Genomic DNA, 62,769 nt, shown 5'->3' with positions numbered 1-62,769 from the left:
GGTTCTGGCGGGAAAAGCTGGTTCTGTCCGGTTTGAGCCAGGGGACTCCAGCATCTTAACTGTAAACAAGTCAGCTTATAAAGGTGGAGTCCAACGGTCACAGTTCAAATACTCCATGTTGGATTTCATTAAAGCCAGTGATTCACATAACATTACCTCATAAATACATTATTCAAACAGCTAATTGAACACATTAAACAGTACCAACATTCCTTACTTATTTATACCTAACAAGGACTAAAGCATTCCTGTGCCAAAAGCTTTTGCACAAGGAGATGGTTAATACACTGCATAAGCCAGACACCACGGTGGAAAATTCCTACTTTATTGTCTAATCTGGTGATTCTTAACCTTTTCCATACCGGGTTCCAACAGCAAAGAGGGTGGGGACACTGCTCCCTGCCTTCTAGGTGTAGAGAGAGGGAGGGGGGGTCACCAGTGGAGCTGGCCAGGACAGAGAAGCTCCATCCTGTGAAAAAGTTCCAGGTGGCGATAAATCTTTTGGTCCCAAATCCGGATGAAAAGTTAAAAAGTCATGGGGGTTTAAATGCTACAATGTTGGGCTGTTCTGATGTTACTTACAGCCAGTTTTTTTATGGTGCCTCCAGAAGGCACCGTTGGAATGTCCACATCAAGCTACCACCACTGACTGCAATTGTAACAACCGTCATTCAGATCTATTCAACCTTTTCTTAAAGACAGAAAAAATGGGAGAGGAGGGGGGAGACAGTTAAAGCATTTGAGATATAAAATGTTACATGTAAAGGCTTTCATTGTACTAGAGATAAGTGTAAATATTTAACAGGGAAGGGAATTAACCATTGGGACAACGTACCAAGGGTCGTAGTGGATTCTCCATCACTGGCCATTTTTAAACCAAGGTTCAATGTTTTTCTAAAAGATAATCCTCAGAAATTTTTTCCAGGGAGTTCTCTGTCGTGTGTTATAGAGGGGGATTCATACTGTCCCTTTTTGGCCTTGGACTCTATGAAACTCAGCGTTGCCAACTCTCATGAGTCTCATGATAATTATTGTTTTCCTTAAAGTCCCAGCTCCTGGAGTCAGGTGGATATGTGATGATTTCAGCCTACATCCTTAAAGAAAAAGTAAGTTTCTAGCCCTAGTGGCTGTGGAGAAAGCTTCAAAACATGACCCCAGTGCACCCTAAAGGCTCCAAAAGTGGAAGGCAAATAAAAAGAACCCCAAATCTGTTATATTTACATAATCCCATGATTTTAAAGCCAGTCTCATGATTTTTGGTGAGCCTCACTTATGATTTTTGAGCATTTGGGGTTGGCACTCCTGGGAACAACCAATATCCCTTATTCCCTTTTCCTTTAGCAATATGGAGCCTTTTATACAGAGAGAGGCCTCTGCTTGGAAGTCGTTTTGGGGAGGTGGCAGCTGTTCTTCTTGGGGAAAAGAGTAACAGTAAGTGTAGATGGTCTAGAGCTACTGATGCTATCAGAGTCTGATTTAGGTTTGGGGGGGCGGGGTTGCATTGCTTTCAGCTTGTCTTAATGGCCACAGGCTTGCAGCAGTGTTGCAAAAGGTGGCATAGATTTGGCCACCTCAGCCAGCAGGCAGAAAGCATGGAATAAAAAACAGAAGAGAGAAGGAGCGTCAGGAAAATAACCCTGGAGGGGGAAGGTGACAGCAGGAGCTTGAGTCTCACATCCCTGGTGTTGTTCAGGAATTAGCTGAAGCTGATGGAGATGGTGATGGCTCTCTGGCTCAGCCTGATCAGGAGGCTTGGTGGGTCCCGGAGGATCACGAGATGGTGGAGGTGGCCTCCTTGAAGGTGACGTCCACCCATCCCACTCCTCTCATGTAGTGACTTCCCCCTCCCCCGAACTTGTAACTCAAAAGGATCCAATTGTACCAGTCTTTACTGCCTTTCTAAACAATTTTACATAACCAGGTGAGCTGGACTTGTGTTACCTTGAACAATTTAGAGAACAGGCCTCTGCTCAACCACTATCATCATCTGTATGGGGAAACTGAGGCATGGAGAGGTTAAATGACTTGCCCAAGGTCACACAAGGACTCTGGGGCAGAGCCAGGAACTAAACCCAGATTTTCTGAGTCCCACGCCAATGATTTAACCACAAAATTATCCTTACTCCTCCCATCTGAGCCTCTGCCTGGAAGACCCTCTGCCTTATACCATTGTTTCTGAGTATTCAGGAAAGCCGGGGTGAGTTAGAATTTACATGCAGCTATCTTCATTAAGCTGGAGTTAAGGTTGAAAGTGCATCTCAGTAACTTAAGGGTTAAAAACTATTGCTACAATTTTGTAGTTATTAAAAAAAAAACAAATATTAGAAACTCAGGAAATTAATATATATTAAATGTAACAGAAACCAAGGCAAGCCATTCAGCCACTTTGAAGCTGGACAGTCTTGTTTCTGAAAGGTTTGTCCCTCTCTATTACTGATATAAAACCCCATGTCCTTTTTGTCCAATATAATCATGAAGCACTGGAATGGGTTACCTAGGGAGGCGGTGGAATCTCCTTCCTTAGAGATTTTTAAGTTCAGACTTGACAAAGCCCTGGCTGGGATGATTTAGTTGGGGATTGGTCCTGCTTTGAGCAGGGGGTTGGACTAGATGAACTCCTGAGGTGCCTTCCAACCCTGATATTCTATGATTCTATGATGCACAGAAGAGGCTCTTCACAGAGTGTGCTGTTCTGTCCCCACCAGCATGACCTCAGAGACACCGCGTTTGTGAGGTCACACCAGTATCACTCTGTAAAATGTCATCTTCCATGTGACATGACCTTGCATGCACTGTGTGTGTGAAGTCACGCCAATGGAGGAGGGGTGGCACACCCTGCAAAATGGCATCCTCTATGCAGCATGACCTTGCATTCCCTGAGCATGTGAGGTCACAGTAGCAGGGACAGGGTCGCACTGGCGGGAGTGGGCCCATGCAACCAAGGGGATGTCCTGTATTCTGGGGGTGCCTCAGTGGCCAACTTCCAGAAACCCCAAAGTCTGAAATGACAGCAGTGCACAAACTGTCTGACATCAATTTCCATTTATCCCTTCTTTGTTCCTTTCCTAGCCAGGGCCCGATCCTGAAGACCCTGACTCATTCCAGGAAGGCTCAGGCCCGCTACATTGCAAGGGGAATTGGATCAAAGGGTGTCATGGGGTTAGCTGCTCTTTATGGGGAACCAAGGCCCAGTCTTCCCCTGACTGCCTGATAAAAGCCCCACCGGGGGATGATTGGCTGCCCCGGGTGGCTGATTAATAAAGGTTACCCATGCACAGTTAGAGGGCAGCTCCAAAGTAAGATGGGAGGCTCCTGTGGAGTAGAGGGCAGCTCGCAGGAGAAACCTGAGCCAGAGGACTGAGCAGGGCTCTCTGGAAAGTGAGCCTCTAAGAGGTGCTCTTGAAGACGGGCACCTTCTAGGTAGAGGATGGCAGTCTGCAGGCACCCTAAAGGACCTGGTCTCAGCTGGTGGTCACGCAGACACAGGCTGGAAGCCCGGCCTCACATGGATCATCTGCTTTCCCTGGGGAAGAGTCACAGCAGACGGACTTCCCTGACCCACTGGCTCCAGAAAAGGATGTTACTCCAGCAGGGGCAACAGGCAGAACCCCAGGACAGACTGGAACCCTGGGGGAAAATCCTGGGTAGAGGAGAACATGGGACTTAGGTGAGGGACATGGACTAAGATGACCTAGTCACCTGCCGGGACGTTGGGGAGAAAGTTTTGTTGATGTTCTGCCTGGGCTTTTCTGTTAATAAATGACACCCTCCACTAGGGGGTGCTCTTTAGCATTTAACAGGCTGTTTGGACTTGCCACTACCCTGGGTGAGGGGAAAACAAAATAAGGGCTCGCCTGCAACACTACACCTGCCCGCATGGGGGCGCTCTGGGATGAGAAAAAGGGGTTAAAGGAGCTTGCTCATTATGGCTGTTTTTAAATATAGCCGCAGGGTTTTCTGTCACCACTCACTGACGATGGAAGGCAGGAATCGGAGAGATGCTAATATCTAACGTACAGACTGACCCCGCAGTGGTTTTGCTACCATAGTGTTTGCTCCAGTCCCATATGACACGTCTATCGTAGACCAGACTCACGCTTCATCCTGTCCAGCCTCAGTCATAGGGACTGAATCCGAAAGGGCTTTTAGGGAGTAAAACAATACAAGGCAGAATCTGGTCTGTGGGACAAGTTACAGCTACCACAGCTGGGAGAACAGGTGAATAATCAGCTCAAGTGTTCATTCCTCAGGGCCCATAGTGGAGGAGGGATGGGGGCAGGCATGGGAGGTAAAGGTCTGTGTTAGGATGAAAAGTGACAGGAGAGACGGCGCTGCTGAGAACCACAGAGCAGCTGTCCCAAAGAGCAGTTATGCTGCACCCATGAGTTGATCTTTTGGCTCAGGGCACCTCACACACCCTGTTTTTCCAGCAAGCAAAGAGACACACAATACATCTGGGCTCAGGCAAGAACAGGAACGTATTTATTCAGCTGTGATGCTCACAGTGCGAGCACTGCATTCATTTTACATAAGAAAAGTGAGACAAGGAACAGAATAAAGAAAACAATGTAAAAAAACAGAATCCAACCGGGGGTGAATGTATCTGAGGTTTGGTTTTGGATCATGCCTTCCCAGCAGTCAGTCTGGCACTGAACCCTAGCGTGACGTATATGGGAAATGTCTCTGCGGTAGCAAGAGGCAGGGATGTTTATGTATTCCACTTTGAAGGTGGTTTGGGATAAACATTTTCTGGTAGCCCTGACCTTTTTTTAATCAGCCCCATCAACTGGGACTACGGGTATAAAAACAGAAACCCTGCCAACATTATCCACCATTTCCTGATGGGTCAAGAGTGCAAGCGGGCATCTCCCCAGTGGGGCTGCACTCTTCAGTTGAGCTTCCCAGGCCTCCTGCACCCAAACCATGGGAGCAGCAATCCAGATCTGCTGAAAGGCACAGAGGGGCACCCAGTGACAGCAGCAGGATTTCCTTGTGAACAGCAAGAGGGCAGGTATTCTCTAATGGGATCTGAGAGAGAGTTTGGAAGAAAGGGCACCATTGGTAACCCCAGTATAGCTTTGCACAGAGGGGGGTTTGGTGTCTCGTTGGAGAAGCTTGAGCAGGTTCTTCAGGGCATCAAGGTTCTTTTTCCTGGCCCGATCACAGTCCAGCCCTGATATAGACAAAGCTGGCCATGATCGCCATGGCTAGCACCGAGTAGCTGACTTTCACGTGGCTGGCCCCACTGGTGTTGCATAAGAAAGAACTGCAGCAGGAAACAGAGGCGGCTGCTATCCCTATGTTTATCCCACCGCTGGGGCAAACTGAAGCACACCCCTTGGTGATGCTCTGCCCGGAATGTCCACCTGAACCAGAAAAACAAACAAGAGAAAGAGACTCAAGATTAAAATGTTTCCCAGAGTTCGGACAGGAGCTCCTTAGCTCTGCAAAGGAGATAATTGTACCGATGTAGCTAAGCAATCCGGAGATGAGGAGGCCATTTCTCAGCCGTTAATAGCCTCACAGCCTTAGCTCTGCCAGTGAATGCCCAGCCTTTAGAAGTCACTACTGCTATTATGTACCATGAAAACAGTGTCTTCCTAGCAGTTACAGACCAGTATGTAACCATCTGGGAACATCCTCTTCAGATTCCTGGCCAGGAAGTGGGAACAGCCAAAGAGAACCCTAAGAATCTATTCCAGATTGTCACACTCTGCCCACTGCATGCTGGGACAGGGCTTTGGGAGTTCAGGGAGGGCTGCGGGATGCAGCACAGAGGGAACTGGGTCCTGTCTCCTGCTATTGAGCCTGAGAGCTTTAAAGAGCTGGTCGCAGTCAGGTCACAGCAGAGCTCATTAAGCAGCAGACACCAATATACCCCAAAAGGCTTCAACCCGGCCTCCTTTTGTGCATACACAACCAGCCAGGCACTGGGATTGGAGCGAGCAAATTCTCTCACTTGCACATGCCAATAGTGGAACGTTGCACCAGCACATCAGATGTTTGATGCTTAAACCATTGCATGGCTGGAGAGCAGCTGCAGGACTGGGCTATAAAGAAACTCATTTCAGGACTTCAGACAACACTGGAGGGGTAGATATAGAGCCCCCCATTGGTGTACAAGAAGCCTGACATTGCCTGCACCGCCCTCCTATCAGTCATTCACTCCTGTGCAAACCTCACTAATGAGCAAGGGTGCTCCCGCTACCTTGGCGTGTCCCAGCAAAAGTCTCCTGCCATTCGGTTTCAAGGATTGATTCCCCAATTCCACATCAGCCATGTCTGATCCTTCCAGCAGACGGAGGAAGGAAAACCCAGTGATCTGGAACGGGAGCAGCACATCATCTGGGAAAGTGCTATGGAAAGATAATAGGCAGAACATGCCCAAACTTACCAATTCCTGCACCAACATACGTGGTCACACAGTAGTTTTCATCACTTTGACATATAGTTGATCCCAGACACTCCCAGTTGGAGGATGCATCCTTACAGGTGAAGCACACCAGTGAGTGAGCTGCAAAAGGAAAACATACCCCCTGTTAGAGGCTTGCAGGAATATGTTATTTGTTCCTGGTTTACAATGTGCCTTTGTTGCCAAGAAGGCCAATGTCATATTGGGCTGCATGAATAGAAGCACTGCCAGCAGATCGAGGGAAGTGATTATACCACACTATTCGGCACTGTTGAGGCCACACCTGGAGTATTGCGTCCAGTTTTGATCCCTCCACTACAGAAGGGATGTGGACAAATTGGAGAGAGTCCAGCGGAGGGCAACGAAAATGATTAGGGGGCTGGGGCACATGACGTACGAGGAGCGGTTGAAGGAACTGGGGTTATTTAGTCTGCAGAAGAAAAGAGTGAGGGGGGATTTTATAGCAGCCTTCAATTACCTGAAGGGGAGTTCCAAAGAGGATGGAGCTAGGCTATTCTCAGTGGTGGCAGATGACAGAACAAGGAGCAATGGTCTCAAGTTGCAGTGGATCTATGTTGGATATTAGGAAACATTATTTCACTAGGAGGGTGGTGAAGCACTGGAATGGGTTACCTAGGGAGGTGGTGAAATCTCCATCCTTAGAGGTTTTTAAGGCCTGGCTTGACAAAGCCCTGGCTGGGATGATTTAGTTGGTGTTGGTCCTGCTTTGAGCAGCTGGTTGGACTAGATGACCTCCTGAGGTCTCTTCCAACCGTAATCTTCTATGATTCTAATCTCCATCTCTGTCACCTGCTGCAAATGAATATCAAAATGGACCATATTATGATGTTCTCAGCTGGTATTTCAGGCCAAACTCTCGTTAAAGCCAGACTTCACGATTGGATCCAAAACACAGAGGAGCATATTTTCGAAGGCAGAAATGGCAGCTGGGCATACAACTGCTATTTATGCCTCTGAAAAGTTCCCCCAACACCCTCTGTGACATCAATTTGTAAATAATTTCTCAGCATGTTCCTTTCCACAGCCATAATGTTACAGACAGAGTAATAGGGTTATAAAAAAAACCAAAAAAAACCATGGACTTCTCAAGAAAACATCATGCCAAACCAACCTACTTTCCTTCTTTGATAACTACCCTAGTGGATAGGGGGAAAGCAGTAGGTGTGATATAGTTTGATTTTGACACAGTCCCATATGACATTCTCATAAGCAAAGTAAAGACAGGTGTTCTAAATTAAATTACTATAAGGCGGTTGCACAACTGATTGCAAGACTGTTATCAATGGTTCAGTGTCAAACTGGGAAGGCGAATCCTGTGGGGTCCCACAGGAGCCAATACTGGGTCCGATTTTGTCCAATATCTTCATTAATAATTTGAGTAATGGAGTGGAGAGTATGCTTATTACATTTGCAGATGATGCCAAGCTGGGAGGGGTTGCAAGCACTTTGGAGGGCAGGATTAGAATTCAAAATGACTTTGACAAATTACACAATTGGTCTGAAATCCACAAAGTGAAATTCAAGGAAGTTAAGTGCAAAGTACTACAGTTCAGAAGGAAAAATCAAATGCACAGCTACAAAATAGGGAACAATAGGTGCTAGTACTGCTGAAAAGGAGCTGAGGTTATAGTGGATCACACATTGAATATGAGTCAACAATGTGATACAGTTTCAAAAAAGCCTAATATCATTCTCGAGTGTAGTAACAGGAGTGGTGTATGTAAGACAGAGGAGGAAATTGTCCTGTTCTATTTGGCACTGGTGAGGCCTCAGCTGGAGTACTGTGTCCAGTTCTGGGCACCAAAAGAGGTGGACAAATTGGAGAGAGTCCAGAGGAGAGCAACAAAAAGTTTAGAAAACCTGAACTGTGAGGCTTCCAAGGGAAGTTGTGGAATCCCAGTCATTGGAGGTTTTTAAGAACAAGTTGGACAAACACCTGTCAGGGATGGTCTACGTTTACTTGGTCCTGCTTCAGCATAGGGCACTGGACTTGATGACCTCTTGAGCTCTCATCAACATGACATTTCCATGATTCTATGACACTAGCTAAGAGAGCGAGCATGCCTCCCTCTACGGGTTGGTCCAAACAATTTCAACAACCTCCATCTTACAGCTACAAGCATTGTCCTTTAGTTTGAGTGATACAGGCCTACAGTTTGGAGTTCAAGACCCTATGTTCAGTCCCCTCTGATTACCATGTCTGTATTACATAGTCACTGTTACATACAGAAGACGTGCCATCCCAGATCAGACCATATGTTCCAGTTGTTCAGCATCCTCCCTTCTGCAGTGATCATTGCCTGATGCTTCATAGGAAGGCACAAAAATCCACAGTGCACCGGGGCTAATATGCATGGGGGAAACAACTCCTTCCTGGCTCGAGTTGGTCCAATATTTTATAAGGACTAATTTGCAAAGAGACAGGTGCCAATGGATGGTGGGTGGCACTTGAGATATGAGCTCACGCTGGCTCTGACAAATGAAATGCGAATGACATGATGTGTTATTTATAGATGGGTATCACATGGAAGACCAGAGAATTCATTCTGACTTGCCAAAGAAGCTTTGTTATTATTATTACAGTGTCAGAAGCATGCTAGATGCTTCATAGAAACAAATAGAGAGGCAAGGTGCATTTCCTAGAGCAATGGTGGGCAACATGCGGCCCACGGGCAGCACGCAGCCCGTCACGGTAATCCGCTAGTGGGCCACCAGACAGTTTGTTTACATTTGCACGGCTGCCTGCAGCTCCCAGTGGCTGTGGTTCACCGTTCCCAGCCAGTAGGAGCTGCGGGAAGCGGCGCAGGCTGCAGGGATGTGCTGGCCACCGCTTCTTGCAGCTCCCATTGGCTGGGAACAGCGAACTGCAGCCACTGGGACCTGCAGGCAGCCATGCAAATGTAAACAAATTGTCTGGTGGCCCGCATGTGGATTACCCTGACGGGCCGTGGGTTGCCCACCACTGTCCTAGGGAGTTTATAGTGCAAATTGGACAGGAAGAGATGCGTGAGGGTGACAAAGAGAAGGAGGGGATGAGTTAAGGAAAAACAAGATCTAAAGCATTAAGTTCATCTCAGGGCTTGATTTCGCCACTTTTATGCAACAATCCCTCCACCTCCATGGGTCACCAGCAGAGATTGAACCCAGGCCTTTCAGCAACACAACACAGACCTTGACCACTGGTAGGGAAGGAATAACTCCAATTAGAAGCAGTAGTGGGCTGTTATCCTCTGCGGCCCAGACACTAGAAGAGGATGCAACTCATTTTACAAGCACTTACTCCACTTACACTGGGGCCAGGTGGGGAGTCAAGTGCTCTTTCAACTGCTCATCATTTTTTAAAGTTAGCAGCTAACCTAGCAAAGGTGGGGAGCAGAGAACCTCTTCTCCAGTTCTCCCAGCACAACCTAGCAGTGGGCAGGGCACACTCCGATCTTGGCTTTGGCTACAACATCCACTAACACCCCACAGTTCCAGTGAGAGCGGGGGCACGATTAGGCCACTGGCCCCACAGCATACATGCCATAGGCGGTGAACACCAGGCTCTCCCCCATCAGTCACCTTGATCTAGCCTGCTCTCTGTGACGCTGCACCCCATATTCTTCATAGAGATATGATATGATTATGGCATAATTATGATATCTTCTGTGCAAGATAAGTCATGTGAGATATCATTGGAAAGGTTATAATTTACTGAATATGATTATCCTATTTGTATGCATTTATCATTTTTGTATCTTAAGTTAGGAATATTGATTATGTCTCTGTATTACAAATGTGTTTACGCCTGGGGAACGCCCACTAGAACAGCTGGGTGGGGAAGGGCCTTTAGAGAAAACAATAGGTCTTAGAAGAGGCTCATCTCCCACCTGGAGGCCTTCCTGAGGACGCTGCAGACAGCCTCCCACTCATGGCTGCTATGACACCACAGGGACATGTGACCAGGTCACCTGATGCTGGACTCCATCTTGGGATATGTTAAGGAAAATTAGCTTAAGCAACTGCTTCTTATGGTTTAAGGCTATTATCAGTTAAAAGTAGATACAGCATGTACCAGGAGCCAGGGAGGGGAAAGAAGGGAGACATCTGGAAACAAAGAGATAAGGAATGCCAAGAATTGCCTTCTGTTGTAAGTTGCAGACCTAAGGCCCTCCTGAGGGAAGAAATTCCTAGCTCATTGCTACACTGGTCAGCACGGGGAGAGTGTCCAGCGGGAATAGGTGGTAAATAAAAAATATGTTTGTACATTGGCTAAAACTTATGGTGCACAAGGCTTGCATGCCTTTCGTTTTGTATATAGCTTGGCTGTAAACAATGTATGGGGTCCCTCCTGACTAGTAGGACGGTGCCACGCCCGGGCGTAATAAACTTTGGCTTGGCTGTGTAATACTCTGCAGTGGTAAGTTTGTGTTACGTGCCTTGGCCTAGAACGAACTGTATGTGTCTTAAAGGTATAATTCGTAACAGATATCAGTGTTTTTCCACAGACTGCCGTGGGAACCAAGCTTTCAGACAAAGGGTTCCCGCCATATGCAAAAGTTATTTAAGGCAGGGGAGTGACATCACTGAGGTTCTTCACTGACTCCACACCCAAAGAGACTCCTGGAAATACCTGAGGAACAAAGACTGAACTGGGGGAAGTGCTGGACCCAGGCTAAAGGGATCTTTAGCCTATGTATGGAACACCTGGGGATTCTAAGCTGTAAGCAAGTGCAGCTTGCCCCTTAAGAATCTTCAGCCTGCTTTTATCATCACTTAGGGTGAGGATCTGCTGTTCATATTTAGTATATTAAGCTTAGATTGCATTTTTGTTTATTTGCTAGGTAATCTGCTTTGATCCATTTGCTATACCTTATAATCACTTAAAATCTATCCTTTGTAGTTAATAAACTTGTTTTTGCTTTGTCTAAAAACAGTGTGAGGGAGTCATAACTTGGGGCAGAAAGTTGTTGTATACTCCTCTCCGCATTGAGGGAGGGGGTTAATTTCATGAGATAATGCTGTACAGTTCCCTGTGCAGCGCAAGACGGAATAATTTTCAGTTTACACTCCAGAGGGGGTTGCCTGCCTCAGTATCTGGGCAGTTCCTTAGCTGGAGCCTTCCCATGCAGAGTTGATCACAGCGTCTGCATGTAACTGCAGCTAGGTGTGTCCCCACCTGTGTGTGTGCTGGAGAATGTGCAGACTGGAGCCTAGGAGAGGGCTTGGCAGGCTGGACACAGCAGTACAGTGTAAAGGGAGCCCAGGCTGGCGGGTCAGTGGTCAATGGTGTGATGGGCTGGATCACAGAAACCCCCTTGGGAGCTGCCACCCGATGTGCCAAGATTACTTCTATCCCTGTTTTCCCTGCCAGCTCAGGACTCCAGCACCCTGTCTTGCTGAGCCAGACACTCCCGTCTGCTCCAACACAGACCCAGGGTCTGAATTACTTGCCCCAAAGCTGCAGGATTACCTGAAAACAGCTCACAGAAGTGTGCTTGTCTTTAGCACTCAGATGCCCAACTCCCAATGGGGTCTAAACCCAAATAAATCCATTTTACCCTGTATAAAGCTTATGCAGGGTAAACTCATAAATTGTTCGCCCTCTATAACACTGATAGAGAGATATGCACAGTTGTTTGCTCCCCCAGGTATTAATACATACTCTGGGTTAATTAATAAGTCAAAAGTGATTTTATTAAATACAGAAAGTAGGATTTAAGTGGTTCCAAGTATTAACAGACAGAACAAAGTAAGTCACCAAGCAAAATAAAATAAAATGCACAAATCTATGTCTAATCAAACTAAATACAGATAAGATCCTCACCAGTTCCAGCATGCTCCCTTTTAAAGACTAATCTCCTTTTAGCCTGGGTCCAGCAATCATTCACACCCCCTCTAGTTACTGTCCTTTGTTCCAGTTTCCTTCAAGTATCCTGGGGGGTGGAGAGGCTCCTTCTTTAGCCAGCTGAAGACAAAATGGAGGGGTCTCCCAAGGGTTTAAATAGACTTTCTCTTGTGGGTGGAGACCCCCTCCTCACCCTGTCTAGAATCCAGTCACAAAATGGAGATTCGGAATCACATGGGCAAGTCACATGCTCATGCATGACTCAGGACTTGCAGGTAGCAGCCATTACCCACATACTACTTTGAACGTCCTCAGGTAGACTTCTTATGTGGATTGGAGTCTTCCAAGCTCTTTTGTCTGTTAAGTGATTCCTGATTGAGCACTTAATTTGCATATTCCTTTCCCAAGAAGTGACCAAATGTTCTAACTAAGGCTACTTAGAAATCAAGCAATTATACAGCCAATGTTCATAACTTTGAACACACAAATGGTGCCTGCATACAACTAGGATGAACATAACCAGTAGATCATAACCTTTACATAGATATGTTACATGGCATATGTAGCAAAACCCTATTCCAGTTATATCATACATACATTTATGAGCACCCCCCCATACAGCCTTATGGGGTACACTGTCACAAATGGTACCCCAGTCCCAGGTGGCACCCCAGGGGAAACCTGTCACCCCCTCCAGCAGCACGACGGCTCCCGGACCCTCCATGAAGCCAGCACCTTCTATTCTGCTTCTTGTCTGTCTGATGAAAAGAAGGGCAAGATTTTGAAATGCTCCTCAGTAAAGTGAGTGAAGGCAGGAGAGCTGGGTTCTGATCAGCGGCTGAACACAGGAATGGGTGCTTCTTGATGGTTCCGTCATTTTTTTAATACAGACATTGTGATGATTGGCTTATTGGCCCAGGTGCACTCGAACGGCTACGTGCACTTTGGGGGTCACTGTTTATTATTACTGAGCACCCAGAGTGTAAGCTCTTTGTGCTGTGTTTATACAGCACCTGGCGTAATGCAGTCCTGGTTCATGACTAAGGCTACTAGGAGTCCAGGGTCAAAGCAGAAAAATCAACAGATGCTTTATTAAGAGAGACTAACTGAACGGCATGAGTGGGAGGTCTGGAGAATGCAGCTATAACAAGCCGAGACCGGTTTTCAAACAGCTCCACCCCCATCACTTCCTCGCAAGAATATATAGTTAAATGCATTGCATCATCAGGTCAAAATGTCACTGCCTGATCCTGAAGGAAGGGGCTGGTTTCCTAGCAAGTCTGCAGAGCAGTTTATACTGCAGCTACCTGGCAGGATTACAGAGCCACAGGTCTGATTCAAATCCCATGGAAGCCAGAGAAAAGCCTCCCATTGACACAGCCTCAGACAGCACGGTCCTCCGAGGAGCCCATGAATCAGTGAATTAATTTGATGGTTCAATTCTGAGTCAGTACAAATGGCATCACAGAGATTCCACATTGATTGTCCCTCGGTGACTCTAAGGCGGATGGTCTTTGTTCAGTTTGCATTGTTAACCATCAGTGCCACAAATTTAACCTGGATGGTTCCTGTTTACTCATCACCACTAACCTAGCTCTTAACAGGGGTTCTTATACAGCCCCCCACACACACACCATAGCATCTGAGCACCTCATAATCTTTAATGTATTTACCCTCACAACACCCCCATATTTACATATAGGGAAACTGAGACACAGCGAGGCTAAGTAACTTGCCCAAGGACATGCAGGAAGTTTGTAGCAGAACAAGAATTTAAACCTAGGTCTCCCAAGTCCTACTCTAGGGCCCGATCAACCGGATCATCTTTCCTCTCACTAATAACCATTTTATGATCACATTTAAACAATTCTGAGGATGTGTGAGCCAGGATAAAATCCAGCTCCACTCCCTCTCCCAGAGCTACGCTGGCAAACACGGTTAAAGAGGAGTGAAAATGAATTCTTTATCATAATTCCAAATACTCATGTTGAGTAGCTAGGTGCAATTTACAACATTGTTGTATTCCTGCCCATAGCAATTACTGATCTCAATGTTTCTGATATATTTATAGGTGCATTTTTAAAATGTCCTTGATTTGAAACTGTCCAATTGCTCTGGGCTAATCTGCGTTCCTAACACAGCAACCCTAACCCAGCCCCCATCTAATCGTGTGTTCAACCCACTTATTACACTGTGTCTTACTTTAGACTGTAAACTCTCCAGGGCAGAGACTGCTTTTTAATGTGCTTGTAAGCCGGCAAAATGGGCCCTGAATCATAACTGTGGCTTCTGCCTCCTCCGGTAACACGTACAATAAACAATGTCTGTACCAGAGTCACAGATTCATAAGATCATTGTCAACATCTCGGCTGACCTCCTATAAAACACAGGCCAGAGAACTGCCCCCAGAACAATTCCTAGAGCAGAGCTTTTAGAAAAACAGCCAATTTTGATTTAAAATTGGCCAGTGATGGAGACTCCACCATGACCCTTGGTAAATTGTTCCAATGGTTAATTACTCTCGCTGTTACAAATTTATGTCTTATTTCCAGTCTGAATTTGTCCAGCTTCAACTTCCAGTCATTGGATATTGATATCGCTTTCTCTGCTAGATTGAAGAGCCCATTATTAAGTATTTGCAGTGGCGGCTCCAGGCACCAGCGCTCCAAGTGCGTGCCTGGGGCAGCAAGTCGCGGGTGGCGCCCTGCTGGTCCCTGCGAGGGCGGCAGTCAGGCAGCCTTCGGCGGCATGCCTGCGGGAGGTCCGCCGGTCCCGCGGATTCGGCAGCAATTTGGCGGCAGGTATGCCGAAGCCGCAGGATCGGCAGACCTCCCGCCAGCATGCCGCCGAATCCGCGGGACCGGGGACCTCCCGCAGGCGCGCCGCCGAATCCATGGGACGGGGGACCTCCCGCAGGCAAGCCGCCGAATCCGCAGGACTGGGGACATCCCGCAGGCATGCCGCTGAAGGCTGCCTGCCTACCGTGCTTGGGGCGGCAAAAAAGCTAGAGCCGCCCCTGAGTATTTGTTCTCTGTGCAGGCACTTACAGACTGTGATCAAATCACCCCTTAACCTTCTCTTTGTTACACTAAACAGATTGAGCTCCTTGAGTCTACTGCTATAAGGCAGGTTTTCTAATCCTAAACATTCTCATGGATCTTCTTTGAACCCTCTGCAATTTACCAACATTCTTCTTGAATTGTGGACATCAGAACTGGACACAGAATTATAGCAGCGGTGGCACCAGTGCCAAATATAGAGGTAAAATAACCTCTGTACTCCTACTCAAAATTCCTGTTATACATCCAAGAATCACATTAGCCCTTTTGGCTACAGGGTCACACTGGGAGCTCATGTTCAGCAGATTATCCACCACGGCCCCCAAAGTTTTTTCAGAGTCACTGCTTCCCAGAGTAGAGTCCCCCCCTCCGGTAAATATGGCCGACAAATATCTTTGTCCCTAGATTACATTTAGCCGTATGAAAACGCGTCTTGTTTGCTTGCACCCAGCTTACCAAGCGATCCAGATTGCTCTCTATCAGTGACCTGTCCTCTTCATTATTTACCACTCCCCTAGTTTTTCTGTCACCTCTAAATGTATCAGTGATGATGTTGTTTTCTTCCAGGTCATTGATAAAAATGTTCATTAGCGTAGGACCAAGAACTGATTCCTGCAGGACCCCACTGGAGACACACCCACTCATTGACCATTCCCCACTGATAATTACATTGTGATACCTATCAGTTAGCCAGCTTTTAGGCCAGGTCTACACTACCACTTATGTCAGCAAAATTTATGCTGCTCACGGGTGTGAAAAAACACCCCCCCCCCGACAGACATAAGTTACACTGACCTAACTGCTAGTGTGGACAGCGCTATGTTGCTCACCCGCCAACACAGCTACAACCACTCATTGTGGGTGGTTTAATTCTGTCAAGGGGAGAGCTCTATCCGGTCGGCAGACAGCAGCTACATGAGAGATCTTACGGGGTGCAGCTGCATCGGTAGAGCTGTGCCGCTGTAAGCACACTAGGGTAGACGTGGCTGTAGTCAATGTGTGCCAGGCTCATGTTCTATCATTCTAGTTTTACATCAAAATGTCACACGGTACCAAGTCAAATGCCAGTACTAATAAGTACATTACAGAGGAAAACAGAAACAACAGGCTCATGAAAAATGTCTAAAAATAGAAAACGTAATGAAGAGGGAGGAATTATTTAAGCGGCTGTGACTAAGCAATGCAAGAGGAAAAACCACTTGCCACCAATCAGATAATGGAAGAATTTGCCAGGGGAAGAAGCTTAGAACATAAACATAAGAACATAAGAACGTCCGCACCGGATCAGACCAAAGGTCCATCTAGCCCAATATCCAGTGGCCAATGCCAGGTTCCCCAGAGCGAGTGAACCTAACAGGCAATGATGAAGTGATCTCTCTCCTGCCATCCATCTCCACCCTCTGACAAACAGAGGCTAGGGACACCATTCCTTACCCATCCGGGCTAATAGCCATTAATGGACTTAACCTCCATGAATTTATCTAGTTCTCTTTTAAACCCTGTTATAGTCCTAGCCTTCACAACCTCGTCAGGCAAGGAGTTCCACAGGTTGACTGTGCGTTACGTGAAGAAGAACTTCCTTTTATTTGTTTTAAACCTGCTGCCTATTAATTTCATTTGGTGACCCCTAGTTCTTGTATTATGGGAATAAGTAAATAACTTTTCCTTATCCACTTTCTCCACATCACTCATGATTTTATATACCTCTATCATATCCCCCCTTAGTCTCCTCTTTTCCAAGCTGAAGAGTCCTAGCCTCTTTAATCTCTCCTCATATGGGACCCGTTCCAAACCCCTAATCATTTTGTTGCCCTTTTCTGAACCTTTTCTGGTGCCAGTATTTTAAGCTTTCAGTGCTCAGCTACTAGAGATGCTGAAGAACTCATGAGATACAACACAACCTATAGGTAATGCCTCAGATAAGACCTGTGCAATCTGACCTTGCAAAGAGCAGAGCTCGGCCAAGGCTTTCAAACCCGACCCAAAGCCCAGTGCGGTCAATGGAAAGACTCCCGCTGACATCACTGGGCTTTGAATCAAGCCATTACTGCCCACACCAACTGTCTGCGTTATCCGCGCAGCCACTGCTCTCCTTCAACAGCATTTGCCTGGCGAAGGGTGTCTACTGTGCAGGCACAGGGGCCAGCAGATTTCTCTCATGCTCTGGGCTTAATTTGATCTGGGAAAATAACACACTCTCTGTACCCACTTTGTTGACGTCACGATGGGCTTAGCTACTGCGGTGTGGGATCTGGAGTGAGTATCTAGAGGGGGCAGCTAAGATCATCTTAAGAGCATCGAGAAACCAACTAGTTGTTTCTCACTATGGACCCCACAGAACCAGAAACCCAGGTGGCTGGAGCCAGTCAGTTTCCTTGGGCTGTGGCTGTAGTTTATCCTGGCATCTTAGGTCGACTTATTTATGTACGTTAATGTGAGTAAACAGTAAGAGAGGGGGTTAATACGTTTGTACAGACGATCAAAAAACAACAGCACCTGGGAGAATATAAATGGGGAAATCTTCGAACAAGTGAACATTCGTTGGTTAATAACCGAGCCTGTTCTTCCTAGGTTTTGTGGCAAAAAAACAAACAAACAAAAAAACAAATAAAAGCCTGTTCCACAAACACCTTTTATCCCTGGGGGTCTCCCATCCAAGTATCAAACCGCCCCAGACCTCCTTATTTTTAAAACCAGATGAATCAGGAAGAGTTGGAGGAGTAAAATTATCCTCCATTAAGAATCAACCAGTGGCTCCTCCCACCAGAACCTACTGCTGTGACCCCCCCTCCAATATTACTGGGATTCCACTGCAGCATTGTAAGAACGCAGGGCCTGATGTGCCGATGCTCCACTGCGCCAGCTTAACTGAATTCAGTGCAGTTACTCCTGATTTACTCCGCTGTATCTGGGATCATGATCAGACCCTTTATGTTTTTAGCTGATTACAGTAGAAGAACGTGCAAATTCATGGTTGCAAGAAAGCAATGCTGAGGAGCCCTGATCGCCCTGAGTAAAAGAGCCTGGCTCAGAGGATAACCGTATAAAAGATTTCTTTAAGAGATGACTAGACAGGTCTCTAGGGCTAGTCAGCCCCCGCCCCTCCCCTCACCCATCTCCCTCTAAGCCTCTCAAGACATGCTGCTGTTGGAAGGAGCTCAGATCCACAGAAGCGTGCTCCCTCTTGCATCCAGACCACTGCATCCCCCTAAGCATCAAGAAATGGAGATAACTTGCTATGCCTGCACTGAGCTATTTTTATTACATGCAGACAAGCTAGTGCTCAAAAGACAGCCAACGCACCACCCGTTGCTTCGCACTACCAAGCGGCTGGCTGCAAAGGGAGGTTTGCAGAAGTGCCAGCTCCCACTTCAAGGTAGAATCTTTGCCAATGGTGCTGCAAAAATCCCCCTCTGCGCCCCCCATTTCTAGCTGCTTCCCTGGCTCTCTCTCAGGCACAGAGGAATCATTAGCAGCGTCTCACCTTGCTCCACACACAGAACCACCACCAGCAGGGTGAGAAGAAAAGCCTTCATCTTCGGCCTGCCGTCCCAGCCTGGGCAGAAAGGCAGCTGCTTCTTGGGGGGCTGGTTATAAATGAGGATCTTGGTGGTTGCCTGTGAAGGCAGCTCATGCAAAGACTGCGTGTTAGTGGGGAGGAGACAGGAGATTGATGGCTGGGCTGGGTGTGGAATGGGCAGGGGCGTTTGCTCACATGGGTTTTTTTTCTTTGTTCCAGAGCAGCCAGAAGCAACAAGGCTCAGAGTCTTAACGGAATCCAGTGCTCCAGCAAATTTCATTGTGTTTGGTTTGGTTTCCCCACTGCTGTCTGGAGGGAGGAGGAAAAGCAGGACTAAAGCATTCCTGTGCCAAAAGCTTTTGCACAAGGAGATGGTTAATACACTGCATAAGCCAGACACTACCGTGGAAAATCCCTACTTTAGTGTCTAATCTGGTGATTCTTAACCTTTTCCATACCGGGTTCCAACAGCAAAGAGGGTGGGGACCCTGCTTCCTGCCTTCTAGGGGCAGAGAGAGGGAGGGGGGTCACCAGTGGAGCTGGCCAGGACAGAGAAGCTCCAGCCTGTGAAAAAGTTCCAGTTGGCGATAAATCTTTCTGTCCCAAATCTGAATGAAAAGTTAAAACCTCATAGGGGTTTAAATGCTACAGTGTTGGGCTGCTCTGGTGTTTTCCCCGCCACAGGGATCTTAAATTTAATTATATTATGATCACTGTTACCAAGCGGCCAGATCCTGTGCCAGATCCTGTGCTCCAGACTTTGCACCTTATGAAGTCGTTTGCTAAAGTGCACAGTGAGTGTAAAATGCTACCATTGTTATTTGGTACCGTTTGACACCCACTTTGCACAGGGAGGAATAATTGCACACTGTGCAGGGCAATGGTGAATAAAGCCCATTGTGACGGCCTCTCTCAGGGATTCTTGTAACTACATAAAGATTTATAATTTTCCACCTTGTTTTCTATCTCTGGCCATGCCACCCTGAACATGCCTGCTTTCAGAAGCTAAGTAGGGGTGGGGCTGCATAGGGCTTGGATAGGAGACCTTGTGTGCTTGCTCACGTCTGGTGAGAGTTTATAGCTAGGGCCCTACCAAATTCATGGTCCATTTTGGTCAATTTCAGGGTCATAGGATTTTAAAAGTAATAAATGTGATGATTTCAGCTATTTAAATCGGAAATTTCACGTTGTTGTAATTCTAGGGGTCCTGACCCCCAAAGGACTTGTGGGGTGGGGGCAGGTCGCAAGGTTGTTGTAGGGGGAGTTGTGGTGCTGCAACCCTTAATTCTGCACTGCTGCTGACGGCAGCGCTGCCTTCAGAGCTGGGCAGCTGGAGAGTGGTATCTGCTGGCTGGGAGCCCAGCTCTAGAGCCACCACCAGCAACAGCGGAGAAGTCAGGGTGGCATGGTATGGTATTTCCACCCTTACTTCTGTACTGCTGCTGGCGGGGTGCTGCCATCAGAACTGGGTCCCTGGCCAACAGCTGCCACTCTCCAGCCACCCAGCTACGAAGGCAGCACAGAAGCAAGGGTGAGAACACCACAAACCCCCTAAAATAATCTTGTGACCCCTCCCCCCCTGCAACTTCCTTTTGGGTCAGGACCCCCTTTTTGAGAAATGCTGGTCTCCCCTGTGAAATCTGTATAGCACAGGGTAAAAGCACACAAAAGATCAGATTTCATGCGGGTGAGACCAGATTTCATGGTCTGTGACGTGATTTTCATGTCCGTGAATTTGGTAGGGCCCTATTTATAGTTAAGCTCACAGCTGATCATCTGTGCTGAAGCCCATAGCTGTCCTCCAGCCACTGATTTGGAGGGACGGGGGGCTAGAAATGCCAGGCTAACTTCAGGTTTCATTTAACATGTTTCTAGCCCCTTTCGTTGCAAAGAAAGCCTTGAAAATGGAAAACATTTCCAGGCTCTCCATAACTTTGGTAAATCAAAATGGAGCAAAAGCATTCGTCCTTTCTAGAGGGCATCCATGGCAACTATCAAGCCACAATTGTTCTGGCTGCCGTCCTGTTCTATAAAGGTAGTATTAGAGGGGTTTTTACACACAGAAAAGTGTTTTTTTCCCCAAAAATAATTCAACAACTGCTGAGGGGATTTTGTCCAAACTTTGCAAAAAAATGACCTTCCAACAGGCCACCACCATGGCAGCAACCAGTTCAAAGTACGCCCCAAAGAGGGGAAATTCTGGCTAAAGAGATCCTTCCTCTCTTATAAAAAGTGTGATAAAGTCTCGAATGTTCATACAGAGCAGACCTGACCTCCTTTTTAAGGTCTCATCCAAACTACTGCCACTCAGTAAAGTGCCTGGGACACCATTTATCTGTCTGCGAAAGGTGAAGGTCTGAGTTGTCCCTGCTGGAATTTGGACCTATAATTCCACAGAGTCTAAATGGTCTATATGGCCAACCCCACGCATCCAAAAACCATGTATCGAGCCCCTCAAAATCATGAGTCTGGCTTAAAAATCATGAGCTTGTCTCTGCAACAAGGAGGGATTAAAAATATTTTTAAAAATAAATAAATGAAATCTGAAGTTCTCACATGATCTCATGACTCCAGGAGCTGGAGCTTTAAGAAAAAACAACAACCCATATGGGCGCACACACACTATTAATAGACAAGCAGTCATTTACTAGAGCAGTTAGAACGGAAAGTTGCAACTAGCCTCCCTGTCCTGTATATAAGAAAGGTGATAAGCAATGTGACTACAAGCCAAAGTCCTCTGGAGGGCAAGAGAGTAGATAACTGATCTTCATGTCTAGTCCTAGGGCTATCCCTTTGGATTATGCATTATTTGTAGATGCTGCCTCCTCAGTCCTTCCTCTTGGGCTAGGCAAATAAAGTCTTTGATGGGAGCCAATGGCTAGAATGCTGGTCTGGAACTTGGGAGACCATTGTTTGATTGTCTTCTCCACCACAGATTTCCTGGGTGACTCTTGGCAAGTTACTTACAGCCATTTTTTAAGGTGCCTCCACAAGGCACCGTTGGAATGTCCACATCAAGCTACCACTGCTGACTGCGATTGTAACAACCATCATTCACAGCTATTGAATCTTTTATTAAACTCAGAAAAAACGGAGGTGGGGGGGAGGGACAGTTAAAGCATTTGAGATATAAAGTGTTACATTTAAAGGCTTTCATTGTCCTGGAGATAAGGTGTAAATATTTAACAGTGAAGGGAATTAACCATTGGGACAACGTACCAAGGGTCGTAGTGGATTCTCCATCACTGGCCATTTTTAAATCAAGGTTCGATGTTTTTCTAAAAGATAATCCTTAGGAATATTTTCCAGGGAGTTCCCTGGCCTGTGTTATAGAGGGGGGTCAGACTGTCTCTTTTGGGCCATGGATTCGATGAATCATAGAATATCAGGGTTGGAAGGGACCTCAGGAGGTCATCTAGTCCAACCCCCTGCTCAAAGCAGGACTAATTCCCAACTAAATCATCCCAGCCAGGGCTTTGTCAAGCCTGACCTTAAAAACCCATTCCAGTGCTTCACCACCCTCCTGGTGAAATAGTGTGTCCTAATATCCAACCTAAACCTCCCCCACTGCAACTTGAGACCATTACTCCTTCTTCTATCATCTGGTACCACTGAGAACAGTCTAGATCCATCCTCTTTGGAACCCACTTTCAGGTAGTTGAAAGCAGCTATCAAATCAGACTAAACAATCCTAGTTCCCTCAGCCTCTCCTCATAAGTCATGTGCTCAAGCCCCCTAATGATTTTTGTTGCCCTCCGCTGGACTCTTTCCAATTTTTCCACATCCTTATTGTAGTGTGGTGCCCAAAACTGGACACAGTACTCCAGATGAGGCCTCACCAATGTCGAATAGAGGGGAATGATCACGTCCCTCGATCTGCTGGCAATGCCCCTACTTATACAGCCCAAAATACTGTTAGCCTTCTTGGCGAAAAAGGCACACTGTCGACTCATATCCAGCTTCTCGTCCACTGTAACCCCTAGGTCCTTTTCTGCAGAACTGCTTCCTAGCCACACGGTCCCTAGTCTGTAACTGTGCATGGGATTCTTCCGTCCTAAGTGCAGGACTCCGCACTTGTCCTTGTTGAACCTCATCAGGTTTCTTTTGGCCCAATCCTCTATTTTGTCTAGGTCCCTCTGTATCCTATCCCTACCCTCCAGCGTATCTACCACTCCTCCCAGTTTTGTGTCATCTGCAAACTTGCTGAGGGTGCAGTCCACGCCATCCTCCAGATCATTAATGAAGCTATTGAACAAAACTGGCCCCAGGACCGACCCTTGCGACTCTCCAATGAAGCGGCGGCGATAGAGCCTGTGATTTTGGGGGGTCTAACTCATAATTTTTGACTGCTTGGGCTGGTAATGTTGCTTCCAAGACAGTCTTTGGTTCCAGTCCAGTTCCAATCCAGAGAGGGACTCACAGGTGAAGAGAGGAGGGAGGTGCTGGATATCAGGAGTGGCCACTAGGGATCAGCATGTGTCCTGAGAATGCTGGGAGTTCAGGTTTGCAGGGCAGGATCAGGGGTGGCAAGTTTGTAGAAATTTTGGTGGTGCCCAGAACACGCCCCCGCCCAAACTCCATCCCCGCACCCGCCCAAGGCTCTGGGAGGGAGTTTGGGTGAGGGAGGAGGTCTGAGGTGCAGGTCCTAGGCTGGGGCAAGGGATTGGGGTGCAGGCTCTGGGAGGGAGTTTGGGAATGGGAGGGGGTGTGGAGGGAGGGGGTGCAGGTTCTGGGAGGGAGTTTGGGGATAGGAGGGGTGCAGAGGGAAGGGGTGCAGGGGTGAGGGCTGTGTGTTGTGGCTACAGAGGAGGGGTTTGGAGTGTGGGAGGGGCTCAGGGCGAGAGTAGGAGTGTGGGGGGTGAGGGCTCTGGCTGGGGCTGGGAATGGTAGGTTTGGGGTGTGGGAGGGGCTCAGGGCTGGGGCAGAGGGTTGAGGGTGCGGTAGGGGATGAAAGCTCTGACTGGGGTGTGGGCTCTGGGGTGGGGCAGGGCTGGGGATGAGCCTGGGGTGCAGGCAGGCTGCTCCGGGACAGGGGCCAGAGAGGAGGACTCCCCCCAGCCCTTTCCCTGCCGGCAGCAGCAAACTCTGGGGGAGGAGCCCCCCTTTCCCACCCCCCCCCCCCAGCAGCACACTCACCCCCACCACTGTCACTGCATGTGCTCCTAGGGCCCCTCTCACGTCCAGGAATCTCCCTCGCCTCCCCCGTGGTGGGTGCCGGCGGGGTGCTGCGTGCACCTCCTCCCCTGCTCTTGCCCCTGACTGTAGCCTCACTGGGGGTGAGGGATGGGGCTGCCTCCTTGCCCCGCATGGGGCAGGAGCGGTGACTGGGGGAGGCCTGTGCTGCTGGAGGGTCCCTTTGGAAAATGAAAGGGTCTGAGGGGGAAGGGCAGGCTCAGAGTCAGTCTGCCCTGGCAGTTGAGAAGGGGGGTGCTAGGACCCTGCGGCAGCAGTTGCTGCAGGGGAGAGACAGGGACTCTCTGCTCCTTTTTTTTTTTTTCTCCACTGCTTTCTGCGCCCCCTCCCTCTCCCGGCTTTGTGTGCCCTTGGCACTGGAGTACATTAGCTTTTTCCACAGCCTCTGTCACTAGATTGCCTCCCTCATTCAGTAAGGGGCCCACACTTTCCTTGATTTTCTTCTTGTTGCTAACATACCTGAAGAAACCCTTCTTGTTACTCTTAACATCTCTTGCTAGCTGCAACTCCGAGTGAGATTTGGCCTTCCTGATTTCACTCCTGCATGCCTGAGTAATATTTTTATACTCCTCCCTGGTCATTTGTCCAGTCTTCCACTTCTTGTAAACTTCTTTTTTGCGTTTAAGATCAGCAAGGATTTCACTGTTAAGCCAAGCTGGTCGCCTGCCATATTTACTGTGCTTTCTACACATTGGGATGTTTTTTTCCTGCAACCTCAATAAGGATTCTTTAAAATACAGCCAGCTCTCCTGGACTCCTTTCCCCCTCATGTTATTCTCCCAGGGGATGCTGCCCATCAGTTCCCTGAGGAACTCAGCATTGCCAACTCTCATGAGTCTCATGATAATTATTGTTTTCCTTAAAGCCCCAGCTCCTGGAGTCAGGTGGATATGTGATGATTTCAGCCTACATCCTTAAAGAAAAAGTAAGTTTCTAGCCCTAGTGGAGGTAATCGGCTGCCCTGGGTGGCTGATTAATAAAGGTTACCCATGCTCAGTTAGATGGTAGCACCAAAGGGAGATGGGAGGCTCCTGTGGAGCGGAGGGCAGCTCGCAGGAGAAACCTGAGCCAGAGGGCTGAGCAGGGCTCTCTGGGGAACCCATCGGGACAGCGAGCCTCTCAGACATTGGGTCTCGCCAACCCCCTCCTAAAAATGAATATTTCCAGGGATTTTCTCCTTTACCTGAGTATAAATTATAAAAGCAGTGATCTTGGAGATATAAAATGTGTTTTTATGACATGCTTATTACACACTATTTATTATTCATTATTATTTATCATTACAGTATTTTTATTACATTATGAAAATGGCAACACTCTTCCAAGATCTCGCTTTCGTAGCTTGTATCACTTTGAATAAGCCAGTTATAAGACAAGGCTCCTATGTTTCATCAAGGAGTATCAGATGGGAAACAGTATGAAGGTATTTAAGAAGCCAACTCAAAGAGTTCCTCCTACCCAAGCATTCTGGTCTTGAGCAGTCCAGGCAAACAACGCAAGTTACAACAAAGCTTAAACTTGTTCTTCATAATAATTTTAAAAACAATACTAGCTGCCTATTTAATTTTAAAAACAGCAAAAAATATCCACTTCCCTTTACATTTCTTCTAAGGAGTCTTGAAGTTTAAATCTCCTCAGTGTGATAGATATGCTTGCTTTGATCTGCTTAGCTCTTGGAAATCCAGGGGCTCCAGGCTACCCTGCTACCCGGGGTCCCTAGGGACAGCTCTGTCCACCATTAGTGAATTTTTTCCCAAGAACCCCCTATAACACTTTGCGAACCCCCAGGGGTTCACGAACCCCAGTTTGGGAACCACTGCTCTAAGAGGAGCTCATGGAGATGGGCAACTCCTAGATAGAGGATGGCAGTCTGCAGGCACCCAAAAGGACCTGGTCTCAGCCAGTGGTCGCCCAGACACAGGCTGGAAGCCCGGCCTCACATGGATTACCTGCTTTCCCTGGAGAAGGGTCACAGTGGAGGGCTTCCCCGACCCCCCAGGCTCCAGAGAAGGATGTTACTCCAGCAGGGGCAAGAGGCACAACCTCAGGGCAGAGACTGGCACCAAGGGAACCCCAGGGGAAGAGCCTGGGTAGAGGGGAACATGGGACTCAGTTGGGGGACATGGACTAAGATGAACTCGTCACCCGCCAGGATGTTGGGGTGAATGTTTTTTTGATGGGCTTTTCTGTTAATAAATGACCCTCCACTAGGGGGTGCTCTTTAGCATTTAACAGGCTGTTTGGACTTGCCACTACCCTGGGTGAGGGGAAAACAAAGTAAGGGCTCGCCTGCAACACCACACCTGCCCACATGCAGGCACTCTGGAATGACGACAAGGGGTTAAAGGAGATTGCTCATTATGGCTGTTTTTAAATATAGCTGCAGGGTTTTCCGTCACCATTCACTGATGATGGAAGGCAGGAATCGGAGAGACGCTAATATCTAACGTACAGACTGACCCCGCAGTGGTTTTGCTCCCAGTGTTTGCTCCAGTCCCATATGACACGTCTATGGTAGACCAGACTCACGCTTCATCCTGTCCAGCCTCAGTCATAGGGACTGAATCCGAAAGGGCTTTTAGGGAGTAAAACAATACAAGGCAGAATCCGGTCTGTGGGACATATTACAGGTACCACAGCTGGGAAGAAGATGTGAATAATCAACTCAAGTGTTCGTTCCTCAGGGCCCATACTGGAGGGGGGATGGGGGCAGGCATGGGAGGTAAAGGTCTGTGTTAGGATGAAAAGTGACAGGAGAGACGGCGCTGCTGAGAACCACAGAGCTGCTGTCCCAAGGAGCAGTTGTGCTGCACCCATGAGTTGATCTTTCGGCTCAGGGCACCTCACACACCCTGTTTTTCTAGCAAGCAAAGAGACACACAATACATCTGGGCTCAGGCAAGAACAGGAACGTATTTATTCAGCTGTGATGCTCACGTGTGAGCACTGCATTCATTTTACATAAGAAAAGTCAGCCAAGGAGAAGAATAAAGAAAACAATGTAAAAAAACAGAATCCAACCAGGGGTGAATGTATTTGAGGTTTGGTTTTGGATCATGCCTTTCCAGCAGTCAGTCTGGCACTGATCCCTAGCGTGACGTGGATGGGAAATGTCTCTGTGGTAGCAAGAGGCAGGGGTGTTTAAGTATTCCGCTTTGGAGGTGGTTTGGGATAAACATTTTCTGGTGAGCCCTGACCTTTTTTTAATCAGCCCCATCAACTGGGACTATGGGTATAAAAGCAGAAACCCTGCAAACATTATCCACCATTTCCTGATGGGTTAAGAGTGCAAGCGGGCATCTCCCCAGTGGGGCTGCACTCTTCAGTTGAGCTTCCCAGGTTTGCTACGCCCAAAACCATGGGAGCAGCAATCCAGATCTGCTGAGAGGCACAGAGGGGCACCCAGTGACAGCAGCGGGATTTCCTTGTGAACGGGAAGAGGGCAGGTATTGTCTAATGGGATCTGAGAGAGAGTTTGGAAGAAAGGGCACCATTGGTAACCTCAGTATAGCTTTGCATAGAGGGGGGTTTGGTGTCTCGTTGGAGAAGCCTGAGCAGGTTCTTCAGGTCATCAAGGTTTTTTTCCTGGCCCGATCACAGTCCAGCCCTGATATAGACAAAGCTGGCCATGATCGCCGTGGCCAGCACCGAGTAGCTGACTTTCACGTGGCTGGCCCCACTGGTGTTGCACAAGAAAGAACTGCAGCAGGAAACAGAGGCGGCTGCTATCCCTATGTTCATCCCACCGCTGGGGCAAACTGAAGCACACCCCTTGGTGATGCTCTGCCCGGAATGTCCACCTGAACCGGAAAAACAAACAAGAGAAAGAGACTCAAGATTAAAATGTTTCCCAGAATTCGGTCAGGAGCTCCTTAGCTCTGCAAAGTAGATAATTGTATGGCTGTAGCTAAGCAATCCTGAGAGGAGGAGGCCATTTCTCAGCAGTTAAGAGCCTCACAGCCTTAGCTCTGCCAGTGAATGCCCAGCGATTAGAAGTCACTACTGCTGTTATATACCATGAAAAAAGCACTAGTCTCTTCCTAGCAGTTACAGACCCGTATGTAACCATCTGGGAACATCCTCTTCAGATTCCTGGCCAGGACGTGGGAACAGCCAAAGAACCCTGAGAATCCATTCCAGATTGTCACACTCTGCCCACTGCATGCTGGGACAGGGCTTTGGGAGTTCAGGGAGGGCTGCAGGATGCAGCACAGAGGTGACTGAGTCCTGTCTCCTGCTATTAAGCCTCAGAGCTTTAACAAGCTTTTAGTAATTAGGTCACAGCACAGCTCATTAAGCAGCAGACACCAATATACCCCAAAAGGCTTCAACCCGGCCTCCTATTGTGCAGGCACAACCAGCCAGGCACTGGGATTGGAGCGGGCAAATTCTCTCACTTGCACATGCCAATAGTGGAACCTTGCACCAGCACGTGAGATGTTTGGTACTTAAACCATCGCATGGTTGGGGAGCGGCTGCAGGACTGGGCTATAAAGAGCCTCATTTCAGGACTTCAGCTAACACTGGAGGGGTAGATATAGAGCCCTCGCATTGGTGTACAAGAAGCCTGACATTGCCTGCACCGCCCTCCTATCAGTCATTCACTCATGTGCAAACCTCACTAATGAGCACAGGGGCTCCCGCCCCCTTAACGCGTCCCAGAAAAGTTCTCCTGCCATTCAGTTTCAAGGAGTGATTCCCCAATTCCACATCAGCAATGTCCCACCCTTCCAGTAGAAGGAGGAAGGAAAACCCAGTGATCTGGAGCTGGGGCAGGATGTCATCTGGGAAAGTGCTATGGAAAGACAATAGGCAGAACATGCCCAAACTTACCAATTCCTGCACCAACATACGTGGTCACACAGTAGTTTTCATCACTTTGACATGTAGTTGATCCCAGACACTCCAAGTTGGAGGATGCATCCTTACAGGTGAAGCACACCAGTGAGTGAGCTGCAAAAGGAAAACACACCCCATGTTTGAGGCTTGCAGGAATATGTTATTTGTTCCTGGTTTACAGTGTGCCTTTGTTACCAAGAAGGCTAACGTCATAATGAGCTGTATAGGAAGGAGCATTGCCAGCAGATCAAGGGAAGTGATTATTCCCCTCTATTCGGCATTGGTGAGACCACACCTGAAGTATTTTGTCCAGTTTTTGTCCCTCCACTACAGAAGGTATATGGACAAATCGGAGAGAGTCCAGTGGAGAGCAACAAAAACGATTAGGGGGCTGGGGCACATGACTTACGAGGAGCGGTTGAGGGAACTGGGCTTATTTAGTCTGCAGAAGAGAAGCGTGAAGGGGGATTTGATTGCAGCCTTTAACTACCTGAAGGGGGGTTCCAAAGAGGATGGAGCTCGGCTGTTCTCAGTGGTGGCAGATGACAGAACAAGAAGCAATGGTCTCAAGTTGCAGAGGGGTAGGTCCAGCTTGGATATTAGGAAACACTATTTCACTAGGAGGGTGGTGAAGCACTGGAATGGGTTCCCTAGGGAGGTGGTGGAATCTCCTTCCTTAGAGGTTTTTAAGGCCTGGCTTGACAAAGCCCTGGCTGGGATGATTTAGCTGGGGATTGGTCCTGCTTTGAGCAGGGGGTTGGACTAGATGACGTCCTGAGATCTCTTCCAACCCTAATCTTCTATGATTCTATTATTCTAATCCCCACCCTGTCACCTGCTGCTAATGAGCATCAAAGTGCACCATATCCTGATGTTCTCTGCCGCTATTTCAGGCTAAATTCTCATTGAAGCCAGTGATAGGTTTCCCTGTGCATTGACTGAATAAGGACTTCAGGATTGGACCCAAAACACAGAGGAGGAATTTTTCAAAGGCAGAAATGGCAGCTGGGCATCCAACCGCTATTTATGCCTCTGAAAAGTTCCCCCAACGGCTTCTGTGACACCAATTTGTAAATAATTTCTCAGCATGTTCCTTTCCACAGCCATAATGTTACAGACAGGGTAATAGGGTTATAAGAAAAAATAAGCATGGACTTCTCAAGAAAACATCATGCCAAACCAACCTAATTTTCTTCTTTGACAACTAGCCTAGTTGATAGGGGGAAAGGAGTAGGTGTGATATAGTTTGGTTTTGACACAGTCCTATATGACATTCCCATAAGCAAAGTAAAGACAGGTGTTCTAAATTAAATTCCTATAAGCGGGTGCACAAATGATTGCAAGACTGTTATCAATGGTTCAGTATCAAACTGGGAAGGTGATTCCTGTGGGGTCCTGCAGAGGCCAGTACTGGGTCCGGTACTGTCCAATATTTTAATTAATAATTTGGGTAATGGAGTGGAGAGTATGCTTATTACATTTGCAGATGATGCCAAGCTGGGAGTTGTTGCAAGCACTTTGGAGGGCAGGATTAGAATTCAAAATGACCTTGACAAATTAGAGAATTGGTCTGAAATCCACAAAGTGAAATTCAAGGACGTTAAGTGCAAAGTACTACAGTTCAGAAGGAAAAATCAAATGCACAGCTACAAAATAGGGAACAACTAGCGAGGTGGAAGCACTGCTGAAAAGGAGCTGAGGGTTATAGTTGATCACACATTGAATATGAGTCAACAATGTGATGCAGTTTAAAAAACGGCTAATATCATTCTCGAGTGTAGTAACAGGAGTCTTGAATGTAAGACAGAGGAGGAAATTGTCCTGTTCTATTTGGCACTGGTGAGCAGGGGTGGCAGGTTTGTATAAGTTTTGGTGGTTTCCAGAACAGGTCCAAGTCCCACCTCCCCACACCTGCCTTGTAAGCCGAAATATATTTTTAAAAAGAATTTAAAAATGTGAGGGCTCTGGGGTGGGGCTGGGGGGTTTTGGGTGTGGGAGGGGCTCAGGCAGAGGGTTGGGGTGAGGGGTGAGGGCTGTGGGGTGGGGCTGCGGAAGAGGGGTTTGGAGTGTGGGAGGGACTCAGGCAGAGGTTTGGGGTGAGGGGTGAGGGCTGTGGGGTGGGGCTGCGGAAGAGGGGTTTGGAGTGTGGGAGGGACTCAGGCAGAGGGTTGGGGTGAGGGCTCTGGCTGGGGGTGCGGGCTCTGGGGTGGGGCAGAGCCGGGAACGAGGGGTCTGGGGTGTGGGAGGGGCTCAGGCAGAGAGTTGGGGTGAGGGCTGGGGGGTGGGGCTGGGGATGAGGTGTTTGCGGTGTGGGAGGGGCTCAGGCAGAGAGTTGGGGTGAGGGGTGAGGGCTCTGGCTGGGGGTGTGGGCTCTGGGGTGGGGCAGGGCCAGGGATGAGGAGTTTGGGGTGTTGGCAGGCTGCCCCGGTGCTGGGGCCAGAGAGGAGGACTCCCCCCTGCCCTCTCCCTGCCATCAACAGAGAGCTCCGAGGGAGGGGTCCCCCTTCCCCCCACCTGGCAGCACACTCCCCTGCTGCTTCCCCTCACTGTAGCCTCACTGTGGGTGGTGGATGTGGCTGCCCCTTGCCCAGCATGGGGCAGGAGCGGTGACTGCGGGCGGGGGGGGGGTCCCCTTGTGCTGGCAGAGGGTCCCGCTGGAAAAGGGAAGGGTCCGAGGAGGAAGGGCAGGGGCAGGGACAGCCTGCCCTGGCACTAGTGGGGATGGGGGGCACTAGGACCCTGCACTGGCAGTTGATGCCGAGCTGCAGGGGAGAGGCGGGGAGGCTCCAGGACTCAGGGGAGGCGCACGGGGGCAGCAAGTGGGGGCTGGAGGACACTCGGGCGCGGCGCACGGGGCTGGAGGAGAGACCCGGCCCCAAACACTGGTGGAGCCGGGCCCCTGGGCCCTGATTATTGCTGGAGCCCGGGCACCACAGGCCCATATAACTCACCGCCCCTGCTCGTGAGGCCTCAGCTGGAGTACTGTGTCCAGTTCTGGGCACCAAAGGAGGTGGACAAATTGGAGAGCAACAAAAATGATAAAAGGTTTGGAAAACCTGAACTGTGAGGCTTCTAAGGGAGGTTGTGGAATCCCAGTCATTGGAGGTTTTTAAGAACAAGTTGGACAACCCCTTGTCAGGGATGGTCTAGGTTTACTTGGTCCTGCCTCAGTAGGGGGTGGACTTGATAACCTCTTGAGCTCTCATCCAGCCCAACATTTCTATGATTCTATGTCACTGGCTAAGGGAATGAGCATGCCTGAGTGACATAAGTTACACTGACCTAACTGCTAGTGTGGACAGCGCTATGTCACTTACCCGCCCACACAGCTACAACCACTCATTGTGGGTGGTTTAATTCTGTCAAGGGGAGAGCTCTATCCGGTCGGCAGACAGCAGCTAAACGAGAGATCTTAGAGGTGCAGCTGCATTGGTAGAGCTGTGCCGCTGTAAGCACGCTAGGGTAGACGTGGCCGTAGTCAATGTGTGCCAGGCTCATGTTCTATCATTCTAGTTTTACATCAAAATGTCACACGGTACCAAGTCAAATGCCAGTACTAATAAGTACATTACAGAGGAAAACAGAAACAATGGGCTCATGAAAAATGTCTAAAAATAGAAAACGTAATGAAGAGGGAGGAATTATTTAAGGAGTCAGTGACTGAAACTACAGAACAAAGAACCTAAGCAATGCAAGAGGAAAAACCAATTGCCACCAATCTGATAATGGAACAATTTGCCAGGAGAAGAAGCTTTCTGTGCTCAGCTACTGGAGATGCTGAAGAACTCGTGAGATACAACAAATGCCTCTGGACCTGTGGAATCTGACCTTGCAAAGAGCAGAGCTCGGCCAAGGCTTTCAAACCCTGACCCAATGCAGTCAGTGGAAAGACTCCCGCTGACATCGCTGGGCTTTGAATCAAGCCATTACTGCCCACTCCAGCTCTGTCTGTGTTCTCTGTGCAGCCACTGCTCTCCTTCAACAGCCCAGTACCTGGCACTTAAACACCACATTGTGTCTTCAAGGCAGGTTAGTGAGTAGCCAGCTAAAGCAAAGGGATTTCCTCAGGACAGGCTCCTTGCATGGCAAAAGGAATATTCCTGTTGCTCTGGGGACAAAGCTACCTGCAATAACCCCATTTGCCTGGTGAAGGGTGTCTACTGTCCAGCCACAAACTCCAGCAGATTTCTCACGCTCTGGGCTGGATTTGATCACACACAGACTGGGACTGGGAAAATAACACACTCTCTGTGTCCACTTGGTTGACATCACGATGTGCTTAGACACTGTGGCGTGGGATCCGGAGAGAGTATCTAGAGGGGGCAGCTAAGATCATCTTAAGAGCATCGAGAAACCAACTCGTTGTTTCTCACTATGGACCCCACAGAACCAGAAACCCAGGTGGCTAGAGCTGGTCAGTTTCCTTGGGCTCAGGCTGTAATTTATTCTGGCACCTGGTGCAGGTCTTGGGGTGACTTATTCATGTACGTTAATGTGAGTAAACAGTAAGAGAGGGGGTTAATACATTTGTATAGACGGTCAAAAACCAACAGCATCTGGGAGACTATAAATGGGGAAATCTTCGAACAAGTGAACAATCATTGGTTAATAACTGAGCCGGTTCTTCCTAGGTTTTGTGGCAAAAAAATAAACAAATAAAAGCCTGTTCCACAAACAACTTTTATCCCTGGAGGTCTCTCATCCAAGTATCAAACTGCCCCAGACCTCCTTATTTTTAAAACCAGATGAGCTCAGGAAGAGGTGGAGGAGTAAAATTATCCTCCATTAAGAATCAACCAGTGGCTCCTCCAACCGGAACCTACTGCTGTGACCCCCCTCCAATATTACTGGGATTCCACTGCAGCATTGTAAGAACGCAGGGCCTGAGTCTGATCTCACTTGTGCCGATGCTCCACTGCGCCAGCTTCTCTGAATTCAGTGCAGTTACTCCTGATTTACTCCGCTGTATCTGGGATCATGATCAGACCCTTATGTTTTTAGCTGATTACAGCAGAAGAACTTGCAAAGTTATGGTTGCAAGAAAGCAATGCTGAGGAGCCCTGATCGCCCTGAGTAAAAGAGCCTGGCTCAGAGGATAACCGTATAAAAGATTTCTTTAAGAGATGACTAGACAGGTCTCTAGGGCTAGTCACCCCCCCCCCCCCTGAGCCCCCTCTAAGCCTCTCAAGACATGCTGCTCTTGGAAGGAGCTCAGATCCACAGAAGCGTGCTCCCTCTTGCATCCAGACTACTGCATCCCCCTAAGCATCATGAAACGGAGATAACTTGCTATGCCTGCACTGAGCTATTTTTATTACATCCACACAAGCTAGTGCTCAAAAGACAGCCAACGCACCAGCCGGACTACCAAGCGGCTGGCTGCAAAGGGAGGTTTGCAGAAGTGCCAGCTCCCACTTCAAGGTAGAATCTTTGCCAATGGTGCTGCAAAAATCCCCCTCTGCCCCCCCATTTCTAGCTGCTTCCCTGGCTCCTTCCCTGGCACAGAGGAATCATTAGCAGCATCTCACCTTGCTCCACACACAGAACCACCACCAGCAGGGTGAGAAGAAAAGCCTTCATCTTCGGCCTGCCGTCACAGCCTGGGCAGAAAGGCAGCTGCTTCTTGGGGGGCTGGTTATAAATGAGGATCTTGGTGGTTGCCTGTGAAGGCAGCGCATGCAAAGACTGCGTGTTAGTGGGGAGGAGACAGGAGATTGATGGCTGGGCTGGGTGTGGAATGCGCAGGGGAGTTTGCTCACATGGGTTTTTTTTTTAGTACCAGAGCAGCCAGAGGCAACAAGGCTCAGAGTCTTAATGGAATCCAGTGCTCCAGGAAATGTAGTTGTGTTTGGTTTCGTTTCCCCGCTGCTGTCTGGAGGGAGGAGGACAGGGATTTCCCTACACCTGGTGTACACCCCCCCCCCCGAATTTCCCCAACACCTCCCCCCCCACAGTTTTGTGAACTAGTTACATGTAGTGTTGCCAATTTAGTAATTGTTTGGACATTTGAATTGAAATTGAAACATTAATACACACTTTAAAAGCATAGAAAGTGTATGATAAAATACGTGTATCTGAAAAAGTATCATAGATTTGAAAAGTATGAGCATAGACTTGCTTCCTTATACAGCTGTTGTTTTTGATGACAATGTCAGTGCATTCATTCCGGTGATGGTGGCCAACCTAATCATTTCAAATGATGATTTGTAAGCGAAGTCAAAATGAGCTCTCCCTGACAGCTAGTGATGGGCTGGGGGCTGGGGGGAAAGGCTTCAGGACCAGATTGTATTTACATCCACACCTAATCTACCTAGTTATCCAGCAAACAGAGCTGTGTTGCCCAAGTGATAGATTTTGGCTGGGGGGCGGGAGGGGAATGAAATGTTGTTGTTCTTATTGTATGAGTAAAGGGCAGTAGAACTGTACTTAGCCTGTGCTGATTGAGGGCATCAGGAGAGAGGGTGGGGACAGGTATTTTGCTTGACGGTCTGCCTGAGTCACAAGTACTGAGACAAGTATACTGGTAGTGCCTCACTCCACTCAGCTGTCAGTGTTTTGTAGGACAGGGATCTGTAAAAGCTACGTAGAGGTTGAGTAGAATCTGGAAGTCACTGTTGTAGATTTTTAAGAATCAAGTCTGTGTACTTTTTCAATTGTCTTAACAAACACTTCTTGTCCTCTTCACTTAAGGATTGAATATAAATGCCTTCATTAGTCAACTTCTGGACTGAAGTCTTTGCTTCTTCCAGTACTTTTTCAATGGATAGCTCTCTGATTGATCCAAATGTAGCTTCTATTGCTGGACAAAGATCTACTACTATTGTAGCAGATGCCTGGATGGCACTGTTTAATGACCCAAATGGTTTCAACAGTAGACTTACGAGAGAGAATGACAATAGTCTTCTCTGAACGTAGTAGCAAAAGTAATCCACCAGCCTCACTACTTAGATCCATCTCATCTTGGTAGATACTTTCCAAAGCCAGTAACAATGACTGGAGTAATTTTAAGACAACAGCCAAGGATCGCTCATGAGAAAGCCAGGGGTTTTTCTCAGGTTGGACTAATTTGAACTTGCTGAAAAAAGAACATAATGAAGACATTAAATTTATAGCTTTTTTATTGTCTTTTGAAGAGTCTGCAGCTCGTCCTAGCACTAGTTGGAGTAGATGACCTCTGCAGTGTGTATAGGAGAGATTAGGGTTACACTTTTCTCTGAGAAAAGCTTGTACTCCACCATGTCTTCCAGAGAAGTTTGCAGCTCCATCAAATGCACAAGCAGCCATCTGTTTGGGGTCCAGTTGACAAGCATTTAACTCTTCTAAGATGTGGGTTGTCACAGATGCAGCCGATGTGTCTTCTATAACTTGAACATCTAGAAATGCATCTACTGGCCTACCACTGACATCAAGATAATGTACACAATGACTTAGTACTTGATTCCCATTTGCATCAGTGCATTCATCAGCCATGTATGCAAATTTTTTGAATGTGGTGAGAGAGTTCTTCACTTTTTCAGCTGTTGAGTCTTTCACTGTTGCACCACATGCTTCTAGCCAGTCAGTTGAGTTACTTGCAGAAAGATAGCGAGCATTTGCTGGTCTTGTTCGGAACCAGTGTTCAACTTCAGGATAAACAAGTGACAATGCACTTACCACACACTACAAACTGGAGGCCAATGTTATCTCTTGCTTAAATAGAAAGTAGGATGCCACAGCCATATTTGTTCACATGAACTGTGTTGTGTCTCCAGCATTCTTAACAGCCTCATTAACACTCACCGGTGTTGTCCTTGGTCAGTGGAGACTCAAAGTTCAGAGGTGCTTTCACATGAGCTGATGTTTATAGCTAGGGCCCTACCAAATTCACGGTCCATTTTGGTCAATTTCAGGGTCATAGGATTTTAAAAGTAATACATTTCATGATTTCCGCTATTTAAATCAGAAATTTCACGGTGTTGTAATTGTAGGGGTCATGACCCCAAAAGGAGTTGTTGGGGGGGGGGGTCACAAGGTTATTGTAGGGGGGGTTGCTGTGCTGCTACCCTTACTTCTGCGTTGCTGCTGGCGGCGGCGCTGCCTTCAGAGCTGGGCAGCTGGACAGCGGCGGCTGCTGGCCGGGAGCCCAGCTCTAAAGGCAGAGCCAGCACCAGTGGAGAAGTAAGGGTGGCATGATATGGTATTTCCACCCTTACTTCTGCGCTGCTGCTGGCCGGGTGCTGCCTTCAGAGCTGGGTGCCTACCCAACAGCCACCACTCTCTAGCCACCCAGCTATGAAGGCAGCACAGAAGCAAGTGTGGCAATACCACAACCCCCCTAAAATAATCTTGTGACCCCTGCAACTTCCTTTTGGGTCAGGACCCCCTTTTTGAGAAATGCTGGTCTCCCCTGTAAAATCTGTATAGTATAGGGTAAAAGCACAGAAAAGATCAGATTTCCCGTGGGTGAGACCAGATTTCCCAGTCCGTGGCGCGTTTTTCATGCCTGTGAATTTGGTGGGGCCATATTTATAGTTAAGCTCACAGCTGATCATGTGTGCTGAAGCCCATAGCTGTGCTCCAGCCACTGGTTTGGGGGGACGGGATGCTAGAAATACCAAGGTTAACTTCAGGTTTCATTTAGCATGTTTCTAGCCCCTTTCGTTGCAAAGAAAGCCTTGAAAATGGAAAACATTTCCAGGCTCTCCATAACTTTGGTAAATCAAAATGGAGCAAAAGCATTCATCCTTTCTAGAGGGCATCCATGGCAATTATCAAGCCACAATTGTTTTGGCTGCCGTCCTGTTCTATAAAGGTAGTATTAGAGGGTTTTTTTACACGCAGAAAAGTGGTTTTTTCCCCCAAATAATTCAACAATTACTGAAGGGATTTTGTCCAAACTTTGCAAAAAAATGACCTTTCAGCAGGCAGCCACCATGGAAAATTTCAGTCCCAAAAATGAAAATTTTGGCAAATTATGGGCATGTGCAAACGGCGTATTGGAACAGAAACTCTTGTGATCTTGTGTAAGTACCAGCAACGACTGTTAAACCATGTGGCCACCAATGAAATGCAGCCACTTCTGGGGTGGAAGGCAGGAACCAACCAGTTCAAATTACTCTCCAAAGAGGGGAAATTCTGGCTAAATTCTTCCTTCCTCTCTTATGAAAAGTGTGCTAAAATCTCTAGTGTTCATACAGAGCAGATCTGACCTGCTTTTTAAGGTCTCATCCAAACTACTCCCACTCAGTAAAGTGCCTGGGGCACCATTTATCTGTCTGCAAAAGGTGAAGGTCTGAGTTGTCCCTGATGGAATTTGGACCTATAATTCCACAGAGACTAAATGGTCTGTATGGCCAACCCCATGCATCCAAAACCATACGTCAAGCCCCTCAAAATCATGAGTCTGGCTTAAAACTCATGAGCTTGTCTCTGCAACCAGGAAGGATTAAAAATATTTAAAAAAATAAATAAATGGAATCTGAAGTTCTCACATGATCTCATGACTCCAGGAGCTGGGGCTTTAAGAAGAAAAAAAACAACCCATATGGGCACACACAAGCAGTCATTTATTAGAGTTAGAATGGAAAGGTTGCAGCTAGCCTCCCTGTCCTGTATACAAGAAAGGTGATAAGCAATGTGACTACGAGCCAAAGTCCTCTGGAGGGCAAGAAAGTATAGAGATAACTGATCTTCATGTCTAGTCCTAGGGTTATCCCTTTGGATTATGCATTATTTGTAAATGCTGCCTCCTCAGTCCTTCCTCTTCAGCTAGGCAAATAAAGTTTTTGGTGGGAGCCAGTGGCTAGAATGCTGGTCTGGAACTTGGGAGACCATCGTTTGATTATCTTCTCCACCACAGATTTCCTGGGTGACTCTTGGCAAGTTACTTACAGCCAGTTTTTACGGTGCCTCCACAAGGCACCGTTGTAATGTCCACATGAAGCTACCACCGCTGACTGCGATTGTAACAACTGTCATTCAGATCTATTCAACCTTTTATTAAAGACAGAAAAAATGGGAGGGGATGGGGGAGACAGTTAAAGCATTTGAGATATAAAGTGTTACATGTAAAGGCTTTCATTGTACTGGAGATAAGGTGTAAATATCTAACAGTGAAGGAAATTAACCATTGGGACAACGTACCAATAGTCATAGTGGATTCTCCATCACTGGCCATTTTTAAATCAAGATTGGATGTTTTTCTAAAGGATAATCCTTAGGAATTTTTTCTCTGGTTTTTGTTAGATTAGATGATCAAGATGGTCCCTTTTGGGCCTTGGACTCTATGAAACTCAGCATTGCCAACTCTCATGAGTCTCCTGATAATTGTTAAAAGCAACAGAGAGTCCTGTGGCACATTTAAGACTAACAGATGTATTGGAGCATAAGCTTTCAGGTGCCACAGGACTCTCTGTTGCTTTTTACAGATCCAGACTAACACGGCTACCCCTCTGATACATGATAATTGTTGTTTTCCTTAAATCCCCTAGAGTGAGGTGGATATGTCATGATTTCAGCATATATCCTTAAAGAAAAAGTAAGTTTCTAGCCCTAGTGGGGGTAATTGGCTGCCCCGGCTGGTTAATTCATAATGGTTACCCATGTGCAGTTAGAGGGCAGCTCCAATCGGAGATGGGAGGCTCCTGTGGAGCGGAGGGCAGCTCGCAGGAGAAACCTGAGGCAGAGGGCTGAGCAGGGCTCTCTGGGACTTATCGGGACAGCGAGCCTCTCAGAGGACCTCATGGAGACGGGCACCTCCTAGATAGAGGATGGCAGTCTGCTGGCACCCAAAAGGACCTGGTGTCAGCCAGTGGTCACCCAGACACAGGCTGGAAGCCCGGCCTCACCTGGATCACCTGCTTTCCCTGGAGAAGGGTCACAGAGGACGGACTTCCCCAACCCACTGGCTCCAGAGACGGACGTTACACCAGCAGGGGCAAGAAGTACAACCCCAGGGCAGAGACTGGCACCAAGGGAACCCTGGGGGAAAAGCTGGGGTAGAGGAGAATATGGCACTCAGTTGGGGGACATGGACTGAGATGACCTCGTCATCCGCCGGGATGTAGTTGGGGTGAAAGTTTTGTTGATGTTCTGCCTGGGCTTTTCTGTTAATAAATGACACCCTCCACTAGGGGGTGCTCTTTAGCACTTAACAGGCTGTTTGGACTTGCCACTACCCTGGGTGAGGGGAAACAAAGTAAGGGCTCGCCTGCAATACCACACCTGCCCACATGCGGGCACTCTGGAATGACGACAAGGGGTTAAAGGAGATTGCTCATTATGGCTGGTTTTAAATATAGCCGCAGGGTTTTCCGTCACCACTCACTGACGATGGAAGGCAGGAATCGGAGAGACGCTAATATCTAACGTACAGGCTGTCCCCGCAGTGGTTTTGCTCCCATAGTGTTTGCTCCAGTCCCATATGACACATCAATGGTAGACTAGACTCACGCTTCATCCTGTCCAGCCTCAGTCATATGCACTGAATCCGAAAGGGCTTTTAGGGAGTACAACGATACAAGGCAGCATCTGGTCTGTGGGACAAGTTACAGCTACCACAGCTGGGAAGAACAGGTGAATAATCAACTCAAGTGTTCCTCAGGGCCCATAGTGGAGGGGGGATGGGGGCAGCCATGGGAGGTTGTAACAATGCTGGTTCTGGTGGGACCCAGTTGAGAGTGACAATTCAGCAGAAATTGCTTAAAACAGGGCAGTTACAGCCCAAGGCTAGGGTTTTTCCACCTCTAACACAAACCAAACCAGCCAGACTAAGAGGACTTCAGTTTACCCCACTGGATAACCACAAGTCACACAAGCAATTCCCTTAGACACTCCAGTTTCCCAGTATCACCACCAGTGCCACTTGTTATGGGACAAATGGTTATGAAAACCAATACCCCAGTAAAAGAAAAGAGGTTCTCTCGATCCCAAAGGACCAAGCCCCAGACCCAGGTCAATATACAAATCAGATCTTACCCACAAATCATGCTGTTGCCAATCCTTTAGAATCTAAAATCTAAAGGCTTATTCATAAAAGGAAAAAGATCTAGATGAGAGCTAGAAGTGGTTAAATGGAATCAACTACATACAGTAATGGCAAAGTTCTTGGTTCAGGCTTGTAACAGCAATAGAATAAACTGCAGGTTCAAATCAAGTTTCAGGAGTGCATCCACAGCTGGGATGGGTAATCAGTCCTTTGTGTAGAGCTTCCATTTGTAGCAAACTTCCTCCAGAGGTATGAAGCAGGATTGAAGACCAGATGGAGATGAGGCATCAGCCTTTTATAGTCTTTTCCAGGTGTAAGAACATTACAGGAAAATGGAAATTACAGGAAAATGGAGTCTGGAGTCACATGGGCAAGTCCCTGCATACTTTGCTGAGTTACAAGGTGTATCTGCCTTCTCTCAATGGGTCAATTGTATAGCTGATGGTCCGTAATGGGCCATCAAGCAGGCTAGGCAGAGCTAACACCAACTTGTCTGGGGTGTCACCCAGAAGCACAGAATAAATTTGAAATACAGATAGTAAAGAGCCAATATTCATAACTTCAACTACAAAAATGATAAACGCATGTAGACAGCATAATCATAACCAGCAAACCATCACCTCTCCATAGACACCTCACACTGCAACCTTTGTACAATATTTGCTGCAAATATATAACAGCGGTTGCAACCAGGGCCGGCTCCAGGCACCAGCTTCTCAAGCAGGTGCTTGGGGCGGCCGCTCCGGAGAGGGGCGGCACGTCCAGGTATTCGGCGGCAATTCGGCGGACGGTCCCTCACTCCGCCTGGGAGTGAAGGACCTCCCGCCGAATTGCCGCCACAGATCGCGATCGCAGCTTTGTTTTGTTTGGTTTTTGGTTTTGTTTTGGCTGCTTGGGGCGGCCAAAACCTTGGAGCCGGCCCTGGTTGCAACAGTGATCTATATGGTTACAGATTCTGTCAATAACGTCACAGAGGTAAAGGTCTGTGTTAGGATGAAAAGTGACAAGAGAGACGGCGCTGATGAGAACCACAGAGCAGCTGTCCCAAGGAGCAGTTGTGCTGCACCCATGACTTGATCTTTCGGCTAAGGGCACCTCACACACCCTGTTTTTCCAGCAAGCAAACAGACACACAATACATCTGGGCTCAGGCAAGAACAGGAAGGTGTTTATTCAGGTGTGATGCTCACATTCCTCACAGTGAAAGCACTGAATTCATTTTACATAAGAAAAGTGAGACAAGGAACAGAATAAAGAAAACAATGTAAAAAAACAGAATCCAGCCGGGGGCGAATGTATCTGAGGTTTGGTTTTGAATCATGCCTTCCCAGCAGCCAATCTGGCGTTGATCCCTAGCATGACGTGTATGGGAAATATCTCTGCGGTAGCAAGAGGCAGGGGTGTTTAAGAGGTGGTTTGGGATAAACATTTCTTGATGAGCCCTGACTTTATTTTTTAAAATCAGCCCCATCAACAGGTACTACGGGTATAAAAGCAGAAACCCTGCCAACATTATCCACCATTTCCTGATGGGTCAAGAGTGCAAGCGGGCATCTCCACAATCTGGAGATCTGAGAGAGAGTTTGGAAGAAATGGCACCATCAGTAACCCCAGTAGAGCTTTGTACAGAGGGGGATTTGGTGTCTTCTTGGAGAAGCCTGAGCAGGTTCTTCAGGGCATCAAGCTCTTTTTTCCTGGCCCGATCACAGTCCGGCCCTGATATAGACGAAGCTGGCCAAGATCACCATGGCCAGCGCCGAGTAGCTGACTTTCACGGTGCTGGCACTGCTGAAGTTGCAGAAGGAAAAACGGCAGCAGGAAACACTGCCGGGGCAATCTACAGAACACCGCTTGGAGATGCTCTGTCCGGAATGTCCACCTGAACCGGAAAAACAAACAAGAGAAAGAGACTCAAGATTAAAATGTTTCCCTGAGTTCGGACAGGAGCTCCTTAGCTCTGCAAAGGAGATAATTGTACTGATGTAGCTAAGCAATCCTGAGAGGAGGAGGCCATTTCTCAGCAGTTAAGAGCCTCACAGCCTTAGCAGCACCCACTGCTGGGGAGCGGCTGCAGGACTGGGCTATAAAGAGCCTCATTTTAGGACTTCAGCCAATGCTGGAGGGGTAGATACGGAACCCCCCATGGCGTAGAGGAAGCCTGACATTGCCTGCACTGCCCTCCTCTCAGTCACTCACTCGGCTGCAAACCTCACTAATGAGCACAGGGGCTCCCACCCCCTTAGCGCGTCCCAGCAAAGTTCTCCTGCCATTCGGTTTCAAGGAGTGATTCCCCAATTCCACATCAGCAATGCCCCATCCTTCCAGCAGATAGAGGAAGGAAAACCCAGTCATATGGAACGGGAGCAGCACGTCGTCTGGGAAAGCGCTAGGCAAAGACAATAGGCAGAACATGCCCAAACTTACCAGTTTCTAAAATACTATATTCTGTCACACAGTTGTTTTCACCACTTCGACATATAGTTGGTGCCAGACAACCCCAGTTGGAGGATGCATCCTTACAGGTGAAGCACAGCAGTGAGTGAGCTGCAAAAGGAAAACACACCCCACATTAGAGACTTGCAGGAATATGTTATTTGTTCCTGGTCTACAATCCTCATCCCTGTCACCTGCTGCAAATGGGCATCAAAATGGACCACATCCTGATGTTCTCAGCCGCTATTTCAGGCCAAACTCTCATTAAAGCCAGTGATAGGTTTCCCTGTGCATCGACTGAGTAAGGACTTCAGGATTGGACCCAAAACAAAGAGGGGGAAATTTTCGAAGGCAGAAATGGCAGCTGGGTATCCAACTGCTATTTATGCCTCTGAAAAGTTCCCCCAACGCCCTCCGTGAATCCAATTTGTAAATAATTTCTCAGCATGTTCCTTTCCAAAACCATAATGTTACAGACAGAGTAATAAGGTTATAAGAAAAAATAAGCATGGACTTCTCAAGAAAACATCATGCCAAACCCACCTCATTTCCTTCTTTGATAACTAGCCTAGTGGATAGGGGAAAGCAGTAGGTGTGATATAGTTTGATTTTGACACAGTCCTATATGACATTCCCATAAGCAAAGTAAAGACAGGTGTTCTAAATTAAATTCCTATAAGCGGGTGCACAAATGATTGCAAGACTGTTATCAATGGTTCAGTGTCAAACTGGGAAGGCGAATCCTGTGGGGCCCTGCAGAGGCCAGTACTGGGTCCGGTACTGTCCAATCTTTTCATTAATAATTTGGGTAATGGAGTGGAGAGTATGCTTATTACATTTGCAGATGATGCCAAGCTGGGAGGAGTTGCAAGCACTTTGGAGGGCAGGATTAGAATTCAAAATGACCTTGACAAATTAGAGAATTGGTCTGAAATCCACAAAGTGAAATTCAAGGACGTTAAGTGCAAAGTACTACAGTTCAGAAGGAAAAATCAAATGCACAGCTACAAAATAGGGAACAACTAGCGAGGTGGAAGCACTGCTGAAAAGGAGCTGAGGGTTATAGTTGATCACACATTGAATATGAGTCAACAATGTGATGCGGTTTAAAAAACGGCTAATATCATTCTCGAGTGTAGTAACAGGAGTCTTGAATGTAAGACAGAGGAGGAAATTGTCCTGTTCTATTTGGCACTGGTGAGGCCTCAGCTGGAGTACTATGTCCAGTTCTGGGCACCAAAAGAGGTGGACAAATTGGAGAGAGTCCAGAGGAGAGCAACAAACTGATAAAAGGTTTAGAAAACCTGAACTGTGAGGCTTCCGAGGGAAGTTGTGGAATCCCAGTCGTTGGAGGTTTTAAAGAAGAAGTTGGACAAACACCTGTCAGGGATGGTCTAGGTTTACTTGGTCCTGCCTCAGCATAGGGGGCTGGACTTGATGACCTCTTGAGCTCTCATCAACATGACATTTCTATGATTCTATGACACTAGCTAAGAGAGTGAACATGCCTCCCTCTACGGGTTGGTCCAAGCAATTTCAACAACCTCCTTCTTATAGCTACAAGTGTTCTCCTTTCGTTTGAGTGATACAGGCCTGCAGTTTGGGGCTCAAGACCCTAGGTTCAGTCTCCTCTGATTACCATGTCTGTATTATGTAGTCACTGTTACATACAGAAGACGTGCCATCCCAGATCAGACCATATGTTCCAGTTGTTCAGCATCCTACCTTCTGCAGTGATCATTGCCTGATGCTTCATAGGAAGGCACAAAAATCACCAGTGCACCTGGGCTAATATGCATGGGGGAAACAACTCCTTCCTGGCTAGAGCTGGTCCAATATTTTATAAGGTCTAATTTGCAAAGAGACAGGTGCCAATGGATGGTGGGTGGCAATCGAGATATGAGCTCACACTCGCTCTGACAAACGAAGTGGGAATGACATGATGTGTTATTTATAGATGGGTATCACATGGAAGACCAGAGAATTCATTCTGACTTGCCAAACAAGCTTGGTTATTATTATTCTTACAGTGTCAGCATCATGCTAGATGCTTTATAGAAACAAATAGAGAGGCAAGGTGCATTTCCTAGAGCAGTGGTGGGCAACCTGCGGCCCGCGGGCAGCACGCGGCCCGTCACGGTAATTCGCTGGTGGGCCGCCAGTTTGCTTACATTTGCATGGCCGCCCGCGAACCGCGGTCACTGATATATTTATAGGTACATTTTTTAAATGTCCTTTGATTTGAAACTGTCCAATTGCTCTGGGGCTAATCTGCGTTCCTAGCACAGTAACCCTAACCCAACCCCCATCCAATCGTGTGTTCAACCCCCTTATTACACTGTGTCTTATTTTAGACTATAAACTCTCCAGGGCAGGGACTGCTTTTTAATGTTTGTAAGCCGGCAAAATGGGCCCTGAATCATCTAGGCTGACCTCCTATAAAACACAGGCCAGAAAACTGCCCCCAAAATAATTCCTAGAGCAGAGCTTTTAGAACAACAGCCAATTCTGATTTAAAAATGGCCAGTGATGGAGACTCCACCATGACCCTGGGTAAATTGTTCCAATGGTTAATGACCCTCACTCATAGGCGTGCGCAGCACATTTCATTAGGGTGTGCACCCAGGGAATTTTTTTTTTTTTAAAGGCAAACATTTATTGAATACTCAGTCATAAAGGACATTATGTTTATTCATCCAACAAACTAAAGGAACTAAAACTTAACTAAATTTATTTATTTTTTTAATTAACAACCAAACTTTACTTAAAAAATGAGACACAAAATACCACATTTTTGCTGTAGTGATAACCAGGCGTATACAAAGATACAGTCAGTTTTCATGATCTTTATCTTTAACCAGATAATGAGCTAACCCAAACTGACCAAAACACATTACAGTTTCTTCATCTTCCTGTCCTAGAGAATGAGACGTCGCTCACCAGGTTGTTTTATTTGTGATAGATTCATAGATTCTAGGACTGGAAGGGACCTCAAGAGGTCATTGAGTCTAGTCCCCTGCCCTCATGGTGTTACGGACTTAAATTCCTCAATCACATCATTGTAATTAACTGACGAAGCCAATTCTTGGTCAATGTACAAAATCATGAGGGAGTCGAGGTGCTGTTGGGACTTCGTACTTCTTAGTTTGTTTTTTACATGTGCTAGTTTTGAAAAGGCCCTTTCACATGAACAGCTTGTCTGCTCCTTTTCTCAACAACGAACTCATCCATATTTTAAAATTAAATGGGGGTATCATATGGTTGAATTAAAACGTAAAGCCACGGGCTTGTTATGCTATTTCAGTAGAGTTCACGCGACAAAGATTACAAACACTGTAGACGCTGCGCTGGGCATGCCTGATGCGGCCGCTTATATAGGTCAAAGAATTTTCTAGAATAGTGGTCGGAGGGGAGGGGAGGACCAATGGTAATGCGGCGCCGCAGTAGTGGGGACGCAGGCTGCGAGCGAACGCGGGCTTTCTATAGAGAGCGTATCATGCGATTAAATTAAAATGCAAAGCCACTTTTTTTTTGAGACATTAGAGCAGGTGTGGGCAAACTTTTTGGCCCGAGGGCCACATCGAGGTTCCCAAATTGTATGAAGGGCCCGGTAGGGAAGGCTGTGCCTCCCTGAACAGCCTGCCCCTGCCCCCATCCGACCCCCAGCCACTTCCTGCCCCCCCGACTGCCCCCCTCAGAATCCCCGACCCATCCTGCTCCTTGTCCGTCCGCCCCCCCCCGAGACCCCCTCAACCACCACCCCAGGACCCCACCCCCCACTAACCCCCCCGCTCCCTGTCCCCTGACTGCCCCGACCCCTATCCACCCCCCGCCGAGTCCTGACAGACCCTCGGAACGCCCACGATCCAACCCCCCCTTCCCCGTCCCCTGACCGCCCCCCCCAGAACCTCTGCCCCATCCAACCCCCTGTCCTCTGACTGTCCCCGGGACTCCCTGCCCCTTATCCAACCCCCCCAGTCCTGGCCCCCTTACCATGCTGCTTACCCCCGCCTCTCCCCTCTCCCACAGCCTCAGGGCGCCACGTCCAGGAGTGGCCCTGGACAGCGCTGAAGCAGCGTGGCTCCGGCGGGACTTGAGCTCCTCCCACTCTGCCCGCCGGAGCTCGCAGCCCTGCCCCCTTACCACGTGGCTCTGAGCGGGAGGAGCTCCGGTCCTGCCGGAGCCACGCCGCTGCAGCGCTGTCCAGGGCCGCTCCTGGACACGGCATGCTGAGGCGCCGGGGAATGGGGGAAGGCGGGGGGAGTCTTCCTGGCCGGGAGCTCAGGCGGGCCGGGCAGGACGAGCTTGCCCACCCCTGCATTAGGCTGTGCCTGGGCACACCCCGTATGCACACCTAGGCCCTCACTGTTCCAAATTTATGCCTTATTTCCAGTCTGAATTTGTCCAGCTTCAACTTCCAGCCATTGGATCATGTTATTGCATTCTCTGCTCGATTGAAGAGCCCATTATTAAGTACAGTAACTCCTCCCTTAAAGTCATCTCGGTTAATGTTGTTTCGTTGTTATGTCGCTGACCAATTAGAGAACATGCTCGTTTAAAATTGTGCAATGTTCCCTGATAACGTTGTTTTGCAGCCACCTGCTTGCAGAAAGAGCAGCCCTTTGGAACTAGCTGGTGGGGGCTTGGAACCAGGGTGGACCGGCAGCCTCCCATCCATCAGCTCCCTGCTCCCCTAAGTTCCCTGTGCGGCAGTGGCCGGAGCCCCGGGCCCTTTAAATCGCCACCAGAGAGCCGGGGCTCCCGGCCGCCGCCGCAGCTACCGCTACCAGGGGTCTCCGGCGATGATTTAAAGGGTCCGGGGGTCCCAGCCGCTGCGACTGCAGCCGGAGCCCTGGGCCCTTTAAATCTTGATTTAAAGGGCCCGGGGATTTAAAGGCCCACTTCTTTTGGTTGCAGCCCCGCCCCCTTCCAGTTGAGGCCCCGGCCCCTGCTGAGGACTCCGGCCCTGTGTACCATACCGGTAAGTCCTTTAAGTTACTTTCACCCCTGAGCGTGAGGCTACATTAACAATGTGTTAACCCTTGAGGGCTCAGCCGAGTGCTAGTTGATCATTCAGCATTAAGGCATTGCCTGGGAATTATCCCACCCTCTGACTTTACCACCTCAACCAAGCTTCACAATTATCATTGCTGTGTACAGTATTAAATTCTTTGTTTAAAACTTATACTGTATATATGTGTGTGTATATATATATATAGTCTTTTATCTGGCGAGAAATATTTCCCTGAAACCTAACCCCGCCTACTATCAAACTGCCCCAGACCTCCTTATTTTTAAAACCAGATGAGCTCAGGAAGAGGTGGAGGAGTAAAATTATCCTCCATTAAAAATCAACCAGTGGCTCCTCCAACCGGAACCTACTGCTGTGACCCCCGTCCAATATTACTGGGATTCCACTGCAGCATTGTAAGAACGCAGGGCCTGAGTCTGATCTCACTTGTGCCGATGCTCCACTGCGCCAGCTTCTCTGAATTCAGTGCAGTTACTCCTGATTTACTCCACTGTATCTGGGATCATGATCAGACCCTTATGTTTTTAGGTGATTACAGCAGAAGAACGTGCAAAGTTATGGTTGCAAGAAAGCAATGCTGAGAAGCCCTGATCGCCCTGAGTAAAAGAGCCTGGCTCAGAGGATAACCGTATAAAAGATTTCTTTAAGAGATGACTAGACAGGTCTCTAGGGCTAGTCAGCCTCCCCCCCGCCCATCCCCCTCTAGGCCTCTCAAGACATGCTGCTGTTGGAAGGAGCTCAGATCCACAGAAGCGTGCTCCCTCTTGCATCCAGACCACTGCATCCCCCTAAGCATCATGAAACGGAGATAACTTGCTGTGCCTGTGTAATTCCGACAGACCCCCGGGTTGTCAGCGGGCCGGATCGAACTGGGGCCCTCTGGAGCTTAGTGCATGAGCCTCTCCAGCAGGAGCTAAAAGCCAACTGGCTGTTAGCCAGGGCCGGCTCTAGGCCCCAGCTTAGCAAGCAGGTGTGTGGGGCAGCAAACGGGAAAGGGCGGCTTCCCGGGCGGTCTTAGGGCGGCACTGTCAAGGCTGTATCCCTACTTTGAACTTTAGGGTACAAATGTAGGGGCCTGCATGAAAACTTCTAAGCTTATCTACCAGCTTAGCTCTGGTCCGCTGCCACCATCTTAAGAATTCCCTCCCTGGGAAGCCTTGAGAAACCTTTCACCAATTCCCTGGTGAATACAGATCCAAACTCCTTGGATTTTAAACAAGGAGAAATTGACCCTTCCCCCCTCCTTCCTTTCACCAACTCCTGGTGAATACAGATCCAAACCCCCTTTGGATCTTATAACAAGGAGAAATTGACCCTTCCCCCCTCCTTCCTTTCACCAACTCCTGGTGAATACAGATCCAAACCCCCTTTGGATCTTAAAACAAGGAGAAATCAATCAGGTTTTTAAAAAGAAGGCTTTTAATTAAAGCAAAAGGTAAAAATCATCTCTGTAAAATCAGTATGGAAAATAACTTTACAGGGTAATCACTTAAAGAGCTCAGAGGAATCCCCTCTGTCTTAGGTTCAAAGTATAGCAAACAAGATAAGCACTCTGGCAAAAGGTACATTTACAAGTTGAGAAAACAAAGTAAATCTAAGACGCCTTGCCTGGCTTTTACTTACAATTTTGAAATAAGAGAGACTTGTTTAGAAAGATGGGGAGAACCTGGATTGATGTCTGGTCCCTCTCAGTCCCAAGAGCGAACAACCCCTTAAACAAAGGACACACACAAAAGCCTTTCCCCCCCCAAGATTTGAAAGTATCTTGTCCCCTTATTGGTCCTTGGGGTCAGGTGTCAGCCAGGTTACCCGAGCTTCTTAACCCTTTACAGGTAAAAGGATTTGGAGTCTCTGGCTAGGAGAGATTCCATAGCACTGTACACAGGAGAGCTGTCACCCTTCCCTTTATAGTTATGACAGGCACGGCAGTGGCTTTCGGTTCCCTCTTCGGCGGCCCGCCAGTGGCAGCTTTTTTTTCCCCCTTCGCCGCTTAGGGCGGCAAAAAAGGTAGCGCCAGCCCTGCTGTTAGCTAAGGCTGTAGACCAGACTCATTTTATCTCTCTCGCTAAGTGGTCTCGGTGCCATTAGATGGGACAGAACACCACGCCCAGGAGGGGTGTGGGTTACATCTGCACTGAGCTATTTTTGTTACATCCACACAAGCTAGTGGTCAAAAGACAGCCAATGCACCAGCTGTGGCTTCGCACTACCAAGCAGCTGGCTGCAAAGGGAGGTTTGCAGAAGTGCCAGTTCCCTATTGTAATTATGCAAAGTGTGGGCCATTAATGTTGGTTTGGAATCTTGATGACTCCCATTAACCAGGACCATTGTCTGCAGATGGTTGTGTTTACCTGTGAGTCTTCCTGTATATGTGTGTGCTGGCAAGTGGGCAATGAAGTCTTGCAGTGACATGTGATCATGTCACCTGAACTGGAATCCATCTTTAACCTGGTGCTTTTCCAGTGAGGGGGGGGTGGAAACCCAGAGGGACAAAGGGTTCCCGCCTTATGCAAAAGATATATAAAGGGGTGGAAGAGAACAAAGGGGGAGAGGAGCCATCATGAAGAATCCCCTAGCTATCACCTGAGCTGGAACAAGAGCTGTACCAGGGGAAAGAATTGTGCCCAGGCCTGGAAGGTGTCCAGTCTGAGAAAAAACTTACTGAAGCATCTCTGAGGGTGAGATTATCTGTATTTAGCTTGATTAGACATAGATTTGCGCATTTTACTTTATTTTGCTTGGTGACTTACTTTGTTCTGTCTGTTACTACTTGGAACCACTTAAATCCTATTTTCTGTATTTAATAAAATCACTTTTTATTTAGTAATTTACTCAGAGTATGTATTAATACCTGGGGGAGCAAACAACTGTGCATATCTCTCTATCAGTGTTATAGAGGGCGAACAATTTATGAGTTTGCCCTGCATAAGCTTTATGCAGGGTAAAACGGATTTATCTGGGTTTAGACCCCATTGGGAGTTGGGCATCTGAGTGCTAAAGACAAGCACACTCCTGTGAGCTGTTTTCAGGTAAACTTGCAGCTTTTCATAGATTCATAGATTCTAGGACTGGAAGGGACCTCGAGAGGTCATCGAGTCCAGTCCCTTGCCCGCATGGCAGGACCAAATACTGTCTAGACCATCCCTGATAGACATTTATCTAACCTACTCTTAAATATCTCCAGAGATGGAGATTCCACAACCTCCCTAGGCAATTTATTCCAGTATTTAACCACCCTGACAGTTAGGAACTTTTTCCTAATGTCCAACCTAAACCTCCCTTGCTGCAGTTTAAGCCCATTGCTTCTTGTTCTATCCTTAGAGGCTAAGGTGAACAAGTTTTCTCCCTCCTCCTTATGACACCCTTTTAGATACCTGAAAACTGCTATCATGTCCCCTCTCAGTCTTCTCTTTTCCAAACTAAACAAACCCAGTTCTTTCAGCCTTCCTTCATAGGTCATGTTCTCAAGACCTTTAATCATTCTTGTTGCTCTTCTCTGGACCCTTTCCAATTTCTCAACATCTTTCTTGAAATGCGGTGCCCAGAACTGGACACAATACTCCAGCTGAGGCCTAACCAGAGCAGAGTAGAGCGGAAGAATGACTTCTCGTGTCTTGCTCACAACACACCTGTTAATACATCCCAGAATCATGTTTGCTTTTTTTGCAACAGCATCACACTATTGACTCATATTTAGCTTGTGGTCCACTATAACCCCTAGATCCCTTTCTGCCGTACTCCTTCCTAGACAGTCTCTTCCCATTCTGTATGTGTGAAACTGAATTTTTCTTCCTAAGTGGAGCACTTTGCATTTGTCTTTGTTAAACTTCATCCTGTTTAACTCAGACCATTTCTCCAATTTGTCCAGATCATTTTGAATTATGACCCTGTCCTCCAAAGCAGTTGCAATCCCTCCCAGTTTGGTATCATCTGCAAACTTAATAAGCGTACTTTCTATGCCAATATCTAAGTCGTTAATGAAGATATTGAACAGAGCCGGTCCCAAAACAGACCCCTGCGGAACCCCACTCATTATGCCTTTCCAGCAGGATTGGTAACCATTAATAACAACTCTCTGAGTACGGTTATCCAGCCAGTTATGCACCCACCTTATAGTAGCCCTATCTAAATTGTGTTTGCCTAGTTTATTGATAAGAATATCATGCGAGACCGTATCAAATGCCTTACTAAAGTCTAGGTATACCACATCCACAGCTTCTCCCTTATCCACAAGACTCGTTATCCTATCAAAGAAAGCTATCAGATTGGTTTGACATGATTTGTTCTTTACAAATCCATGCTGGCTGTTCCCTATCACCTTTGGGACAAGTGATTCAGACCCTGGGTCTGTGTTGGAGCAGACGGGAATGTCTGGCTCAGCAAGACAGGGTGCTGGAGTCCTGAGCTGGCAGGGAAAACAGGAGCAGAGGTAGTCTTGGTACATCGGGTGGCAGCTCCCAAGGGGGTTTCTGTGATCCAACCCGTCACAACTTTATTGTCTAATCCAGTGATTCTTAACCTTTTCCATACCAGGTTCCAACAGCAAAGAGGGTGGGGACACTGCTCCCTGCCTTCTAGGTGCAGAGAGAGGGAGGGGAGTCACCAGTAGAGCTGGCCAGGACAGAGAAGCTCCATCCTGTGAAAAAGTTCCAGTTGGCGATAAATCTTTCTGTCCCAAATCCGGATGAAAAGTTAAAACCTCATGGGGGTGATGGGGAAGGGACTGAAAAGTCAAACGTGTTTCAGACTTTTAAAAATGGTTTTTAAAACACAAAATAAGTTCCCAGAATGCCTGGCTAGCACGCTCTTCAGCACCCTGATCTCCCAGCACCCCAGGCCGCCGACCTCCCGGCCTGGCAGGCCGCCTGGCTGCCCTGGCTCCTTGATGCCTCCAGCTGCCCGACTCCCCATTGGCCCAGCTGGCTGTGCAGCCCAAGACACCAAGGAGCAGGGCAGCCCCGCAGAGGGGGAGGCAGGCAGCACTGGGAATTGGGTAGCTCAAGGAGTGGGGCAGCCTGCCAGGCAGGCAGATGGGAAGACAGGCAGCAAGTTGTTCCAAGGAGCAGGGCAGGTGGGAATTGTTGGGCAGACCAGGAAGCTGGCTGTCTGGGGTGTCAGCTGTGAGGAGAGTCAGGCAGCCTGGCAGTCCCCAGGTAGCACGTGGAGAGCCAGCTAGCATGGGGCTCCAGGGAGTGGGGTGGCCCACCAGGTAGGGAGTCAGGAGAACCAGGGATTCCAGTGAGTGGGCAGCCAGCAGGGACAGAGGAGCTACTGGTGGCCCATCTCCCATACTTCCCTCCAGGCGTGCTACTGATGAGCTGGGGGATGAGCTGGCAGGAAGTCAGGCCAGTTTCTCTCAGAAGGTTCTGCCAAATCGACATGTTCCCGCAGAACATTCTGATATTGTCAAACCCCAGCCCAGGCGAGAACCCCTAATTTAAACCCATTTCCTTCCCAAGACACTGCAAACTTCTCTCGGCTTTCTCCAGTCTGGTTTAAAATGTCCCAGAATATGAGGTTTCCACAGTTCTCTCATCATTTATTATTATTTAGTGCTGAATTATCGGGGCCGGTGGTACTGGCCTCTGTATTTCTGTTGCCTAAGGCTTGTCCATGAAAATGGGTTCCTGTGACCTTTCCTTTATTTAGTTTGCAAAGTCAAGCACTCGAAAGTTAGGTGTGATGAACCTGCAACGTCAGGGGACTACAACTCCCCTCAGTCCCTTCCCCACGGCACTTCCCTTTCCCCGGGGCAGGTAGGAGGAAGGACCCTGAGCAGAAAACGATGGGGCACTTTTGGGAGGCAGTAGCCGCATGGCTACCTAGCAGCTGCAGAGAAGTGTAAGTGGGGGGGATGGTCCTGCTATTGTGGGGAACTTTCCTGACTTCTGCACTACGCCGGTGAAATAGGCTAGCGGAAGGATCTGAGTCCTCGTTCCCACTTCCTTTACCCAGAGGCCTCCCTGCCTCGAGGGCTCCCCTTCCACGCTCCTGTCTGGCGGAGTCCATGTAACCCCAACAAGGCTGGGCCCAGGATTCCTGGGGGGCTCAACCCCCAATCCTGCTATCGTCACCTAGGACAGGGGCAGGCAAACTTTTTGGCCTGAGGGCCACATAAGGTTTTAGAAATTGTATGGAGGGCTGGTTAGGGGAGGGGGTCGTGGCATGGCCCCCACCTCCTATCTGTCCCCCCCCGGATTCCTGCCCCATCCAACGCCCCCCATTCCCAGATGGCCCCCCTCCCAGGACCCTGGCCCCATCCACACGCTCCCGCTCCCTGTCCCCTGACCATCCCCAGACCCCTGCCCCTGACTGCCCCCCACTGCCCCATCCAACCCCTCCTCTCATTCCTGACAGCCCCCCTGGCACTCTGCCCCATCCAACTCCCCCTCCTTCCTGTCCCCTGACCCCCTGCCAACCCCCCCTCCTTCCTGACTGCCGCCACGGGACCCCGCCCCCATTCAACCCCCTGTTCTCCCCCCACCCAACCGCCCCAACCCCTATCCACACCCCTGCCCCCTGACCACCACCCAGAACTCCCCTGCCCTCTATCCAACCCCCCCTGCTCCGTGCCCCCTTACCGCACTGCCTGGAGCACGGTGGCTGACAGCGCTACAGCCGCGCTGCCCGGCTGGAGCCCGGCCACGCCGCCGCTGCCACGCAGCACAGAGCACCGGATCAGGCCGGGCTCTGCAGCTGCGCTGCCCCAGGAGCTCACAGCCCCGCCACCCAGAGCATTGCGCCAGCGGCGGGGTGAGCTGAGGCTGCGGAGGAGGGGGAGCTGCGGGGGAGAGGCCGGGGGCAAGCCTCCCAGGCCAGGAGCTCAGGGGCCGGGCCGTAGTTTGCCCACCTCTGGGATAGGGAGTCCCCACTCCAGGGTGCTCTCTCTGCACTGGGCTCTTCCCTGACCCACTGATCATTACTTACAATTTAAAGCGAATAAAATGTATTTAATCAGCAATTAATTTAAAAAAGAATAAGGAAAAATGAAAGGAAAACACGTCACCCCGCTCTGTGCCCGGGAACATCACAAGCAGTGTCTCTGGAACGTCAGGGCAGTTCCGAGTCTGTTCCTTGTAGGTCCCAGGCCTCCTCCTCCAGCCCTGGCTGTGCTGCAGGGATGCTGCGGGTTGGACACTTGCAATGGCGGTGGCCACACACCTCCGGGCTTTGGGTGGTGGGACCCTTCTTCCCAGCGTCAGCCCCCCGTCAGGTTAAGATCCCCCTCCCAGTCTGGCCTGCAAGGACCCTTGGCTGGGGGTATCTTTCTGCACTGGGCCCTTTGCCCAAGGTCCCCCCTTGGCTGGCCCCAGTTGCTCACCGCACCCGGCTCCAGCCTGCTCCAGCTCCAGCTCCACTGTTCTAGCTCCGGCTCCACTTGGCCTCAGCACTGCCGCTGCTGCTCTGCCTCCAGCCCCCTGGGCTGCTTCTCTGGCCCTGTGGCTGCAACCCGGCTCCCAGCACAGGATCTGCTCTCCCTAGGCTGCTTCCGTGTCTCTCTCCCAGCTCTGACCTGCTTCCTGGCCCCTCTGGCTGACCCAGCTCTGCTCCCCAGCTCAGCTTGGGTCCCTGCTCTCTCCTTAGCTCGGCCCCACTCTGTCTGACCCAGGCAATTCCAGCTCACAGGGAGAATGGGACCCCCCTGGCCTCCTGACTCCCTGATTAGCCTGCCCGCCCTGTCAATCAGGCTGCCTGGAGCATTGGCTGCTCCCCATTGTTGCTGGAGCCTGTCAGTCTCAGGGTCCTGATTTCCCCTCGACCCTTCCCCTTTTGGTACTGGGAGCAAGCCAATCAAAACACCCCCACTGAATGTCAGTAAGGGGACAACAGTCCAGTCCCCTTACAGAAGCGATATGCAAAGAACGGTCTGCAGAGCCACGTGTGGAACAGACTGTGTGTGCCGGGCATTGCAGACAGGTGCTGGTCTGTGTGGGGCTTACAGGGGACCAGCAGAAGCTGGGCAAGGCAGGGCCGGTGCTACCATTTAGGCAAACTAGGCGGTTGCCTAGGGCGCCAAGATTTGGAGGCGCCAAAAAGCGGTGCCCCCAATTTTTTTTTATAGCATTCCTGGGCTGGGCTGCTGCGCGGTCGCCGCTCCACTTCTCCTGCCTCCCAGGCTTGCAGCGCCAATCAGCTGTTTGGCGCCGCAAGCCTGGGAGGGGAGGAGAATTAGAGCGGGGGCGGCGTGCTCGGGGAGGAGCAGAGGTGAGCTGGGGTGGGGAGCTGCCGCCCGGCTCCCTGGGCCGGGGGGGGGGGGTGCCTCAGGGCGGGGGAGGGGGAGCTGCCACAGGGGTCCCCACCCCAGCTCACCTCTGCTCCGCCCCCTCCCCGAGCAGCTGTTTGGTGCCGCAAACCTGGGAGGGGAGGAGAATTAGTGCGGGGGCGGCGTGCTCGGGGAGGAGTTGGAGCAGAGGTGAGCTGGGGTGGGGAGCTGCCACGGGGGGGGCGCCTCAGGGCAGGGGGGGCGGGGAGCTGGTGTGGGGCTGGGGGCGGGGGCGCAAGGTGGAAGTTTCGCCTAGGGTGCGAAACTTCCTTGCACCGGCCCTGGGGCAAGGAGCCAGTGCAGAGGGGCCCCAATGAGAGATACTGAGCCTGACCTGGAAACCTGGGAGCTCCTATTTGCTTGCATAGGGACTGGACTGGAGAGGGCACCCCATGCCCTAGGTCTGAAAAGACCTGACTCAAGTGGACTGTCCCAGGGACTCAAACAAGAGCCGCTATTACTTACTGTGAACTGTAACATCACAAAGGGTATTTGCAACCTTCCCTTTCCTGCCAGGCCTAGTAAAATACCCTTTCCATTAGCCATGGCTCAGAGCGGTTATTGGGACCCACCCCAGGGCTAGTCCCTATACAGCCTAGCAGCTGCAGAACGTTCACTGCTTGCCTCCAAGTCACAGCCCACCTGGCATGCTCATTCAGTACATCCGAGGATGGACACACAGGGGGCAGAATTAGGTTGCTAGGGCACTAAAACCTACCTGGCATTTGCTAGTTTTCGAGTGCTTGACTTTGCAACTGTAATGTAGGTTCTTGGGTGAGCTATTTAAGATTTAAATTACGGTAGCACCCAGGGACCCCAATCAGGGCACAGGGATGATGCTGGAGGAGCTGCTAAGGGGGGCAAGGGCAGCCGCAGCAATAGAAGAGCCCTCGGATAGGGTCAGCCTCATCCCACTGAATTGACTTGGGGGTGGGGCCAGCAGGATTCATTGCATTGGGGGCAGAGGGAGTGTGGCAGGGCGAAGACTCATGGCGCGGCACCTCCTGCTGGTCATCCTGGGAATTAGCTCTTCCAGCCCAGAGCGCCCTCTGCAGGCCAGTGTCTCACCTGTCGCTGGCCCCCCATGTCCCTCCCAGACCCCGGTGCCCCTGTTCCTTGGGGTGCTGCCCCCTGGCAGTGCCCCCACACTTTGGGTCTCCCCTCCCCAGGGAACCCCCAACCCCCTATCCCCACCTCACCTCAGTGGCTACTGCCAGTCACCATCTAGCCCCCACTCACTGGGGCAGACGGCAGTCTGCCAAGGCCACTCATCATTGGCAAGGGGGGTTTGGACCAGCTGCCTCTGCTTAAACCCAGGCTGCAGCCTCTGCAACCCTAGTACCCACTTGTGGGCCCTGAACTCGGCCTGTAGCCTGGGGCTTTGTTAGGTTGGATCTCCCCCAGCTCCCTCTGCCCTTCCCCAACCCTGTTCCACCTCAGGTCCCCTCCTCAGCTTCCCAGGCAGCCAGGTCCTTCTCTCTCAAGAGGCTAGAGAGAGAGTGTCTGTTCTTCTGGCCCACCGCCCTCCCATAAGGGCCAGCTGGGCCCTGATTACCCTGGCTACAGCTGTGGCTGCTTCCCCAATCTGCCTCTCTTTTCCCAGCTGCAGCCCTCTCCAGGGCTGTTCTAACTCCTCCGGGCAGGAGCGGGGTGTCCACTCCGCTACAGGGAGGCATTAATAGAATTTGGGAGCAGAAGAAGCAGGGACCACTCCTCTTTCTCTACACCACCCCATGCCCCACTTCTTCCCCTGCTAGGCTCTGCCCGTGCTCCACTTCTTCCCTCGATGCCCTGCTTTGAGATCTTCCCTCAGAGACCTATATATTTTCAGAGCTCTATGGCAACTATTGCAAGGAGGGCATATAGGGCATTCATCTGTTAAAGGGTTTCCACTGAGAAAATGGGAGATAGCTACACACAGGACCACCAGAGCAGATGGGGAAGGGTGCACACATGAACTGCCGGAGGCATATGGGAGTAGGTGGTGTGACGTTGTGCAGTCTATATGGTTTTATAAAAACATAATAAGAAGTGAATATAATGTAACTGGAATAGTTTTATAAAAATATGATAAGTGAATATAATGTAACTGGAATATGCTTCATGCAAAAGGTCTCTTGTAAGGTATCATTACAAAGCTTATAATCTACTGAGTGTGATCATCCCATTTGTATAAATGTACCACTCTTGTATCTAAAACTAGAAATATGAAATATAACTCTGAGGGCCTATTGTAATTATGTAAAGTGTGGGCCATTAATGATGGTTTGGAATCTTGATGACTCCCATTAACAAGGACCATTATCCGCAGATGGCTGTGTTTACCTGTTAGTCTTCCTGTATATGTGTGTGCTGGCAAGTGGGCAATGAAGTCTTGCAGTGACATGTAATCATGTCACCTGAACTGGAATCCATCTTTAACCTGGTGCTTTTCCAGTGAGGGGGGGGGGGGTGGAAACCCAGAGGGACAAAGGGATCCCGCCTTATGTAAAAGATATATAAAGGGGTGGAAGAGAACAGAGGGGGAGGAGGAGCCATCATGAAGGATCCCCTAGCTATCACCTGAGCTGGAACAAGAGCTGTACCAGGGGAAAGAATTGTGCCCAGGCCTGGAAGGTGTCCAGTCTGAGGGTATGTCTACACTACGAGAGTAGTTCGATTTTACTTAAATCGAATTAGTGGAACCGATATTACAAAGTCGAACGTGTGCATCCACACTACGAACAGTAATTCGACTTTGTGAGTCCACACTAATGGGGCAAGCGTCGACATTGGAAGCGGTGCACTGTGGGCAGCTATCCCACAGTTCCCGCAGTCCCCGCTGCCCATTGGAATTCTGGGTCGAGCTCCCAATGCCTGCTGGGGAAAAAAATGTGTCGAGGGTGGTTTTGGGTAACTGTCGTCATTCAACCGTCACTCCCGCCCTCCCTCCCTGAAAGCGCCGGCGGGCAATCAGTTCGCGCACTTTTCTGGTGAGTGACAGCGCGGACGCCACAGCACTGCGAGCATGGAGCCCGCTGCGACCATCGCTGCAGTTATGGCCGTTGTCAACACCTCGCACCTTATCATCCACCTTTTTCAGAGGCAGATGCTGAGAAATCGGGCGAGGAGGCTACGGCAGCGCGGTGAGGACATTAAGTCTGAGAGTGGCACAGACCTCTCGCAAAGCACGGGACCCCGCGCCGTGGACATCATGGTGGCAATGGGTCATGTTGATGCTGTGGAACGGCGATTCTGGGCCTGGGAAACAAGCACGGACTGGTGGGACCGCATAGTGCTGCAGGTCTGGGATGAATCACAGTGGCTGCGAAACTTTCGCATGCATAAGGGAACTTTCCTTGAACTTTGTGAGTTGCTGTCCCCTGCCCTGAAGCGCAAGGACACCTGGATGCGAGCAGCCCTGACAGTCCAGAAGCGAGTGGCCATAGCCCTCTGGAAGCTTGCAACGCCAGACAGCTACCGGTCAGTCGCGAACCACTTTGGCGTTGGCAAATCTACCGTGGGGGTTGCTGTGATGCAAGTAGCCAACGCAATCGTTGAGCTACTGCTCTCAAAGGTAGTGACCCTGGGAAACGTGCAGGTCATCATAGATGGCTTCGCCGCAATGGGATTCCCAAACTGCGGTGGGGCTATAGATGGAACTCACATCCCTATCCTGGGACCGGAGCACCAGGCCAGCCAGTACATTAACAGAAAGGGCTACTTTTCAATGGTGCTGCAAGCACTGGTGGACCATAGGGGACGTTTTACCAACATCAACGTCGGATGGCCGGGCAAGATACATGACGCTCGTGTTTTCAGGAACTCTGTTCTGTTTAGACGGCTGCAGGAAGGTATTTACTTCCCGGACCACAAAATAACTCTTGGGGATGTGGAGATGCCTATAGTGATCCTCGGGGACCCAGCCTACCCGCTAATGCCCTGGCTCATGAAGCCCTATTCAGGCGCCCTGGACAGTGAAAAAGAACTCTTCAACTACCGGCTGAGCAAGTGCAGAATGGTGGTGGAGTGTGCTTTTGGACGTCTCAAGGGGAGATGGAGAAGCTTACTGACTCGCTCTGATCTCAGCGAAACCAATATCCCCATTGTTATTGCAGCTTGCTGTGTGCTCCACAATTTCTGTGAGAGCAAGGGGGAGATGTTTATGGCGGGGTGGGAGGTTGAGGCACATCGCCTGGCTGCTGATTACGCCCAGCCAGACAGCCAGGCGATTAGAAGAGCCCAGCGGGACGCGCTGTGCATCCGGGAGGCTTTGAAAGCTAGGTTCCACAGTGAGCAGGGTAACCTGTGACTATTAATTTTGTTTAAAGAGAAGCTGAACCTGCCACCGTTTCTTTACCCAGTTAATGTTGACTATCCTCTCCAGTTACATACCCCCTTCACCCCGTTTCCCTCCTTCCAACACACCTTAAAAAATAAAATAAATGGAACTTTGTTCATTAAGACCGTTTTCTTTATTAAGGGTTTCGTGGTAAAGGGTTGAAACTGGGACGCAGACTGTGGTGGGGAGCGGGTGTAGTGATGGAAAGGACGCTTCTAAACTCGAGGAATGACAGGCTCCTGCTCCTAGAGCGGTCCGCAGTGGTGGACTGGTTGTTTCAACGGAGCCTGCCACCCCTCCTTTTCGGGACTCTGTGTGTGGGGGCTATGTGACTTTGTGGCGGGGGAGGACGGTTACAGATCCCCTGCTGCGTGGCTCTGTCATCCAGGCTAAGGACCGGTGCATAAGATCTGTAACCGCCCTCCCCCGCCACAAACTCACATAGCCCCCACACACAGAACATGAAAACCACCTCCCAGACTGACCAGGGTGCCTAGTGACTGCAATGTCTGTACCTTGGTAAAGGTGACTGTCCTCTCCAATTACCAACCCCCTTTCTCCCTTCAGACACACTCTCCTCTAAAAGAACCTGACGGAAACAGTAATTAACAGAAACGTATTTTTTATTAACAACTACACAGTTAGGGGATGACACTGGGACGGGGGCTTGGGTGAGGTGCTTTTGGAGTGAAGGAAAGGACTTATCAAAACTTTGGAAGTGAGAGCCGTCTGGTACTTGAGCAGTCGGCAGGGGTGGAGTGACTGTTTTCACGGCCCCTGCCGCCCCTCCTTCTTGGGACTTTGGGTGAGGGGGGGATGGGGCTTTGTGGCGGGGGAGGGCGGTTAGAGATAGACTGCAGCGGGGCTCTGTCCTCTTGCCTCCAGTCCTGCAGAACATCTACAAGGCGCCGGAGCGTGTCCGTTTGCTCCCTCATTAGTCCAAGCAGCGTTTGAGTTGCCTGCTGGTCTTCCTGCCGCCACCTGTCCTCCCGTTCGCTGTGTGATCGCTGGTATTGCGACATGCTCTCCCTCCACTGGGTCTGCTGTGCCGCCTTGGCTCGGGAGCAGCCCATAAGTTCGGAGAACATCTCGTCCCGTGTCCTTCTCTTACGGCGCCTAATCTGCGCCAGCCTCTGGGAGGGGGATGCCGGGGTAGGTCGGGAGACACTCGCAGCTGTGGGATGGGAAAAAGGGAGTGAATTCCTCACAGAGATACATTTTTATGAACAATGAACATAGTCTTTCTCTGTGAACAAGACCATGCACAGCACCTATCACATGCGCACTCAGGACAAGGTCGAATTTTCGGCCTTCCCATTCACTGCCTGGGGTCTTGGAGTACAGATCACAGAAGCGGGGCAGGACAGCGGAATTCGGGTAGCAGGCGGACATGGTAGGCCATAGACTTTTGGCTGCTGAAAGCTCAATTTAAAGCAGTGCCCTCCTTTCACGTTCAAAGCAATGCCCCTAGAGTTGGCCAGTTCCTGCTGCCGGCAATCCGGCCAGCATGAACTCTGCCCCTGTCCCACCCCCCTCGCGGCTGTCCCCGGGAAAGATCACTGTATGCTGCCCCTGTCCCGCCTCCACCGCGTGGCTGTAAACCGCCGGTTACACTTATGTAAAGGAACAGGCAATCAGTCCCAATACTAACATTCCCCTAATTTAAAGCAGGTCACCATGAGTGATATCACTTTGATGAGGATTTCGGACACCGAGAAAGACCGAATGCTGCGTGAATGCCAGCAAAAACCAGGGCCGTATGCGGCCATGCTGTGCGAGGCACTGATCCCAGAGTACCTGCTGATAGCCTGGCGCGGAAAAGTTTCCTACCATGGAGGACGCAATAAGGCCGCTCTCCCCAGGAACCTGATGCAAAGGCTTTCA

General features: G+C 49.2%; 3 protein-coding genes across 3 annotated transcripts; all 3 read right to left on the bottom strand.

Moving 5' to 3' along the window:
- Positions 1-4,460: 4,460 nt before the first annotated feature.
- Positions 4,461-18,975, bottom strand: LOC135873630 (lymphocyte antigen 6E-like). Its single transcript, XM_065398271.1, has 3 exons — positions 18,804-18,975; positions 6,395-6,514; positions 4,461-5,366 (listed from the first exon to the last, which is right to left on the bottom strand). The coding sequence occupies exons 1-3, from the start codon at positions 18,853-18,855 to the stop codon at positions 5,161-5,163; spliced, it is 378 nt and encodes a 125-aa protein (XP_065254343.1). The 5' UTR covers positions 18,856-18,975; the 3' UTR covers positions 4,461-5,160.
- Positions 18,976-26,926: 7,951 nt separating this feature from the next.
- LOC135874169 (lymphocyte antigen 6E-like) lies at positions 26,927-34,554 on the bottom strand. The gene is made up of 3 exons (XM_065398921.1): positions 34,400-34,554; positions 28,866-28,985; positions 26,927-27,832 (listed from the first exon to the last, which is right to left on the bottom strand). The coding sequence occupies exons 1-3, from the start codon at positions 34,449-34,451 to the stop codon at positions 27,627-27,629; spliced, it is 378 nt and encodes a 125-aa protein (XP_065254993.1). The 5' UTR covers positions 34,452-34,554; the 3' UTR covers positions 26,927-27,626.
- A 7,985-nt stretch (positions 34,555-42,539) lies between these two features.
- Positions 42,540-47,497, bottom strand: LOC135875222 (lymphocyte antigen 6E-like). The gene is made up of 3 exons (XM_065400213.1): positions 47,413-47,497; positions 43,261-43,380; positions 42,540-42,715 (listed from the first exon to the last, which is right to left on the bottom strand). The coding sequence occupies exons 1-3, from the start codon at positions 47,495-47,497 to the stop codon at positions 42,540-42,542; spliced, it is 381 nt and encodes a 126-aa protein (XP_065256285.1).
- Between the last annotated feature and the right edge of the window lie 15,272 nt (positions 47,498-62,769).

The sequence above is a fragment of the Emys orbicularis genome, chromosome 2 (genome assembly GCF_028017835.1).
Source record: "Emys orbicularis isolate rEmyOrb1 chromosome 2, rEmyOrb1.hap1, whole genome shotgun sequence".
Classification (NCBI taxonomy): Eukaryota; Metazoa; Chordata; order Testudines; family Emydidae; genus Emys; species Emys orbicularis.
The sequence above is the reverse complement of the archived record's forward strand: the minus strand, read 5'-3'. Positions and strand labels throughout refer to the sequence as shown.

What these genes read in the sequence shown, in the direction of transcription:
- LOC135873630 (XM_065398271.1), bottom strand. Translation starts at nt 18,855, where the DNA reads ATGAAGGCTTTTCTTCTCACCCTGCTGGTGGTGGTTCTGTGTGTGGAG. An exon ending in GGTTCTGTGTGTGGAGCAAG is followed by an intron (nt 6,515 to 18,803) that starts GTGAGACGCTGC and finishes TTCCTTTTGCAG; the next exon opens with CTCACTCACTGGTGTGCTTC. An exon ending in GTATGTTGGTGCAGGAATTG is followed by an intron (nt 5,367 to 6,394) that starts GTAAGTTTGGGC and finishes TTTCTGGTTCAG; the next exon opens with GTGGACATTCCGGGCAGAGC.
- LOC135874169 (XM_065398921.1), bottom strand. Translation starts at nt 34,451, where the DNA reads ATGAAGGCTTTTCTTCTCACCCTGCTGGTGGTGGTTCTGTGTGTGGAG. An exon ending in GGTTCTGTGTGTGGAGCAAG is followed by an intron (nt 28,986 to 34,399) that starts GTGAGATGCTGC and finishes TTCCTTTTGCAG; the next exon opens with CTCACTCACTGGTGTGCTTC. An exon ending in GTATGTTGGTGCAGGAATTG is followed by an intron (nt 27,833 to 28,865) that starts GTAAGTTTGGGC and finishes TTTCCGGTTCAG; the next exon opens with GTGGACATTCCGGGCAGAGC.
- LOC135875222 (XM_065400213.1), bottom strand. Translation starts at nt 47,497, where the DNA reads ATGCCGTGTCCAGGAGCGGCCCTGGACAGCGCTGCAGCGGCGTGGCTC. An exon ending in CTCCCGCTCAGAGCCACGTG is followed by an intron (nt 43,381 to 47,412) that starts GTAAGGGGGCAG and finishes TTCCTTTTGCAG; the next exon opens with CTCACTCACTGCTGTGCTTC. An exon ending in ATATAGTATTTTAGAAACTG is followed by an intron (nt 42,716 to 43,260) that starts GTAAGTTTGGGC and finishes TTTCCGGTTCAG; the next exon opens with GTGGACATTCCGGACAGAGC.